The 72,089-nt window shown below is 34.8% G+C and overlaps 5 protein-coding genes and 3 pseudogenes across 6 annotated transcripts; 4 read left to right on the top strand and 4 right to left on the bottom strand.

Annotated features, from left to right (window-relative positions):
• Window positions 1-1,514: 1,514 nt before the first annotated feature.
• Window positions 1,515-3,307, top strand: LOC120150021 (protein IQ-DOMAIN 1-like). Its single transcript, XM_039162717.1, has 5 exons — window positions 1,515-1,659; window positions 1,734-1,973; window positions 2,074-2,301; window positions 2,416-2,529; window positions 2,606-3,307. Exons 1-5 carry the CDS (start codon window positions 1,594-1,596, stop codon window positions 3,209-3,211), a joined length of 1,254 nt encoding a protein of 417 aa, XP_039018648.1. The 5' UTR covers window positions 1,515-1,593; the 3' UTR covers window positions 3,212-3,307.
• A 1,520-nt stretch (window positions 3,308-4,827) lies between these two features.
• LOC120150060 lies at window positions 4,828-8,577 on the top strand (annotated as a pseudogene).
• Window positions 8,578-19,821: 11,244 nt separating this feature from the next.
• On the bottom strand, window positions 19,822-20,619 carry LOC120149986 (NDR1/HIN1-like protein 13). Its single transcript, XM_039162691.1, has one exon. The coding sequence runs from the start codon at window positions 20,617-20,619 to the stop codon at window positions 19,822-19,824; it is 798 nt and encodes a 265-aa protein (XP_039018622.1).
• A 3,421-nt stretch (window positions 20,620-24,040) lies between these two features.
• LOC120150044 (aminopeptidase M1) lies at window positions 24,041-29,288 on the bottom strand. The gene is made up of 18 exons (XM_039162742.1): window positions 29,031-29,288; window positions 28,265-28,410; window positions 28,076-28,178; window positions 27,805-27,991; window positions 27,576-27,669; window positions 27,334-27,487; window positions 27,147-27,251; window positions 26,927-27,043; window positions 26,718-26,831; window positions 26,259-26,441; window positions 25,826-26,102; window positions 25,625-25,746; window positions 25,446-25,543; window positions 25,155-25,332; window positions 24,953-25,067; window positions 24,802-24,869; window positions 24,563-24,712; window positions 24,041-24,380 (listed from the first exon to the last, which is right to left on the bottom strand). Exons 1-18 carry the CDS (start codon window positions 29,244-29,246, stop codon window positions 24,195-24,197), a joined length of 2,613 nt encoding a protein of 870 aa, XP_039018673.1. The 5' UTR covers window positions 29,247-29,288; the 3' UTR covers window positions 24,041-24,194.
• An 806-nt stretch (window positions 29,289-30,094) lies between these two features.
• Window positions 30,095-56,175, bottom strand: LOC120149985 (annotated as a pseudogene).
• Window positions 56,176-57,017: 842 nt separating this feature from the next.
• Window positions 57,018-61,810, top strand: LOC120150124 (uncharacterized protein At4g33100). Of its 2 annotated transcripts, XM_039162847.1 has the most exons (5): window positions 57,020-57,187; window positions 57,271-57,355; window positions 57,446-57,554; window positions 58,295-58,296; window positions 61,797-61,810. In XM_039162847.1, exons 1-3 carry the CDS (start codon window positions 57,096-57,098, stop codon window positions 57,551-57,553), a joined length of 285 nt encoding a protein of 94 aa, XP_039018778.1. In that variant the 5' UTR covers window positions 57,020-57,095; the 3' UTR covers window position 57,554; window positions 58,295-58,296; window positions 61,797-61,810. The 2 variants fall into 2 exon arrangements, with proteins under 2 accessions (XP_039018779.1, XP_039018778.1); XM_039162848.1 differs by lacking the exons at window positions 58,295-58,296; window positions 61,797-61,810 and adding an exon at window positions 58,438-58,676 and having other exon boundaries at window positions 57,018-57,187; window positions 57,446-57,564.
• Window positions 58,117-59,683, top strand: LOC120149984 (annotated as a pseudogene).
• Window positions 59,743-62,936, bottom strand: LOC120150123 (PHD finger protein ALFIN-LIKE 4-like). Its single transcript, XM_039162846.1, has 5 exons — window positions 62,721-62,936; window positions 62,557-62,589; window positions 61,437-61,665; window positions 60,644-60,776; window positions 59,743-60,235 (listed from the first exon to the last, which is right to left on the bottom strand). The coding sequence occupies exons 1-5, from the start codon at window positions 62,815-62,817 to the stop codon at window positions 59,963-59,965; spliced, it is 765 nt and encodes a 254-aa protein (XP_039018777.1). The 5' UTR covers window positions 62,818-62,936; the 3' UTR covers window positions 59,743-59,962.
• Window positions 62,937-72,089: the final 9,153 nt, after the last annotated feature.

Genomic DNA, 72,089 nt, shown 5'->3' with positions numbered 1-72,089 from the left:
TTGAACAGTGTTTTACCGGAACGAGAGAACCAAACCAGATCTCCAATGCACTGATTAGAGAGATACTTGTCGGGTAACTTCTTGTCTTTGCTGTTTTCCAACTTTTCACATGCTATAAAACAAAAGGGCACGAACCTTTTCATGATACAGATGGGTAAAATACACTCTAGATCACTCGATTATTAGTTTGATTATAATCAAAACACTTTTTTTCTAAATATTATAATTTACTCATTCAATAAAATATTACTACAACATGTCATTCTATTTTAAAATTGGAACAAACATATAATATAGTTGGTATAATAAAAATTTCAGTCTCAAAACTTATACGCTATATTATACCAATCTCATACTGTTAAACCAAACAAATCCATCAAATAAAGTAGTAGTAGAACAAAAACATTATACTATAAAACAACAATAAGTTATTGACATGGACGGAGCTCCCTTAGGCCCAAAGGGCTCCGGCCCCTATTAAAATTTATAATTTTTTTTATATAATTTTGGTTTAATAATATTTTAGTTTATGTAAAAATAAATATTTAAATTTTAAAAATATAAAAATTTATTAAATATTTAATCAAGTAGGGATCGAACTAAAGAATGATAAGTTTGTGTTCTCAAATTTTTAGTCTAATTACAATTTAAGTCATTGTAAGTTTAAATATTAGACAAATTAGAAGTTATCTTATAAGTTTTGAGTTTTTTTTTAATTTATGGTGAATACAAGATAATATATGTACAAATACTTTCAACTATTTGACAATGAACACTCATACACCTACATATGTGCTTGAACTCGAGACCTCAAGGATAATAACAATCCCTTAATCACTAAGGTTGTTTGGTTCATGCTTAATTTCGAGTTTAAATACCTAATAAGTCTTTATATTTTTCTTAAATAGTCTAATATTTCGACTGCTAACAATATTTAATTCTGACTCTGTCCCTGGTTATTGATAAATTATTATCATACCAAGAAAGTAACATGAACATAATATAATATATTTGGGAGAATAATAAAGAGTAAGTGAGAGAATTTTTTTAATATGAATGATTAAATTTATTAATTGTTTTAAATTAAGATTAAATTGATAAATTATATAAATATTGGAGATTAAAATAATTATTATAGCAGATTATATCATTATTTAGTCTAATATTTAATTACCAGTGATATGTTGATAACGGTAATTTAATTGAACGATTAAATTGTAACTTTTAGAAAAAAAGTGATCCATTTGTAATCAAATTAATACTTTAATGGCCTGAAAATGTACTTTAGCCGACCAAAATTACCCTAAAAAACCCAGTTGAAGAACCGTGGGACCAACAATCCCGAATTTCGTAAAAACAAAGCTCCAATTTCAAAGGTCACTCCTTTGAGCGGGATTCATCTGTTCCCTTGGTTTGAATTTCAAAAGTCTCGGAACAAAACACTATCACATTGGTTATTGTAATAAACCAATTTGTCTTCATCCTCAAGCTTTGTTTTTTCACCTCTTTGGGAGCCTTTCTTATGGTTTCTGGTTTTATGTAGGAAGACTTGTTCTTCGTAGGTCTGGGGAAAATATTTAGTTATTTACTTCAATGGGTGGTTCAGGGAAATGGGTGAAATCTCTTATTGGTCTCAAGAAGAATGAAAAAGATGACCAAGTGAGTTCTCTTCTGTTGTGGATTCATTAATGGAAGTTTAATGTTATATAGATTTATGTGTTTTGTTTTTGCAGGTGTGTGGGAAGAGTAAGAAATGGAAGTTATGGAGGAGTTTTTCTGGGGAAATGGAGTCTTCATGGAAGAGTTCTAAAGGAAAGTTCAGAGGAGATAATGGAGGATCCGAGTCCTCACAGAGTTCTGATGCTTTAAGTGCTGCAATGGCTGCTGTTGTTCGAGTTCCTCCTAAAGATTTCAGGGTCGTGCGGCAAGAATGGGCTGCTATTCGCATCCAAACTGCTTTTCGTGGCTTCTTGGTACGTTTCCCCCCTTGTTTGGTGTCCGAGAAAGTGAAGGAAAATGAAGGAAAGTTGTTCTTCATGCTTATGATGCTTGTTTGAGATTTGTTTTTGGTAGGCAAGAAGGGCATTGAGGGCTTTGAAGGGAATCGTGAGGATCCAAGCCTTCGTTCGTGGTCGACAGGTGAGGAAACAGGCTGCCGTTACGCTCCGGTGCATGCAGGCTCTGGTTCGAGTCCAGGCTCGAGTCAGAGCTCGGCGTGTGCGAATATCCATAGAGGGTCAGGCGGTTCAGAACCTGGTCGATGAACACCGCAGCAAGGCCGATCCCTTGAAACAAGCTGAGGTATACCACTAATCGATACCTTCAATTACCTCATTGATGTCGGAAAATTCATTTTTGGTGTTAGTTATTGAATCAAATCTTAATTGTTAATATGAAAATCGAAATGTTTCATAGGAGGGATGGTGTGACAGTAAAAGAACATTGGACGATGTTAAAACCAAGCTACAATCGAGACAGGAAGGTGCATTCAAGCGAGAACGAGCTCTTGCTTATTCACTTGCACAAAAGGTATCGAATTTCGATTAATTTAGCATCCGTGTATCATTTGTTTTCGAATGCAATCTTACTTTATTCGATTTTACAGCAATGGAGATCGAATCCGGATTCAGTTTCAGTTCCATATCTCAAAAATCAAATGTTTGACAAGAACAGTTGGGGATGGAGTTGGCTCGAACGTTGGATGGCAGCCCGACCATGGGAATCTAGATTGATTGAACAGTCACAATCCGACCCTTCGGAGCCAACTCCGCCACCGAAACATTGTTCGGAATTACGAAAGACTACGAGTCCGTCCGAACAATGTTCGGTGAAAGTCAGAAAGAACAATATCACCACCAGGATATCAGCAAAGCCTCCCCATATTGGACAAGCTACTAGATCATCTTCAAGTCCGAGTTCCGAATTCCGATTCGAGCAGAGCTCCGCTTCGTCTTCAGACAGAACCGATAAGACCAGCAACCGTAGGCCAAGCTACATGAACTTGACGGAGTCTACCAAGGCAAAACAAAGAGCAACAAACCATGCGTTGAGGAGAATGCACATGCAGTCCATGGATGAGTTTCAGTTTAAGAGATCAGGTGGTTTTTATGATGGGGATTCAAAAAGTAGTGTTGGTTCGGATCCTACGGTTCATATGTCTCGACCACTGTATCCGCCTACAACTACAAGATTGGATAAAAGCTCAATGTAATGTAAACCCTTGGTGTTCTTCTTTTTAGTGAGATGTGGCAAACACTTTATTTAGGTAGAGTTTAGTTCGATGTATTGTTTATGAGGGAATTGGAATTTGTGAATAAATTAGAATCTGTGAAGGATTTGGAATCTGAAGGAATTGAAATCTGAATCTGAAACTTGTTTGGTTGGTAGGAAATTGAATTAGAATCCAATTATATATTATGTTTAGTTCGTAGACATGTCAGATGTATTTGATTTCAGTAATATAAAATGATAGAATTACACTTCTTGTTTTTTTTACTTAATTTAGTTTGTTTTATAACTTACATGTAGCAATATATTATAAAAATTTAAAAAATATTAAACTTTTATTTTATTGATTTATTATTTATTTCAATAAATTATAAAAATTATACTAATAAATATTATAAGTTAAAATCGATGGCAATGGGTCGGGTTTTTGGTCCACCCGACCAGATCCGAGAATAAGGGAACCTCCAACCGAGACCCGACCCAAAATAATAAAAAAATTATTTTTATTCAATAAAAACAGTGATTTAATTGAAAAAATATATATAGAGGGGTATTATTGTAAAACTCGACCTGAACCGAATATCAAACTTAAAAAAATCCGACTCGAATATCATACTTAAAAAAACCCGACCGACCCGAATATCACACTTTAAAAATCCCGACCGACCCGAATATCAAAATTAAAAAAACCCGACCCGAATCGAACCCGATTTTTTTAAAAAAAATCCGACCCAATCCCAATTTTTTTAAAAAAAAATTCGACCCGAATACCAAAAGATTTATGAGGGTAGTATGGTCAAATTTCACATTCCCTCCTCCAAAGGATTTCAATTCCATCATGTTATGGATGAAATTTACTTTCACTCCATTGATGAAATTAGATTTCAATTCCACATTTGAAAACTTGAACTAAACATGGGAAAGTGGTGGAATTATATTACAATTCCCCTTAATTTCAAGGGATTCTAACGAACCAAACGTCACCTTAATATTTTGTATCTAATTTCAGGGAAATTTATTATGCCTTCATATTATTTATTTTTTTAAAATATAAACTATATCTAGAGATGTTTACTAGGTACATTGGATTAGGTTTGAGTTAAATTCATGTATGTTATCAATGTTATGCGTATTTAAGGATGGAGTGAGGGGTATTAGGATACGATCATATTTCTTGAATATTTTAAATTTTTATATAATTTAAATATTGATGATTTAATTTCATATTACTTAAATTTCTAATATAACTTCTTAAGTTTACACACTTGAGATAAAATCTTAGGTTCGTTTATGCATATATTTACTCAAAACTTAATTGGATACGAATTGAATTACTAGAAAGTGCCAACATTATGCATATTTTCTCGAATATAAATGATAATTACTCCGATATCTAACACGAAAAAATATGTTATAAATGATAATTACTCCAATAAAAAACGAATTCTATTAAAAATATGTTCGAAGAACGATGATATATAGACTAGAGCGGACCTTGATTTAAACTCTTTAAAATTGAAGGACAAATTTGGGAAGCGTCAAATAAAGAAAACAACAAAATTGAAAGGGTAAATATGTCATTTCGTGTAGCATACCAAAACCAATCCAAAATCCATGTTTTCCTCTTAAAATTCCCCCCCCCTTCCCTAAATTTCTTGCTAACCAAACACGCTCATCACCGATAGAAAGATCAGGCCTGTTTTGGCCTTTGTAAAAAGGCGATGGCTTGGAGACGGTTGATCACTCAGGTTTCCTGCCCTCCCCCTTTTGAGATTTCCCCTCCTTTCTTTCTATTTCTTAGGATATCTTTTGAGATTCTTCCTTTCGTTCAATATATTGGATTTTTTTATGATATGTTCTGAAATTTGGGGATTTTGGAAACCCTAATCTCGAATATCATAACGTTGCAATAAGCATTTCATTTCGAGCTAGGTATTAGTACAGCAGGTGATTGAAATTTGAAATATTATATTTTAGTTTCCATTGGACCTGATGAAGAAATTCGTTTGCTTATGCTGAGTGGGAGTTTCATTCGAATGGAAACCTGTAATGCTGAGTAGGAGTTCATATATTGTGTGTTATTCTTGGTTACTAAAACAGTAGTTTACATGTTAGACTTGGATTTGAATGTTTGTTCTTTAGATAAACAAGTGAGCTTAATCTTCATTTTAAAACAGGTTTCAAGGCAGCAATCAGAGTTGGGACAATTTGGAAGCTTGTTTAGTAGAACTCATCTTTCGGGTATTTTGTTTCTATCATTGTCTTCACAGTTTTTTATGGTTATTTTTCAGTGAAATGTTTGGCTTTCCTTTTCATTGTTAGCTTTCCTTGTTCTCAACTCAAAAACTACTTTGCCTAAGCTGAAATCTCATTGGAGTGCAGGTACTAGACTTCTGAGTGGCCAACAAAGGTTTAAGTCAAGCTATGTAGGCAATTTAGCTCGCAGGGTCCGAGGGGCATATGAAGCTAGTGAAGCTTCTCTCTTAAGAGAGCTTTACCATAAAAATGATCCTGAAGCAGTGATAAGGCTATTTGAAAGTCAGCCGTCGTTACATTCCAACCGTTCTGCACTTTCCGAATATGTTAAAGCATTAGTCAAAGTTGACAGACTTGATGAAAGTGAGTTGCTTAAGACATTACAAAAAGGTGAGCGCCCTTGCAATTGTGAATCTTTAGTCTCTTTTAAAATGTTGACTTTGCTCCTTTTCTTTCTCTGTCACTTTCCAGGAGAAATCTTTGAACTCGTGCTTAGAAATTGTCTGTTAAACTATTATTAGGCCATTTCTTTCTGAACCATTTCCACTCTTTGCCTTTCTGATATTTGATTACCAAGAGATTGTGCAAAATTATAGGTTTATCTAATTCAGCGAGGGAGGAAGAGAGTAAAGGTGGACTTTCAGCTTTGCGAAATGTGGGAAAAGCTACAAACAACGGTCTACTAGGAACTGCTAGTGCTCCTATCCACACGGTGTCATCAGAACTGGGAACTTTAAAGATCAATTGTGGCGTACTTTTCGTAGTCTTGCACTTTGCTTCTTGTTGATTTCTGGTATTGGTGCACTTATTGAGGGATCAGTAAAGGTAGAATCTTTAAGTGACGTTTTTATCTCAAGTTTCTACCTGGGCATGTTTTTTATTTCTGAATTCTGACAGACTATTTCCTTGTTTTAGGACTTGGTCTACATGAAGAAGTGCAAGTAGTGGAATCGAACACAAAATTTAATGATGTCAAAGGCGTTGATGAGGCAAAGTCGGAGTTAGAAGAAATTGTCCACTTCCTTCGAGATCCTAAAGTAAATGCTCTTTTGGATTTGTAGCTTTGCCTCCTTATCTCTCTTTCTCTCTCCTAAATCCATTTGCCCTTTTTGCAGCGTTTCACTCGTCTTGGTGGCAAGCTTCCAAAAGGTGTCTTGCTTGTTGGTCCACCCGGCACAGGAAAAACTATGTTAGCGAGAGCTATTGCTGGAGAGGCTGGGGTACCGTTCTTCTCCTGCAGTGGCAGTGAGTTTGAAGAGATGTTTGTTGGTGTTGGAGCTCGAAGAGTGAGAGATCTTTTTGCTGCTGCAAAGAAGCGATCACCATGTATTATATTTATTGATGAGATAGATGCCATAGGTGGAAGCCGTAATCCAAAGGACCAGCAATATATGAGGATGACATTGAATCAGTTGCTCGTTGAATTGGATGGATTTAAACAGAATGAAGGAGTTATTGTAATTGCCGCGACTAATTTTCCAGAATCATTGGATAAGGCACTGGTGAGACCTGGACGATTTGATCGTCGCATTGTTGTTCCTTATCCAGATGTTGAAGGACGGAGGCAGATTATGGAATCCCACATGTCAAAGGTATTGTGTTGACTGTGAGAAGTTCATATTCTAGGAGTTTGAGCCTAAGTTGACAACTTTCAGTCACCGACTCATCAGATTTGTGACAGTTCTTGTGGACTGTGCTTGGCAGGCCCCATTGGAACATGTGTCGTAAAATTGAGCTTGATGTTAGCTTTTCAAACATGTTTCTAATTAATCTCTCTGCCTTTTTACATGTTCCTTCAATTGCATCAACATTCTGTTTGATTTTTCACATTAGATTTGTGTTACATCTCATTAATAATCAGTCTTGGTGATATGAGGTTTGAATAATTGTGTGCAGCCATGCATGTTTGAGTTTGACCATTCATTCTTGTTCATTGCAGGTCTTGAAGGCCGAGGATGTTGATTTAATGATCATTGCTAGAGGTACTCCTGGATTCTCTGGGGCTGATCTAGCAAATTTGGTCAATGTTGCTGCTGTAAAGGCCGCAATGGATGGTGCCAAAGCGGTTCCAATGGCTGATCTGGAGTACGCAAAGGACAAGATCATATTGGGAAGTGAACGTAAGTCGGCTGTCATTTCTGAGGAGTCACGAAAAACTACAGCTTTCCATGAAGCTGGCCATGCCCTTGTTGCCATGTATACTGATGGGGCACTTCCTGTTCACAAAGCAACAATAGTCCCTCGAGGAATGGCGCTTGGCATGGTGGCCCAGTTGCCTGACAAGGATCAAACAAGCTTCTCCCGGAAGCAGATGCTTGCAAGGTTGGACGTTGCTATGGGAGGACGGGTTGCGGAAGAGCTTATCTTGGGGGAAAATGAAGTTACTTCTGGTGCACAGTCTGATCTTGAGAATGCAACTTCGCTAGCTAGAACTATGGTTACAAGGTATGGCATGAGTAAAGAAGTGAGGCTAGTTACTCATTTCTATGATGACAACGGCAGGAGCATGAGCACCGAGACTAGACTTCTTATCGAGAAAGAAGTGAAGGATTTACTTGAAAGGGCTTATAACAACGCGAAAACCATACTCACCACCCACTGGAAAGAACACCATGCACTTGCCAATGCATTGCTTGAGCATGAGACACTCACAGGAAGCCAGATTAAAGCTATGCTTGCCCAGGTCAAGTCACAGCAGCAGCCAGAAGAAAATGATCAACAAATGATTGAACCACAAAGCGGACCTCAGTCCAAGCCAGCGTCTCCGAGTCAAAGTCCAGCTGCATCAGCCGCTGCAGCCGCCGCCACTGCAGCCGCAGCTGCAACTGCTACAGCTTAAGGCGAATGTGTTGCTCCCGTCGGATCTTATCATGAGCTGGTAGGGTCTCTTGCATGGTGGTTATTCGTTGAAACCGAATCTGCATTTTACACATTCTCCTCCAGCCTTACGGTTTTAGTGACTTGGCCTGATTGCTGCTGCCACAGGGTTTTATTTATGTACAACCTTGTGTGTGACTATGGACCGAAAGATACAGAATAATTAGCGATGGAAGTAGCGGTTGGTTTTTGTTCGGGAGAAATACATGTACTTATTGCGTGAATAATTTGAATACAACATGTACACCTATATAATGCAGCAGCGTCAAATACATGATGAGAAAGCTTTGTTACCTTGAGATTAACTAAATGATTTAGATCGTTAATCAGATTGTTAAATGTTAATATATACAACAATCGGTAAATATCGAACCTCGTCAATAATCTTATTTCGTTGGTTTAGTACCAAGGTTAGTTTTTAAGGTACATATGATTAACAATGTAGTTATTGTCACATGACCTATGGGTTATGGTTTTCTTTGGTTTCTAATGCTTTTGATTTAACTTACCAAAAATGCAAATGGTCCAAACCCATTAATGGGAGTGAAGCTCAGTGAGATTTGATAATTAAAAATAAACTAATTAAAAAAATATGAAATCATCTGACACAATTCCAACTGCCCCAGCCTAAGCAGACCAAAGTAACACAGAAAGCACGTGTACTCGAATTTACTATCTTTCGCCATCATGGGATGCACTTGACTCCCATTAATTATTGTATGTATCATCTGTCACATTCACAACTCTCATCTTTCCTACATTATATTATACCAAAATTCATTTTTAATATTTTTAATTCAATCATTGATATATAATTTATTAATATATAATTTATTGTTCAATCAACTTTAATCAAATATTATAAAAGTTTATCAATGGGTAATCTTTCAAATCGATTTTTTCCTTTTCCTAAATTTTAACTTGTAATATTGTTTGAATAATCTAACATCTCGTTAAAATAATTAGTTGGTGGTGGTTTTAATTTTTTTAATATTAATGCTATGTCTTAATTTAAATAATTAACTTCATTAAGGCCTAAGGGTATATTCAAAAAGTTATTGGATAATTAGTTTCGAATATAATTATTTATAATTATAAACGTAAGTAACTAAAAGTTACGTGGGTGTTTTTAGGAGTCTCTTTTTAAGTATGAGCGAGAGTATAATAAGAATGCGAGTTAGGTGAATAGATCTGTTGGGAAAATTTGTGTTACGGTGATCATCTTCAATATTCCAGAGTTTCTTCATCATCAAGGTCTTTGGTTAATATTCGATAAATATGGGGAGGTAGTTGATTATTTCATCCCCAACAAAAGAAACAAGGGAGGAAGTAGGTTTGGCTTTGTTTGCTTCACCAGATTGGAGGATGCGAGGAAGGCTGTAACATCCCAAATTATAGGTTAGTGGCTAAATTGTAAAATTTCAGAATTTGGTGATTAAAGTGGAAAAGTTGAAAAGTTCAATGATTTATGTGGAGATAATCCCTGGAAGTTTTTAGTAATTATCCAAAGTAGTAAAGGGCAAAATGATCATTTGACAATAAAGATATTTTTATCCCCTTTAATAGGAGATTGAAACGTGGAAGATGAAAACATTTCATCTATTCTTCCTTTCTTCTTTCTCCTCCCGTAAGAGCTCAAGGGCAAAGGTAAGTTTCTTCATTAGTTGATTATTTGTTCAACTAAAGGTTGGGTGTTGTTCATTGGATAGTAATTAAGCTTAATGAAAGCTTAATTGGTTATAAAACAACAAGATGAAAGGTATAGGAGAGATTAAAGATTTTGAGTTTTTGAATGAAATCTTGAAATAAAGTTGATAAGTTGAATTTGACTTGTCAATAGTTGAATTAAGAGATTTGGAGTGATAGAAATGAATTTAAAACATGTTGAAAATTGAGTATAATTCTTGAATTTCATTAAGAGGAGAGGATTTTGAGAATTAAGATGGATTAAATGAGTACAAATGGGCTTAAGTATGTGTGTTTGAGTTTAGTATATAGGAGAGGTTGAAATATGAAGTGTTTAAGATGAAATGAAGTAAATTTCGTGCTGAAAATATGATTTCTGGGCAAGGGGAATCGGTACCCATTCAAGGGAATCGGTACCCATTCAATGGGGGAATCGATACCCCTCAAGCGAACCAGAAATTCCAGAATCTCATAGGGGAACCGATTCCCCCACAGGAGGGAATTGATTCCCCCTAAAGGAAAAATGTGAATATTGGTTTAATAAGTTCGTTTAAGTTGCTAGTATCCAATTACAAGGTGTAGGTATCTAATGATTGCCTCAAAATGTACATTTATGTAGATTCTGCGCATAAAGAAATTCCGGAACATTTGGCAAGTAAGATCGATCAAGGGAAAGATAAGAGATTGGAATTGACTAGTGAGGCCAATGTGAGTGCATACTAGTGATATGTAGTGTTTAATGGAAATAAGACTTGCGATGAGTCTATTTCCTAGAGTAATATGCATGAAGTCATGGACATGATTATGTGTTGTTATAATTATATGTGATTATCTGTATTACATTGATTGTATGTATGCATGACTAAAGATAATGATATGCTTTGTATATGTTATGTGATTATGAATAGGTATAAAGGAAACAAATGATGATATAAGAATCTATTATAAGATATATGATATGAAAATATGATAGTGAGCTATGTGAAATAACTATGAGATATATGAGTTATATAGAAAATATATACGAACAAGATATGACATCTATGTTTATATGAAACAATGCAAGGCTATATGAGCTATGTGAGATATGAATATAAAATCATATGAGAAGTGAAAAGAATTACATGAAAATAGACTAAGTGATTACATGTATATGTGAAAGAAGCTATGAGCTTATATGAACATGTGATATGATATGGAATACATGGTTACACATACATATGGTATGTTACAGAAGAGAAATGACAAGTAATGTGAACTGTTAAATGATAATGCCCATGTAATGTGATATGAGAGCTAGGGTATAGTTGGCATGCCAAGGGTCGAGGGTTTACCTATGTTCTTCGGGACATATGGAATGTTTACCTATGTTCTTCGGGACATATAGACTGTTTACCTATGTTCTTCGGGACATATGTACTATTTACCTATGTTCTTTGGGACATATAGACTGATTACCTAGGTTCTTCGGAATCTATGGACTGGTCCTTCGGGACATTGATCGAGCTGTGGTGACAACATATGTGTGCACAACCTCAATGTACTCACATACCTTAAGTTCTCACTAGTGTACATGGGCTAATAAAGTGATTAAACAAGTATACTGAATGTGATATGTATACGATGGGTTTATAAATGGTTATCAAAGGTAAGTGGTTTGAAATGTGTTACATGAACCATATGATGTTATGTGTGTTTCTTAATGATAATGATAGAGATTATGATAATGATGGTATATGTTTATGTATGCTTTATGTTATATGTTATATGAAATATTATATGTTTTATATGCCTCACTAAGTCATCGACTTAGCGTGTGATTGTTTCACACGTAGGTTTGGAAAGCGAAAAGAAAAGTAAAGAGGAACAAGACATGCCAGTTCTCCTTACCGAATGTCAGATCAGAAGAGAGGTGAATAATATGTATTTTTGTATATAAAGTTCTAGTTGGCATGTAATCAAAAGAATATATTGTATAAGCTCTGAATAATTTTGTAAATGTTTTGAATAATTTAAATGTTATAAAAGTTTTTAAATTACTCACTATTTTATACGAATAAATTTTTGAAAAGTCAATGTGACACTTCGGACTCGTATCCTGGTCGGATATGGGTTGGGGGTGTTATATTTAATGGTATCAGAGCTACGGTTTAGCCGATTCTAGGCTAAAAACGAAGTCGAAAGTGTTTTAAAAAGTGTACATGCCAACACAAAGTGAAAAAAAAATTTCTGATCTGATAGGGTATGGAGTGTGATGTCTTGTTAATAGAGTTAAATTGTTATGTTATATAAGATAAGTGAATACTGAGAATGAGTTATGAGATATATATATGTTTATATAATATGATAGATGATATGTGAACATATACAAATGACATACGTTATATGATATGAATTGGATGATCATATGCACACGTGATATGTGATAGAAGTAAGGATATGAGCACATGAATATATGAGAGCTTCCAAAGTGAAGCACAAGGCGATAGACCTGAAGGTAATAGCATTCACCTGCCCTGGCCAGGCATGGAGAAGAGCGAAAACCTCAGGGAATGCCTGTATAAGATTAGAGAATGATTCATGATGTTGAATGATATTTCGATGTGTTTTAAATTGTATACTTTGTTAACTCATAGAATGAATGTATCGAATAGAGTTAAGTGCACCCGAGTTCAAGGGTGAATTTGAGAAAGGTTCTGTTGTTACCGACCTTTGGATATATGATATGAAGATAATGCTAGAAGGTGTTCATTTCTCCAAAGATGAGAAATTAAATTGAGAAGTTTCGTTACTACGTAGATAAGATAAAATATGGTGAATGAAAGTGTCACCATAAGAAAGTTAAAAGATCTAAGGATGTGGCTAGAATTATAGAAGAGTTCAAGAATAAGTGAATCAGTGACCAGTTTATAAGATAAATGCAATTAGTGTGATGAATTTGAAACAAAGAAATAATACTGGGTATAAGCAAAATGTGGATATTATAAGGGTTTGCATTCTAGATGAAAAGAGTTAGCGTTGGCTAACCAGTTTATGTGACGAAAAGTGTATTGAAATTAAAGGATTTGAAGATATTATTAGGATAAGTTAACCAAATATGAAACGGATATGGATATAGTTGTGTATCTCGACCATGTAAATGTGATGTAGTGAATGAGATAAGGATTCATATGGTTAAGGAAAGTTATAAAGTAATAGAAAAGTTTAAGAATCAATATATCAACAATCAGTTTATAAGACAGAGAAAGTTAGAATGCTTGATTTTGAAAACAGAAGAATCGTAACGTGTAGGGATATGAATATAGTTTGATAAGTTGAAGAAATTGTTGTTAAGTTATTTGAAGGAAAAATGATGTATGTAAGTGAGGTATGGAGGGTTTGTGCCTAGACGAAAAGAATATTATTGATGTTAAAAAAAATTTGTTCTTTTCAAGAAGTGATGAATTGTATTAAAGATCTAGAGAGATCTCAGAAGAATTAAGAGAATTCGTATCTCATAAAAATCGATATTATCGAAGAGAGACATAGATTATGATTGTTAATTACAGACTCGATTTAAATTAGTTGTATTCCATAGCAAAGGATCAAAACTTGATGAAATACAGATACGCTTGAATAATAGAGTCTGGTACTGGAATATTAAATAAGGAGTTAAGAATGAATATGAAGTTAAGTTAGAAGGGAAAGTAATGGATTGGATTAAAAGTTATGCTAGAAAATAGGTAAAACAAAATTATTTTAAAAGGATCAAGTGATATAGGTACTGTTTTGCAAGGGTTTAAGAATAGGTGCATTGATGATTGATTTATAAGATAAAGGAAATTGTAATGCCTGAGTTTGAACCCATGAAAATTGCATTGTGAATGAGTAAGAATGTGAGTTGAATGAGTCAAATAAATTAATGTTGAGTTAGTTTCGACCGGAAAGAGTAAAGGATTAATATGTTTGAAGGAAGTCAAGTATATGTGTATTATGATTTGAATAAGGACTTTACGAAGAATAAGGTATGTGCAAGGAGTGTTGATTATCAAAGTGATGAAGAGATGATAAAGATTAGTAATCAGAGATGAGTACAAGTGAGAGGAAAAGAGTATGTGAGCATGAAAGAAAATATATGATTTATGTATAAAGAGATTTTGATTTTGAATAAATAAAGGTTATGTTTCTTGGCCAAGTAGATTTAGTCAAAGGAATAAAGAATAATTTATATGTATTAAGAAAGTGTAAGAAGTAATTAAGCGATGATGAAATAAAGGTTGGTTATTACTGCAAGGTAATTAAAGATTGATAAGGAATTTGATTGATTAATGATTTTGAGTGATAAGAACTGATGCTATTGGTTATATGATAAGTGACATGATAAGGATGCAAAAAAAAGAAAAAAAAAGAAAAAAAGAGGGTAGTTGAAGAACTAAGGGAAAGAAAGATTAAGTAAAGGAAACAACATGAGAACATTAACAGACATGTTCTTATCAAGGTGTGCAGTGAAAATTCGAGGACGAATTTTCTTTAAAGGAGGGGAGATTTGTAACATCCCAAATTATAGGTTAGTGATTAATTGTAAAATTTCAAAATTTGGTGATTAAAGTGGAAAAGTTGAAAAGTTCAATGATTTATGTGGAGATAATCCCTGGAAGTTTTTAGTAATTATCCAAAGTAGTAAAGGGCAAAATGGTCATTTGACAATAAAGATATTTTTATCCCCTTTAATAGGAGATTGAAACGTGGAAGATGAAAACATTTCATCTCTTCTTCCTTTTTTCTTTCTCCTCCTGTAAGAGCTCAAGGGCAAAGGTAAGTTTCTTCATTAGTTGATTATTTGTTCAACTAAAGGTTGGGTGTTGTTCATTGGATAGTAATTAAGCTTAAGGAAAGCTTAATTGGTTATAAAACAACAAGATGAAATGTATAGGAGAGATTAAAGATTTTGAGTTTTTGAATGAAATCTTGAAATAAAGTTGATAAGTTGAATTTTAAGTTGAATTTGACTTGTCAATAGTTGAATTAAGAGATTTGGAGTGATAGAAAGGAATTTAGAACATGTTGAAAATTGAGTATAATTCTTGAATTTCATTAAGAGGAGAGGATTTTGAGAATTAAGATGGATTAAATGAGTACAAATGGGCTTAAGTATGTGTGTTTGAGTTTAGTATATAGGAGATGTTGAAATATGAAGTGTTTAAGATGAAATGAAGTAAATTTTGTGCTGAAAATATGATTTCTGGGCAAGGGGAATCGGTACCCATTCAATGGGGAATCGATACCCCTCAAGCGAACCAGAAATTCCAGAATCTCATAGGGAAACTGATTCCCCCACAAGAGGGAATCGATTCCCCCTAAAGGAAAAATGTGAATATTAGTTTAATAAGTTCGTTTAAGTTGCTAGTATCCAATTACAAGGTGTAGGTATCTAATGATTGCCTCAAAATGTACATTTATGTAGATTCTACGCGTAAAGCAATTCCGGAACATTTGGCAAGTAAGATCGATCAAGGGAAAGATAAGAGATTGGAATTGGCTAGTGAGGCCAAGGTGAGTGCATACTAGTGATATGTAGTGTTTAATGGAAATAAGATTTGCGATGAGTCTATTTCCTTGAGTAATATGCATGAAGTCATGGACATGATTATGTGTTGTTATAATTATATGTGATTATCTGTATTACATTGATTGTATGTATGCATGACTAAAGATAATGATATGCTTTGTATATGTTATGTGATTATGAATAGGTAGAAAGGAAACAAATGATGATATAAGAATCTATTATAAGATATATGATATGAAAATATGATAGTGAGCTATGTGAAATAACTATTAGATATATGAGTTATATAGAAAATATATACGAACAAGATATGCCATCTATGTTTATATGAAACAATGCAAGGTGATATGAGCTATGTGAGATATGAATATAAAATCATATGAGAAGTGAAAAGAATTGCATGAAAATAGACTAAGTGATTACATGTATATGTGAAAGAAGCTATGAGCTTATATGAACATGTGATATGATATGGAATACATGGTTACACATACATGTGGTATGTGACAGAAGAGAAATGACAAGTAATGTGAACTGTTAAATGATAATGCCCATGTTATGTGATATGAGAGCTAGGGTATAGTTGGCATGCCAAGGGTCGAGGGTTTACCTATGTTCTTCGGGACATATGGACTGTTTACCTATGTTTTTCGGGATATATGGACTGTTTACCTATGTTCTTCGGGACATATGGACTGTTTACCTATGTTCTTCGGGACATATGGACTGATTACCTAGGTTCTTCGGAATCTATGGACTGGTCCTTCGGGACATTGATCGAGCTGTGGTGACAGCATATGTGTGCACAACCTCAATGTACTCACATACCTTAAGTTCTCACTAGTGTACATGGGCTAATAAAGTGATTAAACAAGCATACTGAATGTGATATGTATACGATGGGTTTATAAATGGTTATCAAAGGTAAGTGGTTTGAAATGTGTTACATGAACCATATGATGTTATGTGTATTTCTTAATGATAATGATAGAGATTATGATAATGATGGTATATGTTTATGTATGCTTTATGTTATATGAAATATTATATGTTTTATATGCCTCACTAAGTCATCGACTTAGCGTGTGATTGTTTCACACGTAGGTTTGGAAAGCGAAAAGAAAAGTAAAGAGGAACAAGACATGTCAGTTCTCCTTACCGAATTTCAGATCAGAAGAGAGGTGAATAATATGTATTTTGTATATAAAGTTCTAGTTGGCATGTAATCAAAAGAATATATTGTATAAGCTCTGAATAATTTTGTAAATGTTTTGAATAATTTAAATGTTATAAAAGTTTTTAAATTACTCACTATTTTATACGAATAAATTTTTGAAAAGTCAATGTGACACTTCGGACTCGTATCCTGGTTGGATACGGGTTGGGGTGTTACAAAGGCTATTATCTGTGCTGATAGATCTAGGATTCAAGGTAATACAGTTAGAGTTTTCATGGTGAGATTTCAACCTCGTGAAGCTTTCTGGAGAAATAAGTTTTCTGGTCCAAAACCAGCTGAGACAAAGAGTAAAGTGAAGGATGATAGTCATTCTGAGGCTCCTATTGTCGGTGTTGTTGACGAGGATAAGCTCTTAAATTTTAGAGATAGCTTGGTAGGTTGGAGCAGAAAGTTTATAAAAATGAAAGAGTTGGCTGCTATTATGCACAAGGAATGCATATTAGGTCCGAAAATTATGAGGTTAAGCGGGTTAGCTATTTTAATCATATTTGAAGATAAAGAGAGTATGGATTATACTCTAAATAATCATATTGGGGCGTTGATAAAATGTTTTGACAAAGTGGAAGTGTGGTTGGAAAATTTTCAGTGCAGCAGCTGTTGGGTATGGCTATCGTGCAAAGGGATCCCACTGTTTGTGTGGAGTCATTCCACCTTCAGAAATATTACAGACAAGTGGGGAGAACTTATCTTCATTGAGGAAGGAACCTTAAATCCCGTCTCGTTTAATAGGGCTTTGATTCAGATTATTACAAGATGCCAAGCTCGAGTGGAAGAAACCATTGATTTGAAAGTCGGGGATTGGATCTTTATAGTATATGTTTCTGAGTTTGAACCTAGTTTCAGTCCAGAATCTATCCAGGTAGATTCGTCTTTGTTGGATAAGGCAGTTGCCTCCCCGTTAACCATAGTGGGGGAGTTTGTTGGTGTCTCGCCAGTAAAGTCTCCCGAGATGGATGTATGTGCTGAGGAAGCAGGTAGAAGAATGGACTCATCGGAGGAGAAGATTTTCGAGAGGTGTTCTGAGGAAGAAGATAGTCTATTATGTTGTATGGGGAACATAACTAGAGGCAACAACTTGTCGGGTGAGGACGAGGAGGAAATGAACATAGGGGAGGAAATAATTATGGGTCTAATGAATATTATTGCTGGTCAGGAGAAGGTTCAAACGAAAATCGAGGAAGTGGTGGAACACGAGATAGTGTTGGCTCATGCGGAGAGAGAGGCAGAAGTTGACAACAGGAATTGTTGTAAGACTGCACGTGATAATGATGGAATGAAGGATTATTTAATAGAATTGCCCATCAAAGGTGGTGCACGAAAATTGAGGGACGATTTATTCTTACACAATTCCAGGCAGAACCAGAGAACAAAGGAGGGGAATTACAATAAATTTAGCTCTCTCCAAACATTTAAAAAGAAATATTCGGCTTCCCAAAGGAATACTAGTTACTACCGAAACAAGTTTAATCAAAAGAAGGTGCAATACGAGGATGAATTGTCTGATCTCGAAGGCAAATTCCTTTATGATTATGACTTTCCAGCATCGGGGCAGAGTCAAAAGAATGAAGCGACAAAATCCTTACAGATCGGGAGAGAATTAGGTATAGAGTCTAAAGGCTTAGTAGTGATTCTGATTTCGGAAAATTACATCAGTGGAAGTTTTGGAAGGTGACTCGCATATAATCATTGATTTTGGAGTTGGAGGTTAGGATGGTCTCCGACGACAAGGCGAACATTAAGTGGCAGAAAGGCAGATAGAGTGTTTTCTAAGCTTGCTTCTCTGTACTCTTATCATGTGGAAGCTCATGGCTTTTGTGTTTGATTTTGGCTTCTATGGATTGAGTCAGGTGATATATTTGGCTTCTATTATAGTTGTCTTGTTTTGTGGTGTCTTTCGGGCCAAGTTTAGGCTTTATGTCTGGTCAGTCATATTAGAGGATGTTGTTGTACCTAAGTTGGATTAGGTTGAGTTAGTGTTGTTGTTTAGGGTTGTTTTCGATTGTTTTTAGTGTTCTATTTATGTTGGGGTGACTCGCTGGATGTATCTTGTATTTTCTTATGATTAATGAAATTTTAAAGACACTCTTTTCCTCCTTCCGCTGATTAAGGAGTTTCTCTATAAACTTCTTTAATCAAGAAGAGGGTTTTTAACAAGGCCTTCAAATTCTATAAAAAATAAACGTAAGTAACTAAGTATATTTGGATAACTATTATAATTAATTCATGTTGAATCAAATGTGATTGAACTATTTTAATTACATCCTTCAATTGTAAATGATGAAAAATTTAGTAATTATGTGTGTAATTAACGTTAATGACACTTTCAAATATTTATTTGTTTATTTTTACGAGTTAATTATATCATATACCTTCAAATTATAACTTTTATTTTAAATTAATATCTAACTCTTTTAATGCTTTAATTTTATTCTTAAATTATGATTCTCATTACAAATTAATCATTAATCATTAAACTTTTAAACATTCAAATTAATATCATTTTCACTAAGTATTACATATTTTATTATGAGACAATCTTTTTTTAAATAATTTGAATGATTATAAAATAATATTTGTTTAATTTTTTTAACAATTGATAATGTAAATATATTATACAAATACAACTGCCCGAATTTAAAATCTCTAAAAAAAAATTACTCAATTTTACGATTGAGTGAATCTTATTATAAAACAAATTTTCTAATTAATTTATTTCATTTACAATATTAAAAATTCAAATTTATTTAATAAACTTAATATCTCACAAATCAACTCATAATTATATAACTAAAAATTCCCAAATAAAAGAAAGTGAATACAATCGTTAAAAATGATATTATTAAAAGAAATAATCACGAGTCAAAAATATTCGAACATGATTTTTTAAAAATATTACTATAACAATGCATTTCACAAAAACCATTGATAATCAAGTGAAAAAAATGCAAAGTAAATTTTGAAAGGAAAAATAAAACAATAAATCAGGTGGTCAAAAGGTCCATTTCCAGATCTTGATCCTTAGATCAACCTTACACTTGGACCTCGAAACATCGGCCACCGCCGGCGACTTACCTTTAGGCGCAGCCCCTTTAATCTCATGGCACGTAACCCTAATCCCCACCTTCTTGCTCTTCACTCCATCCATTTTCACCCTCAGCCGAGTATCCATCTCAATTTTCAACCACACCCCATTCTTCTTCAGATCGGATCTCAGCTTGTTCACGGCATCGGAATCTGGATCGCTCGCGGTCGTTATCACAACTCCCTTGAAGCTCGTCTCATTCTTGCTGCTGCTGACGAAAGCCGGCAGTGTTCCGTTGCCAATAAAGACGGCGCCGTCGCTCGTTTCGCATGAAATGGCGAAAGGGTCGTAGGAAAAGGAGAGGTGGGAGTTTGGGTTTTTGGAGGAAAGCGTTAAGTTCAAGAGGGTGGAGAGATGGGAAGAGGAGGAGTCGGCGGTGGTCGTTAGGTTCAAGCGGTGGATACGGAGGGAAGCGATGGTGAAAGAAGGTCGGTGGGGGCGGTAAAGCACGTAGATGATGCTTCCGGCTATGGCAGCTAAAAGAGCGAGGATGAGGATGACGAGGATGGTCCAGAAACAGCAACAGCAGCAGTAGTTTCTCCGGGGACGATGGTGGTGACGGCGGTTGTAGGGTTGACGGTACGCCGGACGAGAAGTGGTATTGTAAAGATGCGGTTTCGTGGTGCCACCGTTGGTTGCGGCTGTTGTTGCTCCGACGGTGCCGCCGTTTGCGGCGGGGGGAGCGGCGGGTTTAGAGTCTGACATTGTTTGAAGAACAAAATTGTAAGGGAAAATGGGAGAGTGAGAGCTGAGAATTAGAGTGAATTTGAGGAAGAGAAAGACACACCACCCAAAGGAGATGCTGAATCTTTCTTTCTTTATTTTTATCATAAATGGTAAATTTATTAATAAGTCCATGCATTATGCATTTTAGTGGATTTACTACTTCGTCAATTTTTTCCATTAGTCTATCAAATAATTTAACGTGACTTATTTTTAGAAATATAAGAGCGTGATATATACATTCACAATATTACATAATTTAAAAAATAAGTCACGTTAAATTATTTAGCAAAATTTATATGAAAAATAAGTAAATTATATTAGAGGTTATCAAACTATGTTATTGATTTTTTTAAAATATATAAAATAATCATTAAATTTACTGAAATGTTATAAAATGATCATTAAATTTATCAAACTTTTATAAATTGTTATAGTGTCTTAGTGATCATTTTGTAATAATTCTATAAATTTAATGAATATTTTTAAATTTTTGAAAGTTTAGTAACCATAATAGTTATTTTAATATAGTCTAATGACATTTGATGCACTCCGTCTTAAAAAGTAGTCTAATGCTAAAAAAAAAAATTCAAAAAAGCTTTAAGAATATAATTTATCATGTTATGACATAGGAAAATCCAACAAAAACGTATAATACAAGGACTTTTATACAATTTAACCTATATATAAATATATTCAAACTTCAATGTAAATTTTAGTCTATGGTACACCTTATGTCACTCAATTATTATAAATGGCCCATTCTTTTTCTAAAAGTTACAATTCAATCATTCATTTAAAACATTGTTACAAATAAGTCATTGGCTGTTGAATATTAGATGAAATAGTGACGTGGTCTGATATAATAATAATTTTAGTACTCAAAATTTATATGTTATATCGATTCAATAAATTAAAATTAAGAAAAAAAATCCTCTAATCGAGTGATGATACATTTTACTATCTGATTAGAGGATTAAATTTATTGAATTAAATTAAATTAAGACCGAATTGATAGAACGTGTAAGTTATAGAAACCAAATGTGTAACTATATCATAGTTTTAAGTAATGCCACCCTCTCCGTTAAATGTTAATGGCTGATGACTTGATTAGCATCATTCAAATAATTAAGTGGTTTGATTGACAAAATTAAAAGAACGACGATTAGAAATATCAGTGTTTACATTAGAATATCTTGTAATTAAATGGTCATTGGTGTAGTTTACCCAAGGAATTGTTGATTTTGTGGAGTTGATCTATCTTCCAAGGCAAGCAATAAAAAGCATAAAGTCAAACAATAAGCAAGTGAGTTGAAATAGAAGCGGAGAATTAGGATTGGAATATAAAACAATAATTAGTAGCTAAATAATCCAAACCATCCAGTTGTATTAGCGTAATCCCAAAGTTCAATTATCACCTCATTAACTAATAACACTTGTTTCTAGATAACAGGATCCTCAGGTAATTAATTACGATTATACAATAATAATGACTTTAGGGTTTGAATAATTAAATAAATGATTGATTTTGTACTGTACTTGGAGATTATGTTATCTCAAGGTTTTTATCAACTTTCCTGCTTCACTTTATGATTTCCCCTTTTGTCACGCTTCACCGTCTGCGGCGGTGAGATTGAATCGGCGACGACGTCAGAACCTGTCCGCAGTGATGGACCGGCAACGACGGTGGAAGCGACTTCAACAATAATAATAGTAGGGTAACAAATGACCGAACATGTTTAAAGTTCACTAATACATATATAAACCGACTAATAGTTTCTCGTTTTATCCCTGATGATACACAATTGATCAGAATAATTTATTTATAATTATTATTTATACCTAATTGAAGAACAATTTAACATAGATCACAGTAGAGTTACAGTAAAGGAACGAGTAATCTAATTTTAATGACTCACGTGATTAAGTTTATTGATTGAAGTCAAATCATTTTAATCCTTAAAATTATTATCAAGTTAATTTTAAACAATATATTTTGGGAGGCTTGATTTACAAGAATTAACTATAGGATTATTCTCGTAATTAATTTACAAACTAAGAAATTGTAAAGAAAAAGAAGAAAAAGAGAAAAGATTAACGGTTTAAATCTATTTCTCGATTATTCAAATTAAATTATCTCTAAATAAAAAATGTCTAAATTCTTAATCATTTCCAATACCAAAGTCCAAACCCACAAAGATTTGAAACTTCAATTTGACTCTCATATTGTTTCATGCATTCACACTAGCATGATACCTAAACTGTATACTTTTTACAGAATAAAAATAAAAATTGGCATTTGTGCTTGATGTATGTGTCTGTATCTAACATGTTCGAATAAATGTATAAAAGTATTTAGAAATGATTTTTTTTATGATTTACGATATTTGATAATTACAATGAACTTTAATTATATACGTGTCAGATTCTTATATTAAATATCAAATACAGCTCTTTTAATATTGTTTTCTTCATTCATAAAGATTCAAACATGACGCATAATTTAAGTAACATCCCAATTTTTACTACTCGATAGGATGATTATCGATAAAGACAAAAGTTCGTTACTTTACTCATCAAAAGCCTTTACAGAAAAAAGAAACAATGGATGACTCCCTTAGTTTTGGACTTGAGCTTTATTTATTCGAGGATAAATTATATGAATGATTTTTGATCCGTTTAATTTTAGTCTTCAACTAAAGAAAAAAATCGGTTTTGATCAGTAAAGTCCCCCGCATTAGGATTGTTGGAACGACGGTTAATTCTCTTATCCACCGTTCACGTAATATTAAAATTAAATTTAAGGTTTTAGATTTAAGAGTTTATATGTCTAGGGATTTAAAATAACGTAAAGATGAATGGCCAGTTATTAGACGGACAATTATCTATGGGTAGGCACTCTACGACGAAGACGGTGGCCTAAAATTACTAACGAGACTTTAGTGAAATTTGAGTTTATTTTTAAATAATAATTTTTATAAGGTTTTTAAATAACAAATTCAAAAAATATAAACATAACGGTCATTTCGACATAAACACTTTAAATAATAAAATCATAGAATTAGACGTTTGCTTTAAACAAAAAAGATTTCAGACACTTAAAATGAACACCTACTTTGAGCGAAAAATAGTTTCGAATACCTAAAATTAACAAATAGTATAATTCAGACATCTATTTTCTTCATTAAGCTTACTATTATATAAGGTACTTGTATTCCTCTAGGTTATATGGTTGTATGAATGAAATCAAACATACAAGAAAAGGAAACTGTACTGAATGTGACAGACTGATAGGTATCACTAATTTTCTATTTATATATACCACTAACAATTGCGTTCGACTCGATATTGATCAAACCAAATAACCATCAGAATTAACCAAATGCCAAATTGACACCGAATATGACCAAAACCCAAAATACTTCAAATCTGTATTAAAACCTTAAACGACAATCTTACAATAAACACAAGCCTAAAATGTCATTAACTTCAAATTGAAATTTTAAAACTAAATTTATTTTAACCCAAATCGATTGGACTCAAAAAAAGATAAAATCTCAGTATTTCCTATAAGCCAACTCCTGCACGGCCTCGCCCAAATATTTCTCTGCCTGAATGCTCTTAACCCAATTGGCATTAATGTTAACACGTTCAAGGCTCTGCTTCAACGTTCTCGCTATCGAAGCCTTTTCTTGGCTTGCAAAGAACTCCTCCACTTCCTCCACTTTCTCAAAAGATGCAAACTGCGTACGAGGATAAGAAATTTAAAAAAAAAATGAAATTTATAATCAACCCATGTTTAAATTAAACTCTTTTTAAGTACTCGTGTTTTAACACTTGAGTTGAACATATTCAAATATCAGTACGAGAATTTGAATTCCCAAATATTGTAAAAAGTTGCAAAGAAAGAGGGTAAGGCACAAACCGGCGCGACAACTGCACTGACAAAACGTGGTATCAGGAATCCACCGAAGTTTTTTACGATGAAATCCCAGTTATCCTTGAGCCATGTCCAGGCAACTTCACGACCTTCCTTGCTAACACCCAGTCCATATATAGCATCTTGGGAGCGAACCTTAAAGTGGAAGGGGGAGGGGGAATTGTTGTTGAGACCAGACTTTATATCTTTTACTTTATTATGATAAATGATTGGTAAGAATATACCTCAGGAGACAATGAGAATTTTAGAACTTCAAGAACAATAGCTGGGTCAGGACAAGATGGCAATGAACCTACAAAATGTAACAAGTGATATAATTGTTAAATTCATCGACTCATCATACGTGTTATACAACGAAAAAAGATTACTCAGTACCTAAAATACGGATTTTCTCCTGGCTTAGATCAGTCTCTCTATAAACTCTCAAAAGAGACTCAAAACCTGCTCTGTTGGAGGAGGTGACCGACTGCATTACAGCTACATATGCTGCCTGAAACCATAGTTAATAGTTAACAAGTGGGTAAAAATGGGGACAATGGCCTCAATTAATCCTTCACAATCAGAAGTAGTCGAAAACCTTTCTTATGTCAGGAGGGAGGAGTGGTGTGTTTCTGTCGTTCAAGAATGCATCAAATCGTCTACTTGCTTCATTCAGTGTCTCCTTGTGTCCAAGCATTGCAAGTGCAGTCAAAATTTCACCTCTCAACATTGCATCCAGATGACTCTCACCTTGTTTAACATCCCAACCAAGCTTCCTATAAGATATTAAAAACAGAAAATTTGCATTAGATTAAGGCTTGGATTGAAAGAAATGGACAATAACTTCTCGATGATTTTCAAAAGAAAAAGTACATTTAAGATAACTTACTCGGCAGAATACTGGAAAAGGTTAATAAAAAATTGATTAATGTTATCCATCAGTTCAGGTCTTGCATCAGCCGCAATTCTCCCAACCTTATATGTTATCTGTGAAAAGCAAGAGCTAGAATCAGGATTACGGAGTATAGTTGAAAGTAAGTTTAAGCAAGAGTGAGAGATGAGCATTACAGTAATCAAGTTAGAAAGCACAGTATACTCGAGTTCCTCTCTGTAGGCAGCCATCAAGGTAATCAAGGAAGTCAAAGGCAATTGGCGTGCCATACAAAGTGCAAATGAATCATCAAGGATGCCTGGAAAAGGAAGAAGCAATGTTACCTTATCTTTTTTATCATTCTAGAACATGCAATCTCATGAAAATATCCAAATTACCAAATCTGTCGGTTGCAGTCAAGTAATTGTTTTCTATTGCATGACGGAGTCTAGCGGCAAGTTCCTCGTCATATTTCACCCTATAGAAACCAGTCTGCTCCACATTAAGCTTTATCCAAGCACTTTTATTGCCATCAGAAGAGAGTTCCTTAGCATCATGAGTTTCTGACTTAGTTTGCAACAAAAAGCTTTTCTTCTTCTCATATGACCCACAACAAAATGTTATCGGGACAATCCACTGCCCATTCCCAGTGCAACCACTAGAGAAGAATTGTGACTGCCATTCATCACATCAATTTTTAGCACTGACTTCAGTAACATCGGATAAAATGGAATAAATTGAAACAGATGATGAATGCATTTGAATTGAACAGAAAACCCCATTTTCCCATTCCCAATCCAACCAACATAAATGAATCAAACATGATTAAACCTGCTCAAATTCCAACTTCTGATCTTTGACTTTGACAGAGACAACTGGATAGCCCATCTGTTTGGTCCATGTATTCATTAGCTTAGTCACCGGTTCACCAGATCCCTCCTCAAGGGCAGCCCATAAGTCCTCTGTCTTCGCATTTGAGTATGTGTGTTTTTTAATATATGAAGCAAGTGATTTCTGATAGGTGGAACAGTTCACATCCAAGTAAATCAATTAACATTTGATTTAAGATATTCAAAGAATAAACATATGCTATCAGAAGCATTTATTAAATGAATAAAATAAAATTTGATATTCCAGTATTTCTTCTTCTCCAGTGTCTTCAGAGAAATAATTACCAGCAAGAATATCTTAAAATTTGGGACATTCAAAAGACGCATTTTTTGGGTCAAGCAATCACGCCCAAAGTATAATCACAATCATTAGGAAACCAACTAAGACAAGAAGACCAACCTGAAAGCATTCAGCACCTAAATAGCTTTGTAGCATGCGGATAACTGAGGCACCTTTCCTATAACTTATAGCATCAAAAATTTCATCGATTTCAGCAGCATGATTGATTTCCACCTGCAAAGAAAAATAGTTTAAATTTCAAATATTCTAGAAACAAGCAGTCGCACCCCTGATGCAGAGAAAAATAGCTTCATACAATATCCATTTACCTCAATTGGGTGGGATTCTGCAAGGCCATCCAACCTAAGACCATCAGTAGTTTCATCAAGAAACTGAGTCCATATTTTCCATTCTGGAAACAAGCTATCAGTTGCCAAGTAGCTTACCTGAAAATGCATAATCATCATAAATTCAATTTCAAGCACATGCTGATAAATACTATTTTTTCTTTTTTGGGAAGGCCCGCGGGGGGGGGGGGGAGTGTGTTACCCATGTAGCAAAACCCTCATTCAACCACAAATGCGTCCACCATTCCATTGTCACAAGATTACCAAACCACTGGTGTGCCAGTTCATGGGCCACCACAGTTGCGACCTACATCAGGTCATATTGTCAAACATTTTGTCAGATGCAGGATAAAATAATCTAAGGGCAGCAACATGTTTTACAAATATACCCTCTGCTTATTGGCAGCTGCAGAATGTTGCTCGTCGTAGAGTAATGCTGTCTCACGGTATGTAACTAAGCCATAGTTCTCCATTGCCCCAGCAGAAAAATCAGGAATAGCAATCATATCCAGCTTGGGAAGAGGATAAGGCACGGCAAAATAGCTGTAGAAGTTAGCTGAATTAATAAGGGAATAATAAAATAGGAGAATAACAATCCATATGCAAGCAATTAAATGAAGAGAAAACTTACTCTTTGTACAAACTGAGTGTTCCCACAGCAACTTTTAGAGCAAATTTCCCTTGATTTACCTTCCCAACTTGACAGTATACTCGAACTTTAACCCCTACCAAAAATACAGGTAAAAAGTTTGAAGGCAATAAATAATAGAAAATGACAGGCACCATTAACATAAGAAAAAATCAATAGATTATGATTGCATTGTCACCAAAAAGAAATGAATAACAGAGTTTGAGCATACCATCGGGCGTGTGATCTTCCACATAATCAAACAAACCAACAACAACAGCCACTAAATAAGTAGACATGATTGGTGATTCTTGAAAAGAAACATTTTTCAGAGGCCCATTCACTTTCTCCTCAATGACTGGCATGTTTGAGAGGGCTACTAGCTCAGATGGTACATCTAAGGTGATCTTAAACGTAGCCTATAATTTCATTAACGAAAAATCAATAAAGTCTAGATTAAACAACTAATATACAAAAGCTTTTAGAAAAGCTAAAGTAATAACCTTGCAAGCAGGTTCATCCCAACACGGAAAGCATCGCCTAGCATCAGCTGGCTCAAACTGTGTAACTGCCATATTCTTCTTCTCACCATTGTGCTCGTATATACTGAATGTCAAAAATTCATTAATTAGATAAATATCCTAATCTTCCTTCTTTCAATCAGAACTACTATATAAGCATGAAATGAGTACCTTCTATAGAATCCTTTCATTTTGTCATTTAAGATTCCTTCAAATCCGATAGCCAAAACTCCCAGACCCAGAGGAAGTGTCTCAGCAAAATCTATCACCAAAATCTCATCTTCTTCAACTAAGTCAACTTTTGACGGTTCAAATACCTGTTCAAACATCAGTTGCACACCACTAAATTGTCCAAAATTTAATCAAACAAAAGAACATGTTATGAATCTCTCTTTTGAGTCCAAAATCAAACTAATCAATGCAAAAATATAGCAATGAATAGCTATGAGGTAATCTAATCAAACAACAGAACATATCATGAATCATGTTTCGAATAAAAAAATTAGAAATAACGAGCTATGCTGTAATTTAATCAAACAAAAGGACATATTATGAATCTTACTTTGAATCCACAAATTAAACTAGGTAGAGCGGAAATATGGAAATGAAGAGCTACGAGGTAACTTAATCAAACAAAAGAACATATTATGCATCTTGCTTCGGATCCAAAAATTAAAGTAAACCAGAAATACAAAAATGGAAAGATATGAGGGAATTTATTCAATCAAAAGATTATATTATGAACCTTACTTCGAATCCGAAGAATAAACTAAGTACAGCGGAAATAAAGAAATGAAGAGCCATGCGGTGATTTAATCAAACAAAAAGAACATATAATGAATCTCATTTCGAATCCAAAAATTAAACTAAGTAAAGCGGAAATACAGAAATCAATAGGAGGTAATTGAATATCGACGAAAATTAACTTAGATGAGACCTTGGAAGAGTTACGAGGAGAGAAAGAGACAGATCCGCTGTTGATAGAGAGTTCGGCGGCATTGAGGACGATGAAGCGAGTGTCGGCGACGACGTCGACGTCGATCGAGACGGACCCGGCGAATCTGCAAGCGGAGAGGTCAGGTTTAAGGCGGAGATCGTAGCGCTTAGGTACGGCAAATTTCGGAAGACGAGGTTGTTTCCTGAATTGCTCCATCTATGTGTTGGAGATAGACTTCAGTCGATTTAACTCGGGAGAGTGACAAGTGCCAATTAGAAGGGTGGAAATGAGAGAGGTGGGGGATTATATAGATTGCTCTGCAATAGTCAGACTATTGCAACACTAAACGGCAGCGTTCATTTGCATCTGGAAATACGCTACTTTGGATTTTTAGAAACTTTTATATATATTTAGAGGATTTTTATATTAAAAAATAATATTAAAATTCAACCTTAATATTTAGTAAAATTATTATGGCATAATGCAACAAAATAACATTAACGTTTAATAGTGGTGTCATATTTGCCCGTATTTTTTTTAATATTTGGGCACCGAACGTTAATTTTTGGGTCAAAAACAATCCACGCTGGATGAAAATCGTCAGTAAGTTGACGTGGACGTCCAGATCATTGAGATCGCTATCGTCTTATTGGTGCACAATAAAAATGGTGAAATGCATGAAAGAGGACTCAAACATGGGTCTCTCGGGTAAATTGCTCATTGTTTTACCAACAAAATAAGCTACTTACTCAAGTAATGAATGAAACATATTATATTTAATAGATTCTTCAGTCTGAATTTCATAATAATTAAAAAAAAACAAAGGATCTATATAAGAGTTGTATATTAACTATCACTAACCAAATGATTTCCTTTGCCGCTAACCACGCTACCGTCCTCCGTCCACCAGATCCTTAAATTATTCATGATTTGAAATTTATATTACAATTCGTGTAATGCTGAAACGGTTAAAAAAGATAATATACCAGAAAGTGTTAAAGGAGAAAAAAATAACCAGGTGGAAAAATTCACAACATTGATGGCCTCTGAAATCATCATCAATGCTAGGATGAAACTGTGAGTAGGGGCACCTCTTTCCAAGCTAATGATAGAAACCCAGGTTAGGATTCAATTAGCGAATGCAAGGAGCTGAAATTATAATTTCGCAGCAGAATTTTCGCTTGACTTTATCGTGTAGTGGCTAAGGGTTACCTCTTCTAAACTAACACTTTCTATTAAAACCTTTTATTGTTCTTCATCTTCCATTCGCTCCCGTTGGTTACCTGGTTCATCCGGTTCAATAATCGCCGCTATTTTTCGACCCAATAACAGTATTTCAACTTATATTCTCTCGAGTGATTCGCGAGGCAAGTTCGGTTCCAATGATTCGAACACGACCGAGTAATATCGCAGAGCATTCTTTAACCGGTTTGGGAACCCAACTCGATTTAAACTCGCTTCGTACTCACCTAATGTCACGATTTTGAGGTTTAAAGATTTAGCCAAACGGAGAGTTTCCTCTACAGCGACCAAAGTAACATCTAACAAATTATACAATAGAAACATGAAATTTACGGCCAATACCTCACCTCGTCAACCCGAAAATAAGACTCGTTGAGTTCCTTAATCGAAGTTAGAATCGATTTGAATTCGAAATTCAAATCTAGAAGCTTTACAAAATCACATAGACGGCTACCGTAGTATAAAGGGAAATAACCGGAGATGATCCCAAAATAAGGGCAAGTATACCTGAAATACGAATCCGGGTCAGTTTTTTAACTGACATGTGTAAACACCAATTTTTGGCCATTTCCCATACCCCACTCCATCATCAATCCACCGAAATCTGCCAAATAAACACTAAAGTCAAAAATAATTTACTTAATCCTACCTACCCCAAATCATCCACCTAAACCATTAAGATCCACCAATCACGCATGAAAAGGAAATAAAGTAGAGAACCAGATTCAGCAGCGGATGGGATTATTGGAGGATTCAGAGAGGGGTCTCGAAGGGAAAGAAAAAAAAGTAGAGAGTATTCGAACAGTGGGGTCTCGAACAAGAGGAAAATAGAGAGAAAAAGATCATATCTGGGTTCGTAACTTATCGGGAAATCAAAGGGGGTCATCGGATTTCTAAACGTTCGAGAGGTAATATTTAGATCTAGGGTTAAGGAGTGGTTTTATGCTAAAACTAAGTTGAGATTTGGGTTAAGGGTAAAGAGGTGTTTTATTTGGGGTATTCGACTCGTTTCAGTCGTCGCGCTCTGTCGTCAGAACCGCCACGGAAATCGTCGATGAGCGGCGGCGTTTCTTTTTCTGTTGAGATGTTTGAGAGAGTTTAGAGACTATCTCTCTCATCTCTCGGTTTGAAACTGTTAACTTCCTAAAAAGGCTACTTTTAAGGCCTTTTTCACTTAAGTTATTGTTTGTTTAAAAGTTCATTTTAGGCATTTTAGGATCATATAGTTGTATATAGTTGCATTTGTGGTAGTAGTGCTATTATATTTCTTAATGATGCTGCTTGAGGGAAAGGTGCAGTTTGTCTATGATGTGCAGGAATAGTAAGCAAAAAGGATTCGTTGGGAAGTAATGCCACGACATCACACGTTGCTAAAGTAGATTGAAATGCCTTGGCATTTATGGCGTAGAAAACGACAAAAATATAAAGTTGTATGAGGACAGCTGACACTGCACGTGAAATGATTGTTGTAGCCACCTTCTAGAGGACTAAGGCCACCTGGAGAATTAAGTTCATGCTTATGGTGTGATTCTAGGGGTATGAGGGGTATTTCGCACCTAACAACCTAATCATTACCCCTAGATCCTTTTATTATAATGACACCTAAAGGGAGAGATGTGAAGAGGCACACGCATAGAGCATAAAAAAATCAGATTTTTATTTCCTTTTCCTTTTCTTCTTCCTTTGGGTTTTCCTCCATTGATTAAGCTTCAAGGAGTGGCGAGCTAAGTACCGAGAGGAGCTAGCGAGCTAAAATGGTTCGTGGTGGCCGAGGAGACCTCCGGTGGCGCGTCGAAGACTTCTTTTCACTTCCCTTTTTGCTACTATTTTTCAATTTATTTATGGGTTGTTGGAACGAATATTTGCATGACTTTGTGTTTGGATATTTCGAACCCCACCATGAACTAACTTATTTGGTGGTGGTTGGTTTAATGGATGTTTAGACTTTATTTTGATGATATATTTGAGTTTATTTCGGTTCTTTATTTACTTTGCTTATGAATGCTTTACCATTTAGGCTTGTAAGAGGCATGAAAATGTCCATTTCTTAGATAACGTTTAGGTATTCGAGAGAAACCTAAGCTAGAAATACTTGTAAGAATTCAAGAGAACAACAAGATAAGATCCTCATAAGCAATGGGTTATAGTATTTCCAAGGGGCTTTGAACCAGCCTAGGGATATTACAACCTAATCCCTTAGATCTCGGGAGAGACTAGGATAGGATCAATGACTAAAAAGGGTATTTTTATCAATAGGGTAGACTGGCCAACATCGTTGAGTGAGAACAGATGCCTTGGCATCCTATTCTGTTAGGTTTCTTTGAGAACATTTTAGGAAAGCCCTGTCGAGCAAGTAAAGACTAGATAACTTAGATATACCTGATAAATAAGTTTAACATCCTTAGATCAATCCCTACCATTCATTCCATTGGAAGCTTATCAAGTGAGGATTATATTATTTTCATTTTATTTAGTGTTATTTACCATATTTCATTGCCTCGACATTACATCATTTTCAACACTAAACATCTTATCTTGCCATTACATTTCCATCTGCTACACCATCAGACCATTCATCTACATCCACCTTTATACACATTTTCTTTTTGCCGTGACATTTGTATATATAAAGATTAACTATACATAGATAGATTAGTGCTTAGCTTTGGTTAGACTTTAGTAATTTCACCCAATCCCTGTGGAGACGATACTCACTCATCACTGTATTACTTGAGCGATTGTGTATACTTGCACATTATTTGCGTATATTTTATAGTACTCATAACACGCAACAGAAACCGACACAAATGAGGGTGAATGACCATTTTTTGCCTAAAATTACATACATATATTGGACGTAAAACGACGTCGTATTAAGAGGGACCTGGGTTGTGTTTTAGCGTATGGTTTAATTACATTTTGGGTTCATAGTAACTTTGTATTATTTCATTTTAGTCACCAATGAATTTCCAGTTTTTTTTACTTAAATCTCTTTATTTATTTATATTTTATTATAGCCTTCAATTTATCATTAAATATGTTTATGTTCATATTCACAAATGAGTCACTGTATTTTAACTTATTTGGTTATAAGCATCATAAGTTTTTATTATTTCATTTTAACCATCTTGTTCATGTTATTGATTATTTATGAGTTTTTGTTTTAGGCATGGCATTTTATTTATTTATTTTTATTTTGGTCTTGTATTTTTCTTTGGGAATTAATTTATGTTTTAGTATATAATGTTTACATATTAATTAGACTTTATGTTTGTTTATTATTATGTCCCTAAAATTTCTGTTTTTGCTATTTTAGTCTTTAAATTTTAGTTTGTGATATTTGATCCTTAAAATTTTTGTTTTTATCTATTTTAGTCTTTATAAATTTAAATATTTATTTTTGTTATTTGTATTTAGGTTTGTAATATTTATTTGTTTTCATTTCAATTCTTTGAATTTCCTCCTTTAAATTAATTAATTTGAAGCAAATTAATGTTCAATAATTGGATCATATTTTAACTTTATATTTGATTCAAGATTTCCACCATTACGACAACGTGTAAGCGACACAGTACTAATTTTGGCCGTTGTGGGGGTGCTAATCATTCCCCACGCGTAATCGACTCCCGAACCGGTTTTAATCGAATCTTTGGTAAACGCAGACCAGCTTTTGTCTTAAAAAATAATTTTTCTTAAATTTTTTTAAAAGACATTTTTAGGTATTCGACCTACCTAATCCAAAGGTCGATGGCGACTCTATACAATTTAATTCAAAATCACCAATTTTCCAAAATTAAAGTTGTAACTGGTTTTAAAACAATAAATAATTGATCCACCTAAAAACGGTTATGACAGCTTGGCGACTCTGATGTGGATATTTTAGAGAGTCAGGCTGTAAATCGCTTACACATTGTCGTTTAGTGGAAATTATGAGTTTGAGTATTTAGTTAACTTATGATACTTTTATTGAAGTTTGTAACTGCTTCATTTTTTGTTATACTAATATTTTGATTTTTTGCTTTTGGGTCTATCTTAGATGTCGTTTAGGTATTCGAGAGAAACCTAAGCTAGAAATGTCCATTTCTAGGCATGGAAATGTCCATTTCTTAGATGACGTTTAGGTATTCGAGAGAAACCTAAGCTAGAAATACTTGTAAGAATTCGAGAGAACCGCAAGATAAGATCCTCATAAGCAATGTGTTATAGTATTTCCAAGGGGCTTTGAACCGGCCTAGGGATATTACAACCTAATCCCTTAGATCTCGAGAGAGACTAGGATAGGATTTCAACGACTACAAATGATGTTTTTATCAATAGGGTAGGCTGACCAACATCGTTGAGTGAGAGCAGATGCCTTGGCATCCTATTCTGTTAGGTTCCTTTGAGAACATTTTAGGAAAGCCCTGTCGAGCAAGTAAAGACTAGATAACTTAGATATACCTGATAAATAAGTTTAACATCCTTAGATCAATCCCTACCATTCATTCCATTGGAAGCTTGTCACGTGAGGATTATCTTCTTTTCATTTTATTTACTGTTATTTACCATCTTTCATTGCCTCGACATTACATCATTTTCAACACTAAACATCTTATCTTGCCATTACATTTCCATCTGCTACACCATCAGACCATTCATATACATCCACCTTCATACACATTTTCTTTTTGCCGTGATATTTGTATATATAAAGATTAACTATACATTGATAGATTAGTGCTTAGCTTTGGTTAGACTTTAGTAATTTCACCCAGTCTCTATGGAGACGATACTCACTCATCACTGTATTACTTGAGCGATTGTGTATACTTGCACATTATTTGCGTATATTTTATAGTACTCACAACACGCAACAAGTTTTTGGCGCCGTTGCCGGGGATTGGTAACCTGAAGTTATTTAGTTTTGCCATAGCATTTTATTTTGTTTTGCATTTTTATTTGTGTATAGTTTACTTTATATTTTTTATTTTATTTTTCAAGTTTATTTAGTGTATTCCTAGAAGAAATTCTGAAGAGCCTTTGGAACCGATAGAACCTGATATTGAAAGACTCTTTAGACAAAGGAGACGAGCACAACGCGCTAGAGGAAACATGTATCATATTGGAAACCAAGGTATTGGTCAGGATGATGTAAATCAGAATACCGCGACATTAGGCAATGCTGAACCTGCTGGTAGGCCGCGTGTTATTCGTGATCACTTAAATCCGATGCTGGATGATCTGAATCCTGGAATCGTGGCACCTGACATTCAAGCTGCACATTTCGAGCTGAAACCAGTCATGTTCAACATGTTGAATTCTATTGGGCAGTTTAGGGGTATGACAAATGAAGATGCCATACATCACATTCATAATTTTCTAGAAGTTTGTGATTATTTTCGCCAAGAGGGAGTATATGAGGATTTTCTGAAGTTAAAGTTATTCCCTTATTCATTGCGTGACCGATCAAGGGTTTGGTTGAGTGGTGTACCAGCCGATTCGATGGAATCATGGGCTGATCTTTGCAAGAGTTTTTTATTGAGGTACAACCCATCGAACATGAATACGCAACTAAGGAATGATATATCATCTTTTCGTCAGGGCTACGACGAATCCATGTATAAATGTTGGGATCGTTACAAGAGTTTGCTTCGAAAGTGTTCAAATCATGGTTTTCATGATTGGACTCAAGTAGTCATGTTCTATAATAGAGTCAATGCACCCACGAGGATGTTACTTGATGCCTCAGCAAATGGGACATTGCTGGATAAATCACCTACAGAGGCGTTTGCTATTTTGGACAGAATTGTTAACAATGATTATCAGTTTCCTTCCTCAAGACTTGGGAGTGGGAGGAGAGCACCTGGAGCATTTGAGTTAGATATCAAGGATTCAGTGTCCGCTCAACTCTCAACTATCACCAATATGCTGAAAAACTTACAACGTTCTACTGAGGTGAAAGAAGTGAAAGCAACTAGCTTGGCATGTCTGTTATGCCAAGGCAATCAGCATGAGAGCAAATTCCCAAGCAATCATGAGTTCATCAACTTTGTAGGCAATTACAATCGAGGCAACAACAATCCTTACTCTAACACTTATAATGCTGGATGGCGTCAGCACCCCAATTTCTCATGGGGAAATCAAGGAGCCCACAATGCTAGTCAACCTACTCGGTAGCAGAATCACAATGAGCCTCAAGGTTACCAGAATTCTATACCATGGCATAATGTTAACAAAGGAGCTTCAACTTCAGCAAACATAAGTTCCTTGGAAGCTACGATTCAAGAGTTTATATCTACTACGAAGACAATGCTACAAGACCATTCTACTTCAATTAAAAATCAAGGAGCTTTACTTCATAGTCAAGACGCCTTACTTTAAAGCCATAGCTTATCTTTGAGAGCTTTGGAAGGTCAAGTTGGTCAGATTGCTACGGCATTGCAAGAGCGTCAGCAAGGGCGATTGCCAAGTGATACTAAAGTCATTAAAGGGCAAGGAAAAGAGCATTGCAATGTGTTAACTCTTAGGAGTGAGACACAAATCAATCAACAAGTCAAGGCTAGTGCGCCATAACATGATGACTCTACTCCCACTACTGAAAGTGGTGAAGCTGAATGGCATAACAATACCATTACTGAGAAGGAGAAGGAATAGGGTTCTACTGATGATTCAACTAAGGCACCAGATTCTGATGCCAAGGCAAAAGCAATTCCTACTATTGCAGTTAAGGAAGCGAGACCTCCACCACCCTTCCCGCAAAGATTGAAGAAGCATACTGATGAAGTTCAGTTCAAGAGGTTCGTAGACATTCTTGATCAGCTCCATATTAATGTACCTCTCTTGGAAGCTATTGAACAGATGCCTATGTATGCCAAATTTCTGAAGGAAATCTGTACCAAGAAGAGGAAAGTAGAGACTGTTGCCACGGCAACAGAATTTTATTCTTCATTGAGTAAGTTACCGCCAAAACGAAATGATCCGGGCAGTTTTATTATTCCTTGTTCGATTGGAGCTAATTTCGTTGGAAAGACACTGTGTGATCTTGGCTCAAGTGTCAACTTAATGTCAAAATCTATATTCTTGAAGCTTGGCATAGGAAATGCAAGACCCACCTCGGTTATTTTACAACTGGCCGACATATCCCATGTTAAACCTGAAGGGAGAGTCGAGGATGTTATAATACGGGTGGATAAGTTTGTGTTTCTAGTCGACTTCTTAATTTTGGACTGCGAAGTTGATGCCAAGGCACCTATTATTCTGGGAAGACCTTTCCTAGCCACTGGACGTATATTGATAGACTGTGAAAGAGGTGAACTCACCATGAGAGTGGTTAATCAGTGTGTGACTGTCATTGTGTTTCGAACACTCAAATATGTTGATGACAATAAAGAATGTCAAGGCATTTCTAAATTGAACTCAGTGATTGAAGAAGATATTGAATATCTTTGCCAGAACAATTTCATTCAGCTAGCAGAAAATGATTATTTGGTGGATGATGAAAGCTTAGTGGAGTCCGACAACTTTTCAATTTTGGAGGAGCAATCTAGCTTACTACAAGCTAGATCAGGTATGAATTTTAAACCTCTGAATTTTGATGAATTTATTCCTCCTAAGCCTTCATTATTGCATGCACCTACTCTAGAGCTTAAGACTTTGCTAGGGTATCTTAAATATGTTTATTTAGGTAGTGATGAGACTTTATCGGTGATTATTTCTGCTAACCTTACTGTTAATCAAGAGCAAAATTTGTTAAGTGTTTTGATGCAGCATAAGAAAGTAATTGGTTGGACTATGGCCGACTTGAAGGGCATTAGTCCCACAATCTGCATGCACAAGATTCTGTTGGAAGATTGCCACGACAATTCAATTGAACTACAAATAAGACTCAACCCTGTTATGAAGCAAGTGGTGATGAAAGAAATTCTGAAATGGCTTGATGCTGGAGTGATTTACCCTATCTCCAATAGCTCATGGGTGAGCCCTGTCTAGTGTGTTCCGAAGAAAGGAGGTATGATTGTGGTTACTAAAGAGGATAATGAACTATTACCCACTTGCACTATTACCGGATGGAGGATATGCATGGACTATAGAAAACTCAACAAAGCTACAAAGAAGGGCCATTTTCCTTTACTTTTCATCGACCAAATGTTGGATCGATTGGCCAGCAAAGCATTCTATTACTTTTTGGATGGATACTTGGGGTACAATCAAATTGCCATTGCACGAGAGAACCAAGAGAAGACTACATTCACTTTTCCCTATGTCACTTTTGCCTTTAGGAGGATGCATTTTGGACTCTGTAATGCCCCGACAACGTTTTAGCGCTGTATGTAAGCTATATTTTCAGACATAGTTGAGGATTTTCTGGAGAAATTAATGGATGACTTTTCTTTTTGTGGGGACGATTTTGAACGATGCCTCGTCAATTTAGCAAAAGTTCTCAAAAGATGTGAAGAGGCTGAGTTGGTCTTAAATTGGGAAAAATGTCACTTCATGGTGACTGAAGGCATTGTATTAGGCTACAAAATTTCACACAAGGGTATTGAGGTGGACAAGGCAAAGATTAAGGTGATTGAAAAGTTGCCACCACCAACTTCAATCAAGGGATAAAAAGTTTTCTTGGACATGCTGGATTCTATAGAAGGTTTATCAAAGACTTATCCAAGATTTCTAAGCCCTTGTGCACATTACTTCAACAAAACCAACCCTTTGTGTTTGACGAGTTATGCCTCGGCGTATTTACTGAGTTGAAACAATAACTGATCTCGACACTCATTGTAGTTCCTCCCGATTGGACATAACAATTTGAGTTGATGTGTGATGCAAGCGATTATGCCGTAGGAGCTGTTTTGGGGCAACGCCTAGGTAAAATCTTTCATGTTATTTATTATTCTAGCCGCACTTTAAATGAAGCACAATTGAACTACACTACCACTGAGAAAGAATTACTTGTCGTGGTATTTGCTTTTGATAAATTTAGACCTTACCTAATAGGTACTAAAGTTATTGTTCACAATGATCATTCGGCTATAAAATATTTAGTGAACAAAAAGGATGCCAAGCCTAGACTTATTAGGTGGATCTTACTTTTGCAAGAATTCGACTTAGAGGTGGTAGATAGAAAAGGAATTGAGAATCAAGTTGCTGATCACTTGTCTAGGCTAGAGAACAATTCTAAATGACATGACACTGTAGATATCCAAGAGGAATTTCCTGACGAGAAACTTTTATATGCCGCAATTCCGTAGTACGTTGACCTTGTTAATTTTCTTGTTAGTGGAATTCTGCCTTTTGATTTAGATAGTCAGGCTAAAAAAAATCAAGCACGATGCAAGACACTATTTTTGGGATGAGCTATATTTGTTCAAGCATTGTGCCGATCAGCTCATTAGACGATGTGTACCCGAAGAGGAACAACGTGATATTTTGTACCATTGTCATTCGGCCCCATGTGGAGGCCATTTTGGTGGAGCAAGGACTGCTGCTAAGGTCCTACAATTAGGTTTTTACTGGCCAACTCTGTTTAAAGATGCCCAAGCATTTTACAAGCTTGTGATCGATGCCAACGGATTAGAAACATCTCCAGACGACATGAGATGCCGCTGCAAAATATCTTAGAGATAGAGTTGTTTGATGCGCGGGGCATTGATTTCATGGGACCATTCCCATCTTCTGAAGGAAAATTATATATATTGCTTGCTGTGGATTATGTGTCAAAATGGGTAGAAGCAATAGCGACAACAAGGAATGACTCCAAGACCGTGCTCAAGTTTCTACACAAGTACATTTTCACTCGGTTTGGAGTACCCCGAGCTATTATAAGTGATGAGGGAACCCATTTTGATAACAAATTGATTGCCAAGGCACTGAAGAAATATGGAGTTCGACACAAGATTGCCACGGCATATCATCCGCAGACAAATGGCCAAGCAAAATTTTCCAATCGCAAGATCAAGCAGATTTTGGAGAAAGTGGTGAACCCAAGGCGTAAGGATTGGTCGCCAAAGTTGGATGAAGCACTTTGGGCGTACAGAATAACATTCAAGACTCCTTTGGGGATATCACCCTTCAAGCTAGTATATGGGAAAGCTTGTCATCTCCCGGTTGAACTTAAACATAAGGCGTATTGGGCCATCAAGCGATTGAATTTTGATGCTCAACTACCTGGGGAGCAGAGATTACTAGAACTTAATGAAATGGAAGAGTTTAGAGCACAAGTATATGAGAATGCTCGGATATACAAGGAGAAAACCAAGAAGTGGCATGACCAGAAACTACTGCCACAATATTTTCATGTGGGGCAACAAGTCTTGCTTTATAACTCCAGACTTAAACTCTTTCCTGGGAAGCTTAAATCTCGATGGTTTGAGGTGAATTATGTCTACCCCCATGGAGTTGTTGACATCAAGAGAATAGACAATGGGACGATCTTCAAGGTCAATAGCCAGCGTCTGAAAGCCTACAATGGAGTTCCACCACCGCACAACAATGATGTGTTATGTCTGCATGATGCTGAAGCGTGCTAAGAGGAGAACCAAAATTCGATGCCATGGTATTGAATTTGTGTCTGTGCATGAATAAAATTTAAAATTTAAGCTTTTGTTTCATTTTATTTTGTAATTAATTTTTGATATGATTTGTAGGGACCACAGTATTGCAAAACCATGCAGGAGAGGTTATCCAATTGGAGGAAAAGACAGCGCATTAATGGGAGAGATATTTCTTTGATTTTATTTCTTTTTAATTTACTATAATTCTGACATTACTTTTCTCTCTCCACAGTTTTATGCCATCATCATCATTTCTTTTGACAGTTTTTTCCTTCCCCATACACGCATAACCCCCACCCACTAATTTATCTCTTAATCGTCCTATCAATCCTTTTCCCTCATAAATATTTAACTTTTTCTTTTCTCTTTCATCCTTAATATTTTCTTCTTAACTTTTACTTTTTATCACTCTTATTCTTCATCTTCTTTCCTCTTTTCTCCATAGCCGAAACTCTACAAAGCTTTTGAAAGCTATTTTCTTTTCCATTTTTTTTCTGACTTCACAACTGTTGAAAATGGTGCGCACAAGACCGGTGCACCCGAAGGTTCCAAGTTCCAACAGTTCGAGAACGAGGAGGCCAATGATCGATTTTAAAACTTCAAGAACCGAAAACTCTTATTCGAGTTAGGTTTCATTTTTATTGAGGAGACCGATTGTGGTTTTGGACCCGATGTAATGGATATAGTTACACCGCTTAAGTGGAAGAAATTCATACGCCATCCGGGTTTAGTGAATGCCTCGTTGGTTAAGGAATTTTACGCAAATATTTCAAAGTCAAACCAACATGCCATTTTCGTATGAGGTAAGCAGATTCGTTTTACATCCAATGTGATTAATCGTTATTTCCACTTGTAGGATGTAGTGGATGGGCATGTCGCGTTCGAAAATGAAGCTGATAGGCACATTTATGATGACATTTTTGAGGATTTATGCTTTGCAAACACTGAGTGGAATGGGCGTCAAACAAGTAGATACTCGGTCAACAGCGAGCGTCTTCAGCCGCGTGCTAAATTATGGAATCACTTCCTTAAGCATAAACTCATGCCCAGTTCTCACAATACAACGATATCACTTTCACGCTTACTGCTTTTACATTCGATAACGGTGTCCCGTCCTATTGATGTTGGGCGTATAATTGTTCAGCAAGTTCATGACTGCTTAAGTAAAAAGGCAAGTGCTTTAGTGTTTCCTAACTTAATTACTGCCTTGTGTCGTAAGAAAAAGGTTGAGGAAAATGCTTTTGATGAAATTTTACCTGGATTATCGGCATTAATAGGGTTAGACTTCCATTGCTATTGGGAATTGAAAGTCCCAAGTCTAAAGACTCTATTCATGAGAAACCTGCAGGTACTACACAATCCGATGCCGAGGCAAGATTGCTTGCTCTCGAGGAAGAAGTGATGCAGATTCAAACTCACCTGCATACTTTGCACGGTGACATCCGTAACTTCTTTGGATATGTGAATCATAGAGATGCTATGGTGGAATCAATGTTTCAAGAAATTATTCCCCACGGTCAATGGAATTTCCCTGGCTTCCCAGACGAAATTCTGCTGGCATTCAATGCCGAGGCATCTCCAGAGCCCGAACAAGGTGAAGACGATCCTCCAGTTGATGACCCAACACCTGATCCGCACCGATCTGACACCTCGGAATATCCACCCACTGTGTCTGTAGAAGAAACACCTAGTCCTGTCCCTGCACCCAATCCTTCGCTTGCACCCCGTAGTGGTCGACGCACCAAGACCACGGCTGGACGTAAAAAGATTGCGCATCACTACTCTTCTTCTTTCGAGTCCAGCCCAGCACCCCTTCGAAAGCGTACTAGGCGAGGAGCTGCTAGCACCTCCAAGGCCACGCCACCACGCAATCATTGAGGTACCTCTCTTGCATTCATTTTGATTTAGTTGCATTTCATTGCATGACATTTAGTTTATATTTAGTTTAGTTCTCTTTAAAGTATTGAGGACAATACTTCCCTTAAGTTTGGGGGATGTAGTGTTCTTAGTAGGACATATGCATGATAGTATTAGCATAATATTATGCCATGACATCAGTAAATGGTAGGATAGCTAGATAGAATGTTTTGAGGATACCCGATGATGATGATTTTGTTAGGCTAGAATCTGAATGTAAATGATTGTTGAGAATGATAGAACTCACTTTAGGGCTTGATGCTTTGTGAAATTTTTTACACGATTTGTATGTTCTCTATACTTAGAAAAGTTGGAAAATTTTTATGAAGGAACTCTAGTTAGTTTTGGCATTGAAATATGGTATTGTGCTTAAAAGAAAAATAAAAAAACAACTCCCTTATAAATGAAACTATGAATAAATGCTTAGGCATAGCTGTAGAGGGACACTCCTCTTTGCCGTGGCATTGCCTGGAATTCCCTTTAATAAATGGTAGCCTTGTGCATATGAGTGAATGAAAGAAGTCACGGGATAACTCTACTTAACTAGATTGGGGTGGAAGGTATGCTCCCTTTCACCTAGAGTGTGGGAGAGTAGGTGTGATGAGCTGACTCCCTTCATAACAACAAGTTAAAAAAAATCAGAAAAGAAAAAGGGAGTAAAGAAAATGTGCTTAATGAATAAGTAAATGCCTTGACAAAAACTAGGGGACTTGATTAGAAATTGTCTAAGTTTGCTAAGTATAGATTGGATACAATCATGCACGCACACGGCCACAAAGAATCTTGACCTAGGGAAAAGTACTTGATTTCTTAATAAGACTAGCATGTTGAAGCCTATTGTTCTGAGGGTTGAAATCCAATTTTGTCCTACTGTCTTATTATTGAACATTGCCATGACATTCTGCTTGTGTAACTGCTATCCATTGCTTGAGGACAAGCAATAACTTAAGTTTGGGGGTGTGTTAACTTCCTAAAAAAGCTACTTTTAAGGCCTTTTTCACTTAAGTTATTGTTTGTTTAAAAGTTCATTTTAGGCATTTTAGGATCATGTAGTTGCATATAGTTGCATTTAAGGTGGTATTCTATTTCTTAATGATGTTGCTTGAGGGAAAGGTGCAGTTTGTCTATGATGTGCAGGAATAGCAAGCAAAAAGGATTCGTTGGGAAGTAATGCCGCGACATCACACGTTGCTGAAGCAGATTAAAATGCCTTGGCATTTTTGGCGCAGAAAACGACAAAAATATACAGTTGTATGAGGACAGCTGGCACTGCACGTGGAATGATTGTTGTAGCCACCTTCTAGAGGACTAAGGCCACCTGGAGAATTAAGTTCATGTTTATGGTGTGATTCTAGGGGTATAAGGGGTATTTTGCACCTAACAACCTAATCATTACCCCTAGATCCTTTTATTATAATGACACCTAAAGGGAGAGAAGAGATGAGAGAGGTGAAGAGGCACACGCATAGAACAGAAAAAAAATCAGATTTTTATTTCCTTTTCCTTTTCTTCTTCCTTTGGGTTTTCTTCCATTGATTAAGCTTCAAGGAGTGGCGAGCTAGGTGCCGAGAGGAGCTAACGAGCTAAGGTGGTTCGTGGTGGCCGAGGAGACCTCTGGTGGCACGTCGAAGACTTCTTCTCACTTCCCATTTTGCTACTATTTTTCGATTTATTTGTGGGTTGTTGAAACGAATATTTGCATGACTTTGTGTTTGGATATTTCGAACCCCACTATGAACTAACTTATTTGGTGGTGGTTGGTTTAATGGATGTTTAGACTTTATTTTGATGATATATTTGAGTTTATTTCGGTTCTTTATTTGCTTTGTTTATGAATGCTTCACCATCTAGGCTTGTAAGAGGCATGAAAATGTCCATTTCTTAGATGACGTTTAGGTATTCGAGAGAAACCTAAGCTAGAAATACTTGTAAGAATTCGAGAGAACCGCAAGATAAGATCCTCATAAGCAATGGGTTATAGTATTTCCAAGGGGCTTTGAACCAGCCTAGGGATATTACAACATAATCCCTTAGATCTCGGGAGAGACTAGGATAGGATTTCAACGACTAAAAAGGATGTTTTTATTAATAGGGTAGGCTGGCCAACATCGTTGAGTGAGAGCAGATGCCTTGGCATCCTATTCTGTTAGGTTCCTTTGAGAACATTTTAGGAAAGCCCTGTCAAGCAAGTAAAGACTAGATAACTTAGATATACCTGATAAATAAGTTTAACATCCTTAGATCAATCCCTACCATTCATTCCATTGGAAGCTTGTCACGTGAGGATTATCTTATTTTCATTTTATTTACTGTTATTTACCATCTTTCATTGCCTCGACATTACATCATTTTCAACACTAAACATCTTATCTTACCATTACATTTCCATCTGCTACACCATCATACCATTCATCTACATCCACCTTCATACACATTTTCTTTTTGCCGTGATATTTGTATATATAAAGATTAACTATACATAGATAAATTAGTGCTTAGCTTTGGTTAGACTTTAGTAATTTCACCCAATCCCTGTGGAGACGATACTCACTCATCACTGTATTACTTGAGCGATTGTGTATACTTGCACATTATTTGCGTATATTTTATAGTACTCACAACACGCAACAGAAACTGAGACAAATGAGGGTGAATGTCCATTTTTTGCCTAATATTACATACATATATTGGACATAAAACGACGCCGTATTAAGAGGGACCTGGGCTGTGTTTTAGCGTATGGTTTAATTACATTTTGGGTTTATAGTAACTTTGTATTATTTCATTTTAGTCACCAATGAATTTCCAGTTTTTTTTACTTAAATCTCTTTACTTGTTTATATTTTATTATAGCCTTCAATTTATCATTAAATACGTTTATTTTCATATTTACAAATGAGTCACTGTATTTTAACTTATTTGGTTATAAGCATCATAAGTTTTTATTATTTTATTTTAACCATCTTGTTCATGTTATTGATTATTTATGAGTTTATGTTTTAGGCATGACATTTTATTTATTTATTTATTTTTATTTTGGTCTTGTATTTTGCTTTGGGAATTAATTTATGTTTTAGTATATAATGTTTACATATTAATTAGACTTTATGTTTGTTTATTATTATGTCCCTAAAATTTCTGTTTTTGCTATTTTAGTCTTTAAATTTTAGTTTGTGATATTTGATCCTTAAAAGTTTTGTTTTTATCTATTTTAGTCTTTATAAATTTAAATATTTATTTTTGTTATTTGTATTTAGGTTTGTAATATTTATTTGTTTTCATTTCAGTTCTTTGAATTTCCTCCTTTAAATTAATTAATTCGAAGCAAATTAATGTTCAATAATTGGATCATATTTTAACTTTATATTTGATTCAGGATTTCCACCATTACGACAACGTGTAAGTGACACAGTACTAATTTTGGCCGTTGTGGAGGTGCTAATCATTCCCTACGCGTAATCGACTCCCGAACCCGTTTTAATCAAATATTTGGTAAACGCAGACCATCTTTTATCTTAAAAAATAATTTTTCTTAAAATTGTTTTTAAAAGACGTTTTTAGGTATTCGACCTACCTAATCCAAATGTCGATGGCGACTCTATACAATTTAATTCAAAATCACCAATTTTCCAAAATTAAAGTTGTAACTGGTTTTAAAACAATAAATAATTGATCCACCTAAAAACGGTTATGACAACTTGGCGACTCTGCTATGGATATTTTAGAGAGTCAGGCTGTAAATCGCTTACACATTGTCGTTTGGTGGAAATTATGAGTTTGAGTATTTAGTTAACTTATGATCCTTTTATTGAAGTTTGTAATTGCTTCATTTTTTGTTATACTAATATTTTGATTTTTTGCTTTTAGGTCTATCTAAGTTTTTTTGAGTGGTTTCGTTTTCCTTTTGAGTCAAAGGGTTGAATGTTCCTCCTCACACACATGACGGGCATTTGTATAACATAAGCTCTATACCCGAGATTCGAACCCTTTCTAAGTGGGGGTGAAAGCGACGCTTTTGTGAGAATTTATTCTATGTATGGGCCTAGCAAGCAACCTTCGTGATTCATATGCCTTATGTCTTCGTGTGAATTTATTCTCCTGTATGGGTATAAGGGAATGTATCCCCTTGAATTGAACTCGATCCGTTTAAGCCTATAATAGGGGAGGATTAAGGGTTTGGTATCCCAAGGGGGCACCGACATCAAGGAAAATTCGAGTACCCTTTTTCTCATAGAGACGAAATCATGCATATAGTGAACCGTAAAACGGTCAACATAGGTGTCATACCGAACCTCTGTTCGTCAATAGGTACCCAAATTAAATGTACACAAAGGAAGAACATTTCTGAACCTTTCCTTTTGCTTTAATTTTTTTTGAATAACAATATACGAACTAGATACCATGCGGTTAGGATTAATTTCTTGTAAATACATCTTTGTGGGTAGAAAGCATATTTGGGTAGGATTACTATCTAATAAAAGCATGCTCGAGTAGATATCATGACTGGTAGGTATTATATTCATCTTTGAATGACATTTTTATATATACCGATTGTTTTATATGTACTAACCAATTTAACTTTTTTTGCGTACACTAACTTATCTCCCTTTTTTATTTGTGTCATTTTTTTCATTATTCTTTGGATTGCATTTGCATTGTCATAACATAATGCAAGAGGTGTGGATCCACAAAAACGTGTTCGTTAAACATAAATAATTTGTATTAATGGACAAAGGGGTTGTAATACAAGAGGTGAAAAAACGTAGAGATCCGGCTATGGTCAGGGAGACAATCTACAAGACAATTCAACCAATAAAACCTGGTACCCGTAATCGAAGAATATTCCACTCTGCTTTACACCGAGCACATCAAAAGTCAACCTTTTGAGTTGGCAAAATTTACATGGGCAAGATGAGTAAAAGGCTACTAACCTGGAGAGTCCCTTTAAAGACAACAAGAGCAAGATGACAAAACGATAGTTGAAATTGGAGGCCATTGTTGACGAATTCAAGAAGCAAGCAAGTGAGGTTCAGATAGTTCCTTTTGATGGAATGATCTAATGGTGTCTCCTTCAGAGAACATGTTCAGCAAATGATGAAAGCCAGAGATACAATCATTCGATACTTATGGGAACAAGTACAAAAAATAGCTCAATACTTGCACGGTTCAGCCAAAGAATCCGGAGCGGTTCGACAGGGTATTCAACTAACGACAGACAAGGGCAGAAGACTAGTCAACCTGTTAGAAGTCGTTCGGGGTCTAGAGGTTTTATTCAGAATATACCTTTGATATTTTTGTCTCTTAAAAGATAAAACACTTTTGTCCCAATAAAGATTATTTATAATAACAGACATGTTTTCGGATCAAAGCCTCGAACGTTTCATACATCATTGCATTTTACATAGCATTTATTTAAGCATTTTTACATACATTAATCATACCTTATGGGGAACTTTGAGGAAGCGTTTTTAACTATACAACTGCATTCACACAATACTGAAAATGGATGCAAAATTTGAGCAACTGAAGAAAGAATTGGAAGCGAATTTGCGAAATATGCAAACATAATGGGAAGCTAAAATGGAGCAGGCTCAAAAGGCCACCATGGATCGTACCTTGCAAAACCAAGATGACATGGTTAATCAAATTATAATAAAGATGATTGGGCTCAACCAGGAAAGAAACAAAGAGAAAATTTCCTTAACCCGTGAAACCGCTGAATGTGTAAATGCACAGGCTAGTTCACAACTACTCATTTTGCCCGACAAACTTCCAAGGCATCCAGTGGGTTCTATGCCAATAAAACTCTAGCCAGTGTTAAAACCTCATGATGATTCTACTTATCATAACATATCTGCTCCTGAGGAGACAAGAATAACCATTGATGAGATTTCAGCACATGTTAATAAAATCGAAAAACTCCAAGAGCAAATTGTAAAGATTCAACAAGAAATGAATGATCAAGCAAAGAAGTTTCAGGATGAGTCAAAGGAGCATATGTCTAAATTGATGTCTGTCTTGATTCATGGAGAAAAGCCCCAAGAGGATCCTACCATAGAGGCTTTTAATGAGATTTTGAATGTTGCTTGTACGACCAATATGATGACAGTAGATAATCAAGAACATGTTGAGGAATATGGTAATCCAAGTCAATTCCAACAATCGGGATGCGATTCTAGAAAATGTGATAGAGATCAAGCTAGGAAAAGAGAAAATTGAGGATGAAACTTTTAACACGAAAGTTGAGTCTGACTCAAATAAGATAGGCATAGAAGAAGTTCAAATGCCAGTCAAAAAAGGCTAAAAAGAATAAGAAGAAAAAGAAAAAGATACCTCTCGTTCAGATTCCGGGGTCGTATTCAGAATTATTGCCATTTCTCTTTGAAAGTGGTCTTCTAACACCTATTTTTCCAAAGTCTAATACTTATTGGCGTCCAGATTGACAAGGCATTAAAAATTCATGCAATTATCATATTGGAGATTTAAGTCACTCTACAGAAAGTTGTGTGGCTATGAGATTAAAGGTTAAAAACTTCATCGCGGAAGGATTGTTGTGCTTTGAAGATGGAAAACTTAAACTTCCCAGAGGCTTAAAACTTATCAATGAGGGGAAATCTGTAAACCAATGTTTCCCACAAGACATTTTTCCAAAGATGAACCTTCAAAATGAACATCTCAATGATTCTTCACTAAGTCTTCATGATGATCAAAATAGTTGCAAAGAGAAAATGAAGTCAAAAGAACCTCCACTCAGTTTTCATTCGTCTTCATACAACAAAATATATTCCAAGTTGCTCGAGACCTAACTGATTACTCCACGTCTGGCTAAACCATTGTTACCACCTTATCCGAGTTGGTATAATGAGAAAGTTTCTTGTGAATATCATGCCGGAGCCCGAGGATACTCCATCAGGAATTGTGGTCATTTCAAATGACAAGTACAATATTTTTGGCTCATGGAGTTATAAAGGTGGATGTCAACAATCAGTCAGTTTTAATCAAACAATTGGGAGTCGGACCCCAGAATGGAGTTGATCGGGTCAAAACAAATGAAGAGCATATAGAAGAATACCTGAAGAAAAGAAAAAGCAAAATCCAGGAAAATAAGGTATGTGGGGTAAATTTAAAGGATTCAACTCTCGAGATGCTGAAAAAGAAGAACGAAACAGGGAAATATGAAAAGAAAATTAAAATAGATGTAATTCGAGACTGGCCTGAAAATATGTCTTGGAAAAACACGACTCTCAAGGTTTTTCAAGTGCCCATTTCTGACTTGTTATCCCCTTTAATCAATAGTCAATATCTCACCCCAAGGCCTTTGAGAATGAAGACTAGCCCTTCTGCTTATGGCTATAACCTGAATAGTGTTTTCGATTTTTATCTGGGGGCATTGGGACATCCTACTGACAAGTGTATACCGTTAATGAAGGAAATAGAAAAGCTCGTTGACAAAGGAGTCATGACACGAGAAATGATCAAGAAATGGGGGTAAAGACCCTAATCCAATTGGACACCCAACATTCAATGTGTAATGAGGATATTCTGATCATGAGTCGGCTGGGGCATCCATCGGGAGTTTTTGTTGCATTTTCATGCATGTCATCTTATTTGAACTTGTTTTTCTTTTGTACTTCTTATGCGTGAATATTTGTAAGTCATTTGACGTTCAAACATTTTAAATAAAATGCTTCCTTATGAGGTCTTCAACTATGTATTTATTTATTTATACATGCATTGCATTTTATCTTTATTTTTAATTTTCTGACTGCCGGATGTCTTCCACGGAAGCTGCTCTCAACCTGGCGTTGGGGGCAGCCTACTACCCTACCTCCCCTTACCCCATTGCATATGGGAATAGAGTTTTGTTGTTGTTGTTGTTGTTGTTGCTATTTCCTTATGAGGAAATGCACAATGAGCAAATTCTAATCTTGAATTCTTTGAATATCACCTTAATTAAAAGCTTTTAATAATTGAGGTTGTAAATCTTTGACAAATGACTAGATTGAATCCCTGCAAAACAAGGACCTATTTGATCTAGAACATACATTGGAATACATATACTGGAATACATACACTTCTCTTACAATGTCCATTCTAGCTCTCTCCAATCAAAGTTTGATATTTAGGTATGTGTTAGGAGCGAACAGAATAGAGCAACTAGCATATGAGATTTCAAAACTAATTGGTTTTTACCTCTGTTTATGACATTCAATGATGATCATAATCTTTTCAAATGGAATGGCCAAGTGGGTGAATTTAGTTTAGGTCAGTTGCTTGGGAATTGAACTCTAACGATGAGATTTTCTGACATTTAACAAACATCTAGACTATAACATGTTCTCATCAGCAAGCTTAAGAAATAGAATCTGGTTACCCAACAAAAAAATATAATGTATATTTACAATAAAGCTGAGCTATTCCGCTAAGGCAATTGGTTATAGAGGAAACTCGAAAGCCCTGGCTTTATGAATAGTTTATATTCAAGCCATGACATTGATCGGGTACCTGGCAATTTAGTGTATGCTCCACTATGATTGTCAAGTCAAAGGCTTTGTGACGACATGAATCCTTCAGCTAGCCTGATAAAGGCAATTATAAGATATATATACAATAAAGCTTGAGTTGTCCCTCTAGAGCAATTGGTTAAACGCCCTGGCTTTATGGATAAGATTCAGCTAGCCAGACAATGGCAAATTAAATCAAATTTATTAAATAAGGAGTTTTAGTGAATATGGACTAAGGGGGTTGAGGAAAACTTGTTATAGTCGAACTCACACGAGCACTCAAAAATCTCATTTTTAGACCGATATTTCTGCACTACCTTAACTAGGTGAGTCTACAAAGCTTGAACAAATGGAAGATTTCAGAGAACTGAAACAAAAGTGTTCTGAAAGGTCTAGAAATTGACTATACTAGTTGTGTCATTTTTTCTGCCTCCAATCAAAATGTCAAACCAAGAAAAAAGGGCAAGCCATGATCTTCACAATGACCGAATTGTGGAAACAAACCTTAGGATTTAGGTAGCCTACCTTTAAACCAACTTTTCGATCTTGATATTTGTCAATGATTCGCAGCTATCAAAATTTAAAAGTATTTGATCCTTTCAATATTCAATGAACTCTTGTTTATGATTTGCTTCAATTGTGAAACCTTGAAAGAGGTAACATTTTAAAAATTTGTTTCGATAATTTTTAAAATTTTGAAAATAAGAAAAAGGAAAACATTTTCAAACAAGATAAGTTCTCTGGAAGTGTCTTGAATATCTCTTTGAAGCTCAAGATCGAAGCTGGGGCAAAGAGAAGCCAATTTTTTTGGGCAAAAATTTGATGGGGCAAGGAAAATAAATTGTCTCAAGTTGAGGTTTGCAAGAGTACACCATGGTGGAAATGAAGACAAACTGAGTTAGGGATAGAATGAAGACTGCTCACACAATCATTCTCATCACAAATCAATATTCTGTACATTGAATTTAAGCATGTTGAAGAATCCAAGATCAAGAATCAAAAATTGAAGATTCCAGAATCAAGAGTCATCAAGGCTGATAACCAGAGATTGAGATTTCTCTTTAAGTCCTAAAATAACATATCTCACATATACATTTTAGGCACACAAAAGAGCTTTGCATCCATATCATCACATATGTGCATAATCTTGCAGATTCATGCTAGAGTCAATTTCAACTTCGCAGCAAATGATATTGGACTCGAAGCGATATAATATTCTCGATTGGATTTCAAATTCACAATGAAGGATATCCAACTCAAAGCCAATTTGGTGAAGCACTACTTGGATTTCAACTTCACAATGAAGGATATCCAACTCAAAGCCAATTTGGCGAAACAACACAAGATTGGATTTTAACTTCACAATGAAGGATATCCAATTCAAAGCTTAACTTCACAGCGAAGGGGCTTTCCAGTTTCATTCAGAGCCAATTTCAACTTCCCGCGAAGGATATTGGACTCGAAATATCCACGATTTCAACTCCACGACGAAGGATATCGTTCTCATAAACAACATTGGATTTCAACTTCACAGTGAAGGATATCCAATTCAAAGCTCAACTTCACAGCGAAGGGGTTTCCCAGTTTCATTCAGAGCTAATTTCAACTTCACGGTGAAGGATATTGGACTCGAAACATCCAATATTTTAACTTCACGACGAAGGATATCATGCCCACAAGCAACAATACAAGATTGGATTTCAACTTCACAACGAATGATATACAATTCAAAGCTCAACTTCATAACAAATGAGCCATTCACGATTTCAACTTCACGACGAATGATATCGTACCCAAAAGATTGACCCAGCTTCATGACGAATGAGTCATCTGCAACACAACAATAAAAAACCAGTTTCATTCAGAGTCAATTTCAACTTCACAGTGAAAGATATTGAACTCGAAAGTGATGTAATTTACAAGATTAAATTTTAACTTCACAAAGAAGGACATCCAATTCGAGGCTCAACTTTACGACGAATGAGCCACCCACGATTTCAACTTCACGAAGAAGGATATCGTGCCTAATGGATCGACTTAGTGTCACAACAAATATTGTCATCCACCGACTAGATTTCCTCATCACGTATGAACCATGTCATCCCTCGACTAGGTCTCCTCATCACGTAGGAACCATGTCATCCCTTGACTAGGTCTCCTTATTACGTAGGAACTATGTCATCCCTCGACTAGGTATCCTCATCACGTAGGAAATGTGTCATCATCTTTTAGATAACTAGTCATCCTCATCACGTAGGATCCATGTTATCATCCTTATATGACCCAAACTCTTCAGCACGCCCAGAAATGAAGCCATTACAAGAAGCCTAAACGATGGCCCAATGCACAACTCACATGGAAAACCCATCAGGTTTTTGCTTCAGCTCCAGTAGCCCATCAGGACCCAACTGATCCAAAATTGACCAGTCTTCATCAACGAGAAGGAACAATGTCATCTTCAACAAATAATTTACTTGAAAGCGGCCATATCTCTTCAACGTAAATGAGCAGTGCTATTTTTAGCATCAAAATTACCTCCAAGAAGAATGTCGTCAACAAAAAATGATTATTCGAAGAAAGGGGAGCCGATCAAAGAAGAGTTTGCTCAACCTCAACTGATGCCTTTAAAGAAGAGTGAATAGTTCATAATAAGAAGAATTCGGAGCTCGAGACTTATTAACAGTCCAAAAATTGTTGTTTTATTTCTTTGCTCTATTTCTGTTTCACAATAATGAGCAAAGAGGGGCAGCTGTAAACACCAATTTTTGGCCATTTCCCACACCCCACTCCATCATCAATCCACTGAAATCTGCCAAATAAACACCAAATTCGAAAACAAGTTACCTAATCCTACCTACCCCAAATCATCCACATAAACCATTAAGATCCACCAATCACGCATGAAAAGGAAATAAAAGAGAGAACCAGATTCGGCACCGGGGGATTATTCGAGGATTCGGAGAGGGGTCTCGAAGGGAAAGAAAAGAAGAGAGTATTCGAATAACGGGGTCTCGAACAAGAGGAAAATAGAGAGAAATAGATCATATCTGGGTTTGTAACTCATCGGGAAATCAAAGGGGGTTACTGGATTTCCAAATGTTCAAGAGGTAATATTTAAATCTATGGTTAAGGAATGGTTTTATGCTAAAACTAAGGTGAGATTTGGGTTAAGGGTAAAGAGGCGTTTCATTTGGGGTATTCGACTCATTCCGACCGTCGTGCTCCACCGTCAGAACTGAGACAAATGAGGGTGAATGTCCATTTTTGGCCTAAAATTACATATATATATTGGGCATAAAACAACATCATATTAAGAGGGACCTGGGTTGTGTTTTAGCGTATGGTTTAATTATATTTTGACTTCATAGTAACTTTGTATTACTTCATTTTAGTCACCAATGAATTTCCAGTTTTTTTTTTACTTAAATCTCTTTATTTATTTATATTTTATTTTAGCCCTCTATTTATCATTAAATACGTTTATGTTCATATTCACACATGAGTAACTGTATTTTAACTTATTTGGTTATAAGCATCATAAGTTTTTACTATTTCATTTTAACCATCTTGTTCATGTTATTGAATATTTATGAGTTTCTGTTTTAGGCATGGCATTTTATTTATTTATTTATTTTTATTTTGGTCTTGTATTTTGCTTTGGGAATTAATTTCTATTTTAGTATATAATGTTTACATAGTAATTAGACTTTATGTTTGTTTATTATTATGTCCCTAAATTTTTTGCTTTTGCCATTTTAGTCTTTAAATTTTAGTTTGTAATATTTGATCCTTAAAATTTTTGTTTTTATCTATTTTAGTCTTTATAAATTTAAATATTTATTTTTGTTATTTGTATTTAGGTTTGTAATATTTATTTGTTTTCATTTCAGTCCTTTGAATTTCCTCCTTTAAATTAATTAATTCGAAGCAAATTAATGTTCAATAATTGGATCATATTTTAACTTTATATTTGATTCAGGATTTCCACCATTACGACAACATGTAAGCGACACAGTACCAATTTTGGGCGTTGTGGGGGTGTTAATCCTTCCCCACACGTAATTGACTCTGAACCCGTTTTAATCGAATCTTTGGTAAACGCATACCAGCTTTTGTCTTAAAAAAATAATTTTTCTTAAAATTGTTTTTAAAAGACGTTTTTAGGTATTCGACCTACCTAATCCAAAGGTCGATGGAGACTCTATCCAATTTAATTCAAAATCACCAATTTTCCAAAATTAAAGTTGTAACTGTTTTTAAAACAATAAATAATTGATCCACCTAAAAAACAGTTATAACAACCTGATCGCTAAGGCTTGCAAAAGAGCAGGCCATTAAACTCTTTGAACAATCCCAAAGTCCACTATGTGAATCTTGCTTGCCAGCTCCGTTGCTTTGAGAATCGCTTGATTTATCGTTAACTAGAGGAGTTGCTTGACTGGCTTGGGGGCTGCTTGCTTTGACTTCTTCAATGGTAACTTGAGGAGCTGGAGCTGGAGCTGGAGGAGATGGGGACAACGTAGGTAGCTGAGGCTGAGGTTGACGAATAGAGCTAAGATTTTCGTTGATTCTCTAAGCGGAAAGTTTATTCCATAGGGGAATGATATACTAGCATTGTAGTTTAGAGAGAGTGTGAGCTAGAGAGGAAATTGGGGGTTTTAGAAGTGAGGGAAACGAAGGAGAGGAGCAAGAGAGTTGGGACTGAAGAGGAAATCAGGGACACGGTAGATGGATTGAAAGGTATATCTGTACCAATTAAGAGAGTGACATATTCCACTCTCTTATTGGTAAAAAATTCTAAAAAATATTATTTTTTTCAACTAAAAAATCTGACGTGTCGATTCCACGTCAGTATACTTTAGTGGTGTGGACACGCCACATCATGATTTGTGTATACATGTGCTTGCTTAGTCTGCTGGAGACGTTAACCTTCAGTTGACTAACAGTTTCCATCGAATGTTGTGACTTTTGAATCAAAATGAAACGTTAAGGAGTCAAATGTTCCAAAAAAAATACGGGCAAATGTGACACTACTGTCAAATGTTAGGGTTATTTTATTGCATTATGCCAATTATTATTTAGATATCTATTATTTTTTTATGTATTTTAGGCAAAATAATTATAAAAATTGTTAATTGATTAATAATGAATATTTATTTATTGTAATAAAATTTATGTGCTTAAAATAATGATGTGACATGTTTTATATTTTCATTTTAAACGAATAATAATATTACATCATTATTTTAAGTACGTATCATGTGCTACATCATCACTTTAAACATATGACAATGTTTTGATATTATTTTTGAACATGTGATGTCATGTTATCACTTGGAGACATGATATATGTCGTGTTATTATTTTGGACATATGTCATATCATCATTTTAAATATTATTATTTCATTTAATTATTTTAAATATTTATCTTGTAGTCTATCATCACTTTAGATATATAAGATTTATTACATCAACAATAGATGTTAAACGTCAGTTAACGAACAATTTTTATCTAATCATAAGATATTTTACTGTAAAATAAAATATTATAGTACTTAGAAAAATAATTATTTAATAAAACATTATAGATATATATATATATTTTATTTTTTACATTGTATCTAAAACAAATCCGTACCAATTAATATTTGTGTCAAATTAAAATAAAGAGATTAAATTATAAGTCTCTAACATAAAGTGAAGGGACTAAAACCAGAATTAGACCAATTAGCTATCAAGATTGCTAGGTCAACCTCGACGGAGGTTGGAGAAGATCGTGAATCAGAACACAAAGGAACAGAGAGGGGAATAATAATAAGGCTCTGAACCGTTCCTTGGCTGAATCTTTGCCTAAATTTATCAGCTAAGCGAGATGGGATTGAGCAAGAAAGACAAGAAAAACAGCTCCACTTCAACATCTCCTTGTGCCCATCTCCGATCTGCTTACCACAATTGCTTCAACAAGTCAGTTCATCGCTTTCTTCTTCCTTTTTCACTTCAATTACCCCGCCTCTCTCTAAATCCCTACCTCTTCCTCTCATTTTCAGGTGGTACTCTGAGAAATTCGTAAATGGTATGTGGGATAAAGAGGAATGCGTTTCCGAGTGGCAAAAGTACAGAGATTGTCTCTCTGTAAAACCCCATCTCACCCTTTTTCTTTTCCATTTGGAATAACTTAGTTTCTTCTTGTTTGATTGATTGGGTTTTCTTTTTGTTTGTTAGGAACATCTGGATAACAAGCATCTAAGTCGGTTCTTGGAAGCTGAAGCTGCTTTTGGTTCCATTTTTCAAGAGAGCAGGGAAAACCCAGTTGATAATACTGCTAAATAGTGTAGAAACAGGTGAAGAAGCTAAGTCGTTCCTTTTACCTGCATTGTTATTATTTGGAATTTGATTTGATCATGTTCTAGAAGCATTGGGATTTACCTAGCTTATTTTGTAGGAGATTGAGTCATATTGTTTTTTAGGAGATTTTTACTACTAGAACATGGATGTAATCTGAATAGGATCACTAAATCGACTATTTGTATAGTATATGTAATCTGAATATAAAAGCATGCAACTCGTTTCGATCCTTACCACCTTAAACCGATTCGTTATTCATGTGGGTTTATATCATGGAAAGCTCTACGAATCATGCTATTGTCATCGGTACATTACTTCCGTGAACTGAGCATTATGGACTCCATTTTAGTAGTAGTAAAGTATTGCATCTTGTGCCCCCTGCTACACTGTTGTTCTGAAACTGCCAGAGTTCAGTTTTACATTTTGTGGACAAGTACTTAATTTCTTTCTGTTCTCCAAACTATTGTGTCATTTTAAAATAAGATAGAAAAAGCATGTCGTTCATTATCTCATTTCCATCCTATATACTTGAGATGTTGATTTAAGTGATGGTCTGCATCCGAAAGCATCAGGGAATTCTGGAAAATAGTGTTCGGAATCCGGTTTCTATTTTCCACCAGGCATTGCATTCCTTCAATGTTGTAGTTTCTAAGTGGATCACCTGTGAGCGCTATCACGATGATCTTACCCGAGTGGTAACTGTATCTGATTCCTATTTTCCACCAGGCGTTGCATTCTTTTGATGCCTTTTGAATGAAACCATATGTCTTAACTGAAAGAGTGAAATCATCTTCTTGATTTTACTGAAGATGATTTCACTGGCTATTTTGTTTTTCTTGTGAGTAAAGTAATTGCGTTTGTTTCTGCAGGCAATCAACGGATGGTGATTGTTGCAGCTAGTTCGAGTAACAACGCTTGTTAATCGCCGGTTAACAATACTGCTACTCGACATTTATAGTTTGTATTCTAAGAATGATTTTGGTTGATAGGAAGTAAAACCGTGAAAGCTCAAAGTTGAAAATATTAGTCAAGAATAATTTGTTGGTTTCTGATGTAGAAATATCAAAGAAGTTGGAAAACGAAAGTGTTATAACAAATTAGGAAATTCAGTCGGGATAGATTTTTTACTACTAAATTTCATTTGTAATTGATTAATTATCTTTACAAAAAGATACTGCTGATTTGTTTTTTTGCAATTCCTCTTATTTTGTTTCCAATATTAGTGAAATTTCTTCCTTTGTTATCGATTTTTCATGAGAAATCTTAATTTCTCTTTTATTATGTGATTATTGTACTTATTGTTATCTTATACTCCTTCCGTCCCAAAATATGCGTCTCATATTGACTATTCATATAATTTTAAGAGATATTTAACTAGAAAAATATAAAATTATTCTTAAAAAGTGATTGATAGATTTACTTTAATAGTTGTAAAAGAGTGGGACATACAAGGGTAAAAAAAGAAATATAAGTGTTGTTATTTGTTAATTTTTTTTAATAAGACATTTTGAATGAAATAATTTTAAAAATTAAAAGAGACATTTTGTGGAGGCAATAATAAAAATGTTATAGATACCGTAAGCCCAAGACTTATGGTTCAAGGTTACGACAACGGAAACGGAAGCAAAAATGTGTTTCCGGACGTGAATTCTTGTAGATATGGGAATGGTCTTGATGCCTTGGGAAGGTTCTATATGCAGAAGGTCCTCAAGGATTATACAAGGGATTCAGGATCTCGATATCGACGTCTGGACAGTCTAATGTGGTTTTTTGGACGTATTATTCTGTTGCACACAACCTCATTTTGGGTGGTTTTTGGTTGGCTCTCTTTGGAAAAGATGAGAGTGGTTTTAGGCCTGATACAAGGACCTTAGGTGCAGTCCCAGGGTTACGTGCAGCCATGGCTAGTGGCATTTCTGCTTTAATCACTATGCCACTCGACACCTTTAAGACCAGATTACAGGTTCTTGATTGAGAGGATGGGATACGAGAACCTATGACGGTATTCCTGACAGTAAGGAGTATGGACAGAGATGTGCTTCGACATCCATGTCTGCTGCAACCATGATCACTACATACGAGTTCTGGAAACAGATCCACCAAGAAACAAGATAGCAAAGCATTCTTAAGCTTAGAAACTAGAATACAAATTCTTGCATTTGAAGACAAGATTAAAACATACAGCAAGTTTCCCTTCCAATGGCAGAAAGAAAATGATTCTCAACCTGCTTATAAAAACATCTTTTTTTTTAATATCCTACACATACAAGCCATGATAGATTCCCTTGGTTAAAAGGATACATTGACTAAGAACATACTTGAGTACATCACCTAGTAGAGGGTTAGCAGTCCATGATGCTGGAATTCACAGGAAGAGCGGCTGAGCAGCCATCATCAAGGTCGTGCTCTCTTGTTGCTGCTGCACGATGGGCATTTGTACTGCTTAATATGCTCTGCCTTTGCCGGTGTAATCTTAACACACTTTCCATGGAACCATTTCTCGCAGATATCACAGCAAATCCAGAACTCATCACCCGCGTAATTCTCTCCGCAAGCCCCACATAATGTCTCTCCATGCTCCTCGTCATCTTCCTCCTCCATACCATCATCATCCTCGTCCTTCGATGGCACTGCCTTGGAGTATTTGGGCTGCGATTCAGAGCCTTGCTGCATTTTTTTCAAAGGGACAAAGAACATAAGGCCCAATTATTTTATTTCTCCCATTCTCTGCTATCACACAAGAAGAATGAAGTATGCAGAAAACAAAATGCTAACGAACTTAATTCAATCAGCTTTATGTACAGTTTAACTTGCTTCCACTAATAGGGATTTTTGTATGCCATAACAGAATATCATGTTTTAGCTCGGATCTCAACCCACCTTAACCCCATTTTTTTTTTGATAAAAGTTGGAGGACTCATTAAAAGCTCCCTTCGTATTCGTCCACATACTAAGAAGTATGTTAACGAACATTGGAAGGAAGAAAAGACTATCTCATAGTTTATTAACCCACCTTAACCCCATCAAACACAGATTAACATTCACAAAATATTCAAGCAAGAAAATTTACCGTACCTTAGAGTTTGATTTAGATTTGTTGCTGCTATGATTTGAAACCGACGATTTCTCCTTTGTCTGCTTCTTAGCTGCTCCCGTCACAACTTCAAATATTGTTGGAAGATCATTGATCATATTGAAAAGGCGTTTCCTGCACCCCAATAACCGGCATTGTATTGTTGAGGAAAAAAATCTTGTAGCCATATGCAAATTCCCAATTTAAGAATGCATACTCGGACTAAGCCTACTATTACTATTTACTGATACGTGTTGTATGCCCTTCATGCTGAAGCCTAGATTTATGGACCAGACAGATCATACCTTTGAATGGATGATAAGTTAACAACAAGGATTATGGACAAATAAACCAGTCGACAAACCAATAAATTTTCAAAGAAAGCATTATAAATTTTTAAATCATATACGGGGGGCTTCAAGCAGCAAGTACTAGCCAAATTACACTAGTTTTAATAAATGGACGAACCATGCAATATAAATATTTAAATCAGATACGGGGGGCTTCAAGCAGCAAGTAGCAAATACTAGCCAAATTAAACTAGTTTTAATAAATGGACGAACCATCAAAGAGAATCCCATTTACAAAAAAATAAGTTTTGTCAACCGGGTGAAATCAATAGCATCCAAAATTCCACGCGCAGTATAAAAACACTACAAGAGACCTGGTGGAACCAAAGCTTGTTTAGTATGCATGCCTACCATGCAATTTGGCTTTTACTAGCCAAATTATACGCCTAGAACATGTAAATAAAACCAAAACGGGAAACGACACTTGGGCGAGGATAGAAAATACCTATCAGCTTTATCAAACCCAAATCTAGCACCAAAATAGAAAGCCACAGAAAGTAACCATGCGTCGCTGTGTACAGCAACCAACGATAACCAGTCCTCCTGTTGCATTCCATCTCTAGCAAAGTTAATACCCAGTGCAGGCTCCGGAAGCTCTGGAGGCACCTCTTCAGCAGGTAGATTCACTTCCCACTGTTCACTGGGAAATCCATAAAGGCAAAGATTCTCCTTTTCTACAATCAAAATTTTAGAATGTGAGTTGATGTATTTCATGCATTTAACGACCCCAACAAGGTAGAACGAGTAAAAGCATGCTTGCGGCAACCACACTTATGGCATTCACATACATTACTGCACATCTAAGCTAAAATGACAATCTTTTTTTAACCGAATCAAACCCGTATATCAAATCAATAAGCATCAAAGAATGAGTAGTGTTAACTTTGCTAATCAATGGAGGGGGAAAAACCCAAATAAAGGAAGAACTTCACCAACCTCAAAGAAGAAAGAATATGAATTTATAGTTGTAAACACATAAACGTTCATATTATAAAATTCATCACACTTGCTACATACAGATCTTTTAAGTTGAACTAGTATTTTTCATCTTAAAAGCGAAAGTTCAACTTAAGTAGAGAGTGTTAACCCAATAATTAAATTTTTTCTCTTCAAAGCCTAAAGTTAAACAACAACAAAACGCTATAATCATTATTGGAGTTTGTGACCCGAAAAGCTATAATCATTATCTGAAGAGAAAAATGGCGGATTCGGAGGTACAGTTTTATTCAACTAAGATTAATGTGTCCGCACAACTATATATATCTAAGGTTCTAAGTTTTAGCGTATTACTCTTGTAATTTACAGCGACTATAGTGAAGTTCTTCTACTCTATTCGTGATTTTTCCTTTCATCATTATTCCTTTACGACTGTTTATTGGCTGTCATGCACTAAAGTTCACGTCAATCATACTGAACTTGAATCTACTTCAATAACAAGGTTTGAATATTCAATTCTTCAGATAAATCATTTGGTCCGGTGAATCAATTATCACCAAATCTGGGTAATAAAAGAACCCAACAGCTAGATTCACTATTAAAATGAATAAAGAACAAAGATCCAGTACCTGGATCGCACTGCTGGTAAAACTCTTCCACATCTGCAAGCACCACCACACCCGGAAATTATATAAAATAAAAGAATAAACTTCAAAGAATATGACAAGCAAGTAAGTGAAAAAAGAAGTGATTCTCCAAAAAAAATAAGAGAGAGAGAGAGAAATGCATTTACCAGTGGTGAGAGCTTTAATCATGCCAGCACGACGACCCTTGAAATCTCGAAAGACTTCTTCAACTGTGCGTGGGTTGTAAGAAGCACCGCCGTCCATGACCCACACTGGTTCTTCCCTTCCCCTTTTGATGGAGAGTCGGGATCCAGAAGCAGAGGGAGAGAGTAACAGAGAAAGGAAATGAAGGGAGAAGAAAAATATTGGGGCGAAATTCGGAAATAAAGAAAATTGGGATCTTCCTTTCCAATTAAGCGGATTTGATCAGAGAGGGAAGAGTCCGTCGCTCTGATTTTTGGCCCAATTTAGAAAGGAGAAAAACCCTAATTGTTTGGTTGACATAAATTTCTTAGAATTAAGTAGAATTGAAATTTAATTACACTATTTTTTCATGTTTGATTCAAGTTTTTTGAGAGAATTGGAATCCATCATGGCTTCAACTTTCCATTAAATGAGAGAAAGTGAATTTCATCAAAGAATGGATGAAATTTAATTCTTTGTTGGAGAGAATTGAAATTTGATCATACTACTCTCATCAATCTTTCGATAACTTATTCATGTATTGAATAAAAATATTTTTTTATTATTTCAGGTCGGGTCGGGTTTCTAATTTATATATTCGGGTCGGGTGAAACTTTATTTTGGTCGGGTCGGGTTTTTTAAGTGTGATATTCGGGTCGGGTCGAGTTCGGGTTTAGGGTGAAAAATACACGACCCAAAAATATATATAATTTTACCTTATATATTTAGGAATAATTACAATAATACCCCTCTATATATAATTTTTTTCAATTAAGTCACTGTTTTTATTGAATAAAAATATTTTTTTATTATTTTGGGTTGGGTCGGGTCAGATTTCTAATTCATATATTCGGGTCGGGTCGGGTGAAACTTTATTTTGGTCGGGTCGCGTCGGTTTTTTTTAAGTGTGATATTCGACTCGGGTCGGGTTTAGGGTGAAAAATACTCGACCCAACCCAAAAAATATATAATTTTACCTTATATATTTAAGAATGATTACAATAATACCCCTCTCTATATATTTTTTCCAATTAAGTCACTGTTTTTATTGAATAAAAATATTTTTTTATTATTTTGGGTCGTGCCGGTTGAAACTTTATTTTGGTCTGGTCGGGTCTCGGATGGAGGTTCCCTTGTTCTCAGGTCGGGTCGGGTGGACCAAAAACCCGACACAACCCGACCTATGGCCATCCCTAATTGAGATGATTTTAACTTATGATGTTTATTAGCATGATTTTTATAATTTATTGAAATGAATAATCAATCAATAAAATTAATTTTTTTTAAATTTTTATAATATATTGCTACATGTAATTTATAAAATAAACTAAAATTAGGCAAAAAAAACAAGAAGGGCAATCCTGTCATTTTATATTATTGAAATCAAATTCATGACATGTCTGCGAACCAAACAGAATATGGAATTGGATTCCAATTCCTGACAGATTCTAATTCCTTCACAGATTCTAATTCTCTCAGAAACATTCCAACGAACCAAACGCCACCTAAATATAAAGCCCATCTCATCTAGATTTTCCTACGTCATCAAATATGCGGGGATGATTGTTCAATTGAGCTGAATTAATTAAATTTATGAGTATTATTTTTTTATTTATTTTTTTTAAAATATTTTTAAGTTGAGTTGAATTTATAAAATGAAGTTTTAGTCGAATTAAATATCTTTTTTACATTTTATTTAAATTTATATATAATTATTTATAATATTATTTTTTAGTATAAATTATTTATATATAATGTTATGGTCATGAGTGATTTCAACTTAAACAAATCTATCTCACTATATATGTGATAAACATATATATTTATTCATATTATGTTTCACACGTGTAAATAAAATTTATAATACAGTTTAATAAATCAAATCATATTTAAAATTATAAAATATATTTATAATGTTATTTTAGAAAAGATTTGAAGGAAACAATATTGATGATTATATAAATGAAACACTAAATTGATGAGAAGAAATAATTTACAAAGAGTTATAGTTGGTGACTAAATTGAAAAAATACAAAGTAAAAAATCTAATTAAAAAATATTTCATTTTTATCAAAAAGAGAAATTAGAATCACATAAACATTCTTAGGTGATAGAAGAGCAAATTGAATAAAACGTAAAGTTAAGAAACTATATTAAAAAAATATTTCATTTTTATCAAAATAAATAAATAAAACCACGTAAATATTTTCAGAATATGTAATTCAAATTTGATTAAAAATAAACTTAAAATATATTGTATTATTATTATTGGAGAAACAAGGAAATCATTCAAAGTTAAATGACTAAATTATAAAATGAGAAAATTTATTATAAGAAAAACTAAATTCACATAAGTATTCTACTTTGGTCAAAAAAATGTGGTTAAAATTTAATAAAAATTAACTTAAAATTAAATAATAATTTAAATTAATTAATTAAAATAAAATAAAATTTAAAAAACAAATTACTTAGCTAAAGATTAAAATAATGTTTTAATTTTCAATTTTTAGTTATTGAAATTTAGTAAGTTTAAATTTAAATCGAATTAAAATTTAAATTGACTCGAATAAAATAAATTTAAAAAAATATATGGAATTAGGTTTTAATCACCCTCTTAAGTTCACAACTTTACATATAGAGACATTAATTTATTTAGGCACAAGGACAAAAAAATTGATTGTAACATTTAATTAAAATGTTACTTTCACTTTCACTCTTTTTATTTTAAGTATTTTAATTTCTATCGTTTTTTAGAGCATAAAAGGCTCCTTCATGGATAAGAGTCGTTACCCGTTCAAAACAAGGACCTTTTGTCATAAAATAGAGACATTTTTACTCAAAAATTAAATGTTAAACTAAAATGCTCCAATGAAAAATTATAAATATTGAAGTGACTATTTATAAACCTGACAAATTTGACTTCCACTCGATTCACCTGACTTAAAATTCGATATGTACCCGAACAAGATGACTCAAAATTGATCCAAAATCTGAACTAACCCAAATCAAATCGAAACTAACCCGAATTTTAGTTGGATCGAAAGCAACCTGAACTGAAACCAACTCGAATCGAAAGTAATCCGAACTGAAAGCAACCCGAATTTAGTTTATCCATATTTGATCTGAACTGAACTTCAACCCAATTTCAACCTAATAATTGAGTCTAAGCGAATGAATAATTTAATTATTTCATTATTATCTATTTTTAGCATTGATAAATAATAAAATGATGTATGTTTTATTCTCATTTTATATTATACTAGTAGTTAACCACCACTTTCAGTAATAGTTAAATAGTTCAATATAATTTTTCTCAGTTAAAAAATCATCTCTATATTTTATGCAATAACTTCTAGCACTAAATTTGGACTTTTTGACAATATATATTTATATAAAATTCTTTATTTTAAAGATATATTGATTTAATTGATTTAAATTAAATCTTCTGAAAATTTAAGGGTTGACTCGAATTGAAACCAACCGAAACCAAACGATCTGAATTGACCCAACCCAAAGCCAATCAATTCGATGTTAACCCGATTCAAAAATCAACCGATTTGATTTGACTCGACCCGATACCCGACCTGAACTAAACTTAAACCGAATGCAATCTAGACCAGAAATGATCCAACCCAAACCTGATCCAAATGACCCGATTGCCACATCTAATTATTTAGTCAAACATTAAGAGTTTTTTCTCCTAAAATGAAACGTTAAGGGTTAAAATGCTTTAAAAACGTGAGTTAAAATGACTATTTAGAATTGTATACTAGATCACTTAAGCAACAATCAATTGATCTAGTGGAATGAGTCACTAGATCGTTTACACAATATTAAGGATTCGAATTTTGACATTTACGAATAGAACAAATTGAGTTGAGATGGTCGTCATCGTCTCTACAGTAATTGATCTAGAGTAGTTGATTAATAATATCAAATATCAATAGTTATGTAAAAAAATGACTATTTAGATAAAAAAAAGTTAAGAGTATTTTTTGTCGTTATATCATTTATTTCACAGAATTATATATTATTGATAAATTACAAGAGAGAATTGTTTAAAGGTACATCAAAATTTGAAATTTTAGTTACATATCAAGTAAGCGATAAATTATAAAAAGATTTTTTACAATATATTATATTCTAAAACCTTAGTTACATGTATACATTAATATTGAATTACAAGAAGATTATTAGAGTACATCAAACACTATAATCACATATCTTCATTTTTTTATTTTAATTTATTTCTTCACAGACCCGGCTATTAAGAGGAGCGCCTGAGCACTCATTTTTTTCATCCTTGCAATTGGGGTTTTCATTTTTTTATCTTTATAATTAGGTCTTTAATTTTTTTTTAAATCTTATTTTTGACCTTTATAATTGAGGTCCTAATATTATTCAATCTAACTTTTTATTTTTATAATTGAAATCTCTAATTTTTTTCAATCCATTTTTACCTTTATAATTGAGGCCACTAATTTTATAATCTCACTTTTAACTTTATAATTGAAGCTTTTAAGGTTTTTCAATTTCATTTTCTACCTTTTCAATTAAGGCCTCTAAGTTTTTTTCAATCTCAATTTCTACTTTTATAATTGAGGCCCCTAATTTTTAATCTCACTTTTAACTTTATAATTGAGGCCCTTAAATTTTTTTAATCTCACTTTCTAACTTTCTAATTGAGGCCCTTAAGAATTTTTTATCTCAATTATCCATTTATGATTGAGGCTCATATTTTTTTCAATTTCAATTTCTACCTTTATAATTAAGGCATCTAATTTTTTACAATTTCATAAAATTCTCAATTTCGCATCCCTTTCTCCATCTCTCTCATTAATTGTAAGACCCCAACCCGTACCCGACTTGAATACAAGTCTGAGGTGTCACATTGACTTTTCAAACTTTAACTCTTTTGAAAAACAGAGAAATTTAAAACTTTGTTTAAAGTAAAATACGTTAATTTACATAAAAATGACCACAAAATACAAACTCCATCAGAGTACTCGTAATTAACGACTTATTACATGCCAATACTCTATACATACCAAAATACATACTTTGTCGATTACTTCTGATCTGATCTTCTAGTAATAATAATGTCCTTGCCACTTATATTCTTGCTCTTCTCGTTTCTTGGTACCTACGTGTAAATCACTTACACTCTAAGTCATAGACTTAGTGAGGCAATAAATAAACATTTAACAACAAATTCATGAATATGTATTCTTATCATTTGATCATGACATTTCAACATGCATGTATCTATTACACGATAACATATATAAGCATGTCATGCACATGTAAAACTTACCTTCTTGTGCCACTTTCACTTTAATTTATCTTTCAATTGTATTGCCCATGTATATTATTGAGAACAGAGGTATGCGAGTACACTGAGGTTGTGCACACATATGCTGTCACCACAGCTCGTATAAATGTCCCGAAGGACCTATCATCCCGAAGGATGTCATTTGTGTCCCGAAGAACCTGTCATCCCGAAAGATGTAATCTGTGTCCCGTAGGACCTATCATGTATCTTATAGGACATATGTAACCCTCGACTCTTGGCATGCCAACTATATCTATAACTCTCGTATCATATACTATGGGCATTTATTATGAATATATTTCTCATCACTTGTTCTTTCTCTTCTATCACATACCACATGTATGTGTAACCATGTATTTCATATCATATCACATGTATCACGTATTACATATTCATATGTCATTTCATATCATATCACATGTATCACGTATTGCATATTCATATATCATTTCATATAGTCATATAGCTTATCTCATTTCACATTGGTCATGTCTCATAGCATATATCACATATGCATATTATGTAACATATATAATAACCTATACTCATTTCATGTATTCATGCACATATAAGAATCACCAATCAAATAACATTTTACGAGTCACTTCTTACCATAGTAACTCCATCACTGACTCATCGCAAGCTAATGTTTGTTTAATAATGTAAGTACAATTAAAATTGCACTCACCTTAGCCTTGTTTGATTTGAATCAATTCTAATCCCTTGATTATTCCAGAGCTTGTTTAGGCTCAATATCTACATAAATATAACATTTCAAAACAACTATCAGAAGCCTAAACCTTAAACTTAATGTTAACAACTTAAGCCAGATTATTGAACCAAATTTCATTTTTCCTTTAGGGGGAATCGATTCCCCCTGAACATACTGGAAATTTTCGTTCAAGAAGGGGAATCGATTCCCCTTCATAGGTATCAGTTCCCTCTACCCAGAAATTGTATTTTAACCCCGAAAATCATCAATTCTTCACTTAATTCTTCTATTTTAAGCCATTTTCTTGACATTAAACTCAACTACCATTACTTAAACCAACTTACATTCATGAAAATCATCTATAACTTCAAAATTTTATCCTTCATATGTAATTCAAGAATCATACTAAATTTTCCATATTATTCAAACTTAATTCCAACACTTCTATCTTCTTATTCTCATAGATGACAAGTCAAATTCAACTCATCAACTCTATTTCAAAATTTCATTCAAAAACTCAAAATCTTTAATCTCTCATATACTTTTCATCTTGTTGTTTTAGAATGAATTAAGCTTTCCTTAAGCTTAATTATCATCTAGTGATCAAAACCTAACCTTTAATTTAACAAATAATCAACAACTCAGAAAACACTTACCTTTGCCTAGCTTCCACGGTTGGGAGAAGAAGAAAGGAAGAAGAAAGAGTTTTCAGATAACTCTTTCCCCCACCTCCACGTGATTCATTCATATTATTGGGGGAAAATATCTTTCATGCTAAATGACCATTTTTCCCTTTAATTCTTTGGATAATTACTATAAACTTTTAGGAAATATTTCTGGACAAATCATTAAACTATTCAAATATCCTACTTCGATCACCAAACTCTAAAGTTTTATAAGTTAATTACTAACCCGTATTTTGGGATGTTACAAATCTCTTCCCTTAATAAAATTCATCCTCGAATTTTCATTGTATAAAGAGATGGGGATATTGAATTTTCATGTCCTATTCACGTTCCCACGTCGCTTCTTCCACTTTGTGATTTCTCCACAACACTTTAATTAATGGAATAGTCTTGTTCCTTAATTGTTTGACTTCGTGAGCCAATATTTGAACATGTTCTTCTTCATAAGTCAAATCTGATTGAACTTCGATCTCTTCGGTAGTCACAATATGAGATGGATCGGATCGATATTTCCTAAGCATGGAGACATGAAAGATGTTGTGAATTTTCTCCATTCTAGGTGGCAAAGCTAATTGATATGCCACTAGTCCCACTCTCTTAACGATTTCATATGGTCCAATAAACCGAGGACTCAATTTTCCTAAATCTCAATACTTTCTTCCACGGAGACACTTTCAAGAACACTTTATCTCCAATTTGAAACTCAATTTCTTTCCTTTTTAAATCAGCATATGATTTTTGTCTATCAGCTGCAGCTTTCAGATTATTCTAAATTACTTGGACTTTCTCTTCCATTTCCTGAATCAAGTCAGGACCAATAACTTCTCGATCCTTAAGTTCATACCAGTTCAAGGGTGTACGACATCTTCTCCCATATAAAGCTTCATAGGGAGCCATTTTGATGCTTGACTGATAATTATTGTTGTATGCAAATTCAGCAAGTGGAAAATAATTTTCCCATGATCCTTTGAATTCTATAACACAAGCTCTTAACATATCCTCCAATATTTGGATAGTTCATTCAGACTAACCATCTGTCTGAGGATGAAACGCTGTGCTAAAATTCAGTCTTGTGCCCAATGATCCATTTAAAGACATCCAAAATCGTGACGTGAATCTAGGATCCCGATCAGAAACTATGGAAACAGGTACACCATGTAACCGTATAATCTCTCTGATATACAACTCATCATATTTATCCATAGAGAAATCAGTTCATACTGGAATAAAATGAGCTGACTTAGTTAACCTGTCTACAATCACCTATATTGAATCTATTTTGTTTAGAGTTAAAGGCAACCACGTCACAAAATTCATTGTTACCTTCTCCCATTTTCATTGAGGAATTGAAATTGATTGTAACAGTCCCGATGAAACTTGATGTTCAACTTTAACTTGCTGACAAATCAAACATTTTGATACAAATTCCGTAATGTCTTTCTTCATTCCCAGCCACCAATATCGACTCTTGAGATCCATATACATTTTGTCTTTAATTCATTATCATCTGGAATCACTAGCCTCCCTTGATAATATAGGTTCCCCTCAGTTTTCATCTCATAATCTGTACATTCTCCATTCTTTATTTGCTGCAACTTCTTTGAACACTTTTCATCTTTAGCTTGCAATTCTTTAATTCGATCTAACCATGATGGTTTGATAGTCAATTCCACACAAATTGCACCATCTCCGCCTAATGATAGTTTAGCATCCATATCTCGTAATGCTACAAACGTCTTTCGGCTTAAGGCATCCGCTACCACATTTGCCTTTCTGGGATGGAAGTCAATCACAACATTATAGTCCTTGAGAAATTCCACCCATCTTCTCTGTCTTAAATTTAACTCTTTCTGAGTCATCAAGAACTTTAAACTTTTGTGATTCGTATACAAGTAGCATTTTTCACCATACAAGTAGTGACGCCAGATCTTAAGAGCAAACACTACTGCAACCATCTCCAGATCGTGTGTCGGATAATTCTTCTCATGCGACTTTAATTGTCTCGAAGCATAGGCCACCACCTTGCCTTCTTGCATTAACACACATCCCAAGCCATTATGAGACGCATCACTATACACTACAAAATCCTTGCCAGACTCAGGTTGGACTAACACTGGAGCTTCTGTCAAAATCTTCTTTAACTTTTCAAAACTCTCTTGACACTCTTGAGTCCAAACAAATTTTACTTCGTTTTTCAACAGTTTAGTTAGGGGTAATGCTATAATCGAAAAGTTTTTAACGAACCTTCGATAATAACCAGCTAACCCCAGAAAACTTTGAACTTCTGATACATTCTTTGGAACTTCCCACTCTAGAATAGCTTTAATCTTTTGAGGATCCACTCGAACTCCTTCTGCAGAAATTACATATCCAAGAAATGTCACTTCATTCAACCAGAATTCACATTTAGAGAATTTAGCATAAAGCTTCTTGTCTCGTAAATTCTGCAAGACAATCCTCAAATGAGAACTATACTCTTCCTCTGACTTTGAATATATTAAAATATCATCAATGAAAATCACCACGAACTGATCCAAATAGGGTTGAAAAATTATATTCATTAGATCCATGAAAGCAGCTGGTGCATTCGTAACTCCAAATGGCATCACGATAAACTCATAGT

The sequence above is a fragment of the Hibiscus syriacus genome, unplaced genomic scaffold, assembly GCF_006381635.1.
Source record: "Hibiscus syriacus cultivar Baekdansim isolate YM2019G1 unplaced genomic scaffold, ASM638163v2 tig00111013_pilon, whole genome shotgun sequence".
Classification (NCBI taxonomy): domain Eukaryota; kingdom Viridiplantae; phylum Streptophyta; class Magnoliopsida; order Malvales; family Malvaceae; genus Hibiscus; species Hibiscus syriacus.
Note: the sequence above shows the minus strand (reverse complement) of the source record. Positions and strands in the feature narration are given on the sequence as shown.

Excerpts from the sequence above, each read along its gene's own strand:
- LOC120150123 (XM_039162846.1), bottom strand. The coding sequence starts at position 62,817 with ATGGACGGCGGTGCTTCTTACAACCCACGCACAGTTGAAGAAGTCTTT. Across the intron at positions 62,590-62,720 it reads GATTAAAGCTCTCACCACTG|ATGTGGAAGAGTTTTACCAG; the intron begins GTAAATGCATTT and ends TGGTGCTTGCAG. Across the intron at positions 60,236-60,643 it reads AATCTAAATCAAACTCTAAG|CAAGGCTCTGAATCGCAGCC; the intron begins GTACGGTAAATT and ends AAAAAAATGCAG.
- LOC120150124 (XM_039162847.1), top strand. The coding sequence starts at position 57,096 with ATGGGATTGAGCAAGAAAGACAAGAAAAACAGCTCCACTTCAACATCT. Across the intron at positions 57,188-57,270 it reads TACCACAATTGCTTCAACAA|GTGGTACTCTGAGAAATTCG; the intron begins GTCAGTTCATCG and ends TCTCATTTTCAG. Across the intron at positions 57,356-57,445 it reads AGTACAGAGATTGTCTCTCT|GAACATCTGGATAACAAGCA; the intron begins GTAAAACCCCAT and ends TTTGTTTGTTAG.
- LOC120150044 (XM_039162742.1), bottom strand. The coding sequence starts at position 29,246 with ATGGAGCAATTCAGGAAACAACCTCGTCTTCCGAAATTTGCCGTACCT. Across the intron at positions 27,488-27,575 it reads ACACTCAGTTTGTACAAAGA|CTATTTTGCCGTGCCTTATC; the intron begins GTAAGTTTTCTC and ends TAACTTCTACAG. Across the intron at positions 26,103-26,258 it reads AGAAGTTGGAATTTGAGCAG|TCACAATTCTTCTCTAGTGG; the intron begins GTTTAATCATGT and ends GATGAATGGCAG.
- LOC120150021 (XM_039162717.1), top strand. The coding sequence starts at position 1,594 with ATGGGTGGTTCAGGGAAATGGGTGAAATCTCTTATTGGTCTCAAGAAG. Across the intron at positions 1,660-1,733 it reads AGAATGAAAAAGATGACCAA|GTGTGTGGGAAGAGTAAGAA; the intron begins GTGAGTTCTCTT and ends TTGTTTTTGCAG. Across the intron at positions 1,974-2,073 it reads CTGCTTTTCGTGGCTTCTTG|GCAAGAAGGGCATTGAGGGC; the intron begins GTACGTTTCCCC and ends TGTTTTTGGTAG.
- LOC120149986 (XM_039162691.1), bottom strand. The coding sequence starts at position 20,619 with ATGTCAGACTCTAAACCCGCCGCTCCCCCCGCCGCAAACGGCGGCACC.